Source organism: Elaeis guineensis, chromosome 1 (genome assembly GCF_000442705.2).
Source record: "Elaeis guineensis isolate ETL-2024a chromosome 1, EG11, whole genome shotgun sequence".
NCBI lineage: Eukaryota > Viridiplantae > Streptophyta > Magnoliopsida > Arecales > Arecaceae > Elaeis > Elaeis guineensis.
The window spans coordinates 66,869,852-66,941,940 of NC_025993.2; the positions used below are offsets into that span (position 1 = coordinate 66,869,852).

At 38.9% G+C, this 72,089-nt stretch overlaps 1 protein-coding gene across 3 annotated transcripts; it reads right to left on the reverse strand.

Annotated features, from left to right (window-relative positions):
• Positions 1-10,020: 10,020 nt before the first annotated feature.
• Positions 10,021-51,048, reverse strand: LOC105034974 (rhodanese-like/PpiC domain-containing protein 12, chloroplastic). Of its 3 annotated transcripts, XM_073254422.1 has the most exons (9): positions 50,639-51,048; positions 50,315-50,431; positions 37,550-37,641; positions 13,437-13,537; positions 13,227-13,337; positions 11,052-11,160; positions 10,677-10,727; positions 10,453-10,559; positions 10,021-10,356 (listed from the first exon to the last, which is right to left on the reverse strand). In XM_073254422.1, the coding sequence occupies exons 1-8, from the start codon at positions 50,871-50,873 to the stop codon at positions 10,461-10,463; spliced, it is 915 nt and encodes a 304-aa protein (XP_073110523.1). In that variant the 5' UTR covers positions 50,874-51,048; the 3' UTR covers positions 10,021-10,356; positions 10,453-10,460. The 3 variants fall into 3 exon arrangements, with proteins under 3 accessions (XP_073110523.1, XP_010908643.1, XP_019702721.1); XM_010910341.2 differs by lacking the exon at positions 10,453-10,559 and having other exon boundaries at positions 50,639-51,047; XM_019847162.2 differs by lacking the exons at positions 10,453-10,559; positions 10,677-10,727.
• Positions 51,049-72,089: the final 21,041 nt, after the last annotated feature.

Sequence of the window (72,089 nt, forward strand, 5' to 3'; positions counted from 1 at the left end):
AATAAACTGAAAAGAGTATTAAAACTCTTCGGTCCGATCGAGAAGGAGAATGGGATTCTCTCAAAATAGACCCCTCCTGAAACACCACAACATAATGGTGTATCAAAAAGGAGGAATCGAATCCTGTTAGACATGGTTTGGTCCATGATGGACTTTGCAAGTCTGTCGATTTTTTTTGGGGATACGCACTCGAGTCGGCTTGTTATATTTTAAATAAAATTTTGAGTAAGTCTGTAAGTAAGACACCACATGAGATGTGGACAGGGCGTAAGCCAGCACTCTCTCACCTGAGGATTTGGAGATGTCCGGCTTATATCAAACGATTGAAAACTGACAAGCTTGGACCTAAGTCTAACAAATATCTATTTATAAGGTACCCAAAAGAGATCAAGGGATATTACTTCTACCTTGCTAATGAACAGAAAGTGTTCATCAGTAATAGAGCTATCTTTTTAGAAAAGAAGTTCTTTGATGAAAGAACTAATGCCTCAAAGATTAAACTTGATAAAATTCGATCGATAGAAGAACCGACATAATCTAGTAAACCCATAGAGTCAGACTTGATTAGATCAAATCTGAAATCTATTGTAGAAATATCTTTAAGAAGATTCGATAGAGTACCGCATCAACCGGATAGATCTATAACTTTTTAGTCCGAGATGGAGATCCACTTGAACTTGATAAGAACAATGAGGATCCGATCATCTATATGGATGCGATGCAGAAGTCTGACTCCAATAAGTGGCTGAAAGCCATGAAATCTGAAATAGAATCCATGAAAATCAATAATGTATGGACATTGGTTGACCTACCTAAAGGGATAAAATTTATAGGGTGTAAGTGGATCTTCAAAAAGAAAAAGAGTGCAGACGGGAAGGTAGAGACCTATAAAGCCCATTTGGTTGGCAAGGGTTACCGTCAGTGTTATGGTATTGACTATGATGAGACATTTTCTCCTGTATCAATGCTCAAGTCTATTCGGATTATGCTTGCGATAGCAGCACATCTAGACTATGAAATCTGGCAAATGAAAATGAAAACAGCCCTCCTAAATGAAGAGCTAGAAAAAGAGGTGTATATGATATAACCTGAAGATTTTATATCCACAGATAAGTCTAAGGTGTGCAAGCTTCAAAGGTCCATCTATGGACTTAAGCAGGCATCTCATAGTTGGAACATGCATTTTGATAAAGTGATCAAAACGTATGGCTTCATTAAGAATAGAGAGAAACCCTGCATATACAAATGGGTTAATAACTCTGTGGTAGTATTTCCTATTTTGTATGTTAATGATATTCTCTTAATCAGGAATGACATCTCTGCATTACAGGGAATAAAAGTTTGGTTGTCATCACAGTTCTCCATGAAAGACTTGGGAGAAGCATCCTTCATCCTTGGGATGAAGATCTATAGAGATAGATCTAAAAGATTGTTTGGATTATCCCAGTCGGCATACATTGATACTGTGCTAAAAAAGTTCAACATGGAGAATTTTAAGAAAAGCTATCTTCCGATAGGTCAAGAAATTTCTCTCTCAAAAAGTAATTGTCCGACAACTCCTCAAGAGAGAGCGTATGAGTAGAATTCTATATGCTTCAATAGTGGGATCTATTATGTACATCATGATATGTACGCGATCGGATGTGGCATACTCATTAGGAGTAGTGAGTAGATACCAGTCCGATCTAGGTTAGAATCACTGGAAGGTCGTAAAGATCATCCTTAAGTATTTGAGAAATACTAAGGATCAATGACTTATCTATGGAGAATCCGATCAAAAATTTATGGGGTTTACAGACTCCAATTTTCAGTCAAATCATGACGACAGCAAAAGCGTATTAGGATATATTTATACCCTGAATGGTGGAGCAATCTGCTGGAAAAGTTTAAAGCAGCACACTATGGTCGACTCTACTTGTGAGGCAGAATATATCGCGGCATCCGATGCTGCGAAGGAAGCTGTATGGCTACGAAAGTTCATCAACAAGCTCGGAGTGGCATCCTCCCTTGATGGCCCTGTCTTATTGTACTACGACAGTACTTGTGCCATTGCTAAAGCAAAAGAATCGAAGTCACATCAATGGACCAAGCATATTTTGCACCGCTACCATCTGGTCTGAGAGATCATGGAACGAGGTGACATCGAGCTTCAGAAGATCGACAGAAAAGAGAATCTGATCGACCTATTTACAAAGCCCTCGATGTCAAAGAGTTCAAAGACTACAAATCAAAGATGAGTATACGATACTGCATCGATTGACTTTAGTCTAAGTAAAAGTTGTTGGAAACTGTGTCCAAAGCCAATCGTCAGCCTGTTGATAGTTGTGCTTATCATTGTAATTGTATATAAATTATTGAATTAATAAATATTATTTAATTTTTTTATCACTGTGTACATCTCATTTTGAACTCCTGTTATATGATGAAGTCCTTAGGACTATTTGATTCGATATAAGAGGATATATCGTTTAGTCCTTAAATGAGTTTGCGATCAAATGATATGCTATTACTAGGACGATAGACATATCAAGTGTAGGCCGTTGTGTGCCATATAGGTTGGTTGTCCTCTTAATCAAGGAGTGTGGAGACGCTGGTATGACATGCAGGTGAAATATAGGAGTATATTTTACTGAACGTGACCAACTCCGAAGCACTCTGCTGTCCAGAATCACTCCGAAGGGATATAGGTATAAATATCCCTCCAATCTGAGATCACCACGATGACTTGCAAGCAACTCACATGCTTTGGTGCCGGACTACCTGAATTTTTAATTTAGCGATGAAAGATTTCTGGGCATAGTCAAATACTTGTGAAGTCAGTGTGTAAGTCAAGATGGAATTGACCCCTCTGAATAAGTAGGAGTTAATGTATCAGTATGTTTCAATTCAGTGAAACCTTGATCGGGGTAATCCATGTGATGGATTTTGAAAATTGAAATACAATATGGATGACTATATCAGGGTTGGCAGTTAAATCCTAGGTCACCTTGAGTATTTGGGTCAAATGGATGAATTATACGATAACTATATTCAAATAGATTCTTGAATGGTGCTTAGCATACATTCGACCTATCCGAACATCGGGTACCATTACTAGATGGTTACTCCAATTAGTACAGAAATTAGTTCCTGTGCTACCAGCTTAGGTTCGAACCTATGGCATCACACACATTAGAAGTTTCTCTCCGATCACTTGGCTAATCTGAAGAGTCTCAGTCAACAGGGACTCTAGTGAAGAGTCCTACTTGATGAGGACTCTACTGAAGAGTCCCACTAGACGGAGACTCTAGAGAAGAGTCCCACTAGACTTGGACTCTATCTTTAATGGAGGATTAATTAGTTATTAGATCACTAATTAGTTCAATTTGATTGAGCATTAAAATCTAGATCAAGTCTGATTAAATTTGATTCAATCAAGTCTGATTAAGTTATGAGATGACCTAATCGATAAGAGAGAAATGATCCTGATTTGATCGGATCTATGGCTTAATTAATTTATTGATTTAATCAAATTTAATTGAGATTATAAGAGCCTAATTAGATTAGGTTCACCATGTTTTATTTGGGTTTAATTGGATTGGGTTTGAAAGAAATCCAATTGGTTAAATCTTAGAGTCCCAAATGAGTAGGACTTTATCCCTTACGCCACCTAAATTATCTCATACTTTTTCTCACCACACAAAATCAGTTTGTATATGAGAAAATTAGAAAATAATCCTTCTTTTGTCACTCGTTAAGGATAGAAATTGATTGGTTTTGATTTGAATTCAAATTAGTTTAAATTTTAACTTAAAACCTTATCCATATCCTTCCATACGTTGGCTGCTTTTGAAGGGGTCTATTGTGTATGAAAAAAAAGAGATCTTTCCAACTGATTTTCATATCCAATTTTCTCTGGTAAGTCCTTCTTTAAGTTAGATAAGGATGAGAAAAAGTTGGAGTCAAATTGAAATTTAAAAGAGTTTGAATTACAACAAACTCCAGCCCTTATCCTGTTTTATCTGGTTTGTGCGACAACCATAAAAAGACCATAATTTTGTGTGCCAAAAGAAGAGAGCTCTTCACCACGAGATACCAGAGAGAAATAAAAAAAAAATACTTCTTTGAAATGTGAGGATTGGATGGATTTCCTTTCTCCTTAGCATGAACAAAGGAGGAGACCGTTCTCCTCTTGGGTGAGAGACCTAGAACTATTCTAAGTTTTTGGATGAGGAAAAAATTAAAGAAAAGAGAGTCTTCATCTAAATTTTCTCCACCATCCAGCATCTTTTTCTGATCCATCTTCGACATCGAAAAGATTCGAGGTGATCGAAGAAGGAGATCAAGTCAGATCTACCATCAGAAGCTGACTACGCAAGCTAGTACTCCCACGGAGGGCTGATCGGTCCGAGAGGCTTCGTGTAGACCATCCGTAGAGGTCGGATGCTTGTATGGCTGCTCAACATCAACGAGAGCTTCAAACCATGCTTACCAGTAGTAGAGATCATCAACCCATGAAAAGGTGATGAGTTTTGAACTCTACCAATATAATCTAAAGGTTATATCAAATTCAGGGTATCGATGTGATCGATGCAGTTTTCTATTTTATTTTAGATTTATATATAAATTTTTTACATCATAGATCCTTAATGGTAGTTTAGATCTGATCTAAAATATGTTTAGAAGATTAAAATATTTAATCTTTTATTATTCCATCGTAAAATTTTAAAAATACATGCTTTGAACTATCTATTTTTTCTTCAATCCAGTCCTTCGATCATCCTGCATCCGAATATGTTTATGAGTATAAAATCATGTCAAACTCAATATATATTCTTATTAAAATCCCTATCTAACCTTCATTTGCTTTGGCCAAAGTCTTTTTGAGTTTATCAAGAGATAAGAATATATAGGATGTCATCTCTTCTTACTTAGAATGATAAATTCTTTGTTGACCTACTCACAACCTTCATACACACTCCACCATATTCAGAACATCCCGTATATGATTTAATATCATGTTTGAGTGTGAACCAAAATATAGGTTCATGTGTACAAGATTTCATGGTGATCTCAACTCTAAGACTACTTGCATAACTTCCACTTAGAGAATTATCTTTTGACATGTATGCAAGATTCCATAAGATATTCTCTATCGATGGATCAATTTAGTGAATTCATTCCTTAATGAGCACCCACACCCTTGTATTAGTGTCCCCACACAAGTGGCTTGTGAGATCAGCCACCTTCTCTATCAAGCATACAAAGGATGTGCCAGTCTTTTCGAACATTGATCTCTGACTCAATATTCTTACGATTAAAAATATTCAAGATTAGAATTTTAGAATTTTAGATCTCATAGGTATAACCCATTCATATCCTCTAAAATTATTATCCTAATCTTTGGGGTTCATCATAATCCTTAATATGAAAAGATGCAACTGAAATGATGGATCAAAAATATCTCATTTTTATTTATATCAAAACAAATGTCATTACATGAATTGGAAGAATATATGAATAAGTCCCATCACATCACCCTTGTGATTGGCTTGTAGAGCACTTACTCTTTCACAAGGTTCATCAAATCATTATTTATCTGATCGAACTTCTAGATGTGCACCATGATGTCTCCACCTTTCTACATCTGAAGGTTGTACAATCACTTCTTCAACATCAACTTGTTACATATATTTCTCTCCATATACATGGTATGCAATTTCAACCATGACCCCTTAGGAGTCCTCTCTTCTAACACTGAATACAACGTCGAGTCTACCAAACACCCTCTAATAGCTGAACATGCCCTTTTCTCCAAAGACATCCATTGTCTACCTGTCATTCCATCAGGTCTCTCCTCCAATGCCAGATCCAACTCATGTTGGACCAACAGATTTTTCATCCTGACTTTCCACATGGAGAAACTTTTCTTCCCATCAAACTTATCGAAATCCACCTTGATGTTGATTCCCATGGCTGAATCTTACCAAAAATACAGCAAACCACAAGATAGATCTGAAAAGTACCCAGAAAGAGATGTGTAGATTTCTGCAAGATGATCTTCTCTTACTTCTGATTTCTCTCTCCTTTCCACGTAAAACCAAAGCTCTGATACCAATTATTGGATCTCTCCTTCTCAGTGTGGAAACTTGGAAACAAACCTCAAACCACCAAAAGATGGGGCGGCAAGAGGTGGAAGCCAAAATAGGCAGGGTGTCTAGGGATGGAGGCATCTGAGCTCTAAACGCAAAGGCTTGATGGGTGCTAGGGTTTTAGGAGGTGGCGGCTAGGGTTTGCTGCTCCTCTTGGACAAAGTGCAAAGGGGGAGAGAGGAGATGAAGAGAGAGAAAATTGGAAAAAAAACTATTCACATAACCAAATCAAGTTACAATCTCATATATATATGAGTACAAATTGGTCTAACCCAAGATCAAACCCAAACAACTCCCATGGCTAACCCATATGTAATTGCACCCACCCAAGCCCATATACACCCATGACTTGCATGCTCTTACCCTTCTTGGACTCAAACCTAGCCTAAAAGTGAATTAGCCCCTCAAAGCCCATGACTCCTGGGCTTCAAGACCGTGAAGGCTATCTGCCTCCATCCTAGGACCCAAACTAGCCCTAAAACCTCCATGAGTACTTCATGGACTTCAAATTTTGATCTTTTCCTTGACCATCTGAGGCTTGGGAGCATCACACTTAAGCCTACAGATCTAATCAAAGCTAAGGTATCTCCATGAGGTTGGTTCCGACCTAAGTTTTGGAGGTCCTAGATGGAGCCAAGATATATCTTCCGACCTTAGTTTGGGAGGTCCTAGCTAGAGCCAGGACATCTCTATGAGGTTGGTCTAATTTTGACCTTAGTCAATTTTTGTTGTAGCTTTTCGTAAAGGACCTAAACAAGTTTAGAACAAGCAAAAAATCCATTCACTATTTATTCAATACAAAATTGAAGTCTTACTGATCATACACTCTTAGATTTTTTGCACTCCATGTTCAAGGCATTGGAATGCCATTGAGGTCTTCAAAAGTTTACCTTGAGGAGAGTGGCATAACTCATGTTCAAGATCTCATCCAGGGGATGAGCCTTCCATTCTAACCAATCAACTGATAGCAAAACCATCTTCATCAGCTCTCGAGCGAGCTGATCATTATAAAGGCCAGAGTCACCAGCCCTGACATTCATCCCCAAATATGATGTCCTACCTGAGTCCGGTTAGAGGTGCATACTTGACTAGCTCTGGTGCGACTTTGGGTGTTGTAGTAGATAGCATGGTAGATGGGGCTAGAGAAAGTTTTGACAATGGAGAATGCCGAAGAGATGGAGTCAGGCCAAGTGCTTGGCTTGGTTGCGACATGACCAGTGGAGCCTATCTCAGTGGAGCCGCTTCAACGACCTTGGGGTCGTCATCAATCTCCATCGATTTCAAGCTGGATGTCCCCGATGTCTCCATAATGGATGGTGGTGGAGTCATCCTTGGCTTCAAGACCCTGGCTTTGTTCAAGGAAGACTCTCCTCGAGATGTGCCCGATGTCTTCCTAAAGGCATTGCAGATGGAGTCCGCACTAGGCCTCATTACTACAACACTGAAGAGAAGTTAGTCCAATAATTAGCATTAGAAAACTAAAATTGGAGTATAAAAAGAGGAGCCAAACTGTACCTTGAGGATTGGCTGGACTTAGTCTGGCATCATATAACATTTGCTCGATCAATAACTCCCACTATGCCGGTACTTCGACCTCAAGCAGTATATTAAAATCCACCTTATCCTCAGAATTAGGATGACGGTTCTTATTCAGTGTCAACCTGGGCTTGCCCCAAGCCCAGTTAAAGCCCCAATTGTGATCAAAAGAAATTAAAAAAAAAATCGGCCCTTCCAGCTATGTATCGAAGAAGGCAACCTCCAGATTAACTAGTAGCCAACTCTAGAAGAGAAGTACCACCAACCCCAATATCGAGAAGATCACACACAATCCAATACCAAGAAGATCATGCATCGACCTCTTCAGGATAAACAAGGCTTGGAAGAGAGAACACCTTAAGCCAATACCAAGAAGATCACACATGATAACAAAGACACAAATAACATAGAAGGAATTCAGGGCAAGATAAGTAGGGACTATTTTATAAAAATTAAGAAAATAATGAATGAAAGAGTGAAGAGAAAAGCAAAGGCCAACCTAAAGGGACTCCTCATATATCTTAAGGCACCCATCAAGAGCTTGGATCATTCAGTCATCCCGACCAGAGACTTCCAAGAGGTATCAAGCTAGAATAAAGTATTGAGTCTGAAGCCTTTCTAGGTAGGCCTCAATAAGAGAAGATTCCTCATTCATAGGCCCAAAGAACCTCTCGAATCCATGAATCGGGCTTTCCGAGCACTAGAATTCTGGAGGCTTGGACCACGATGAAGAGCCTACGTCAATAGAGTCCTGAGGTGAAACCTCGGATATAATTAGAGCATCAAATGAGACCTCAATCACCTAATGAGCTTTCAGCCTCAATCGTGCTACAATGACTCACCATAGAAGAAAATAAAAAGGGGAGAAAATGGAACAAAAATAGGACCGATTAGAGAGCAAGATGAAAGTTAAGGTCATAAAAAAAAAAAGGGACCAACCAGATACGACTCAAGATAAGAGTGGCAACTAGAAAAATTTCACCAAAAAAAAAAAGAAAAAACTAGAAGAAGCAACGGTGATGACTAGCACCGAAGAAGAAGGTGGTGAAAGGGGGGGCAGTGAGTCAGGACCATATGCCAGTGAAGGCGACTGGATTTGACAACGAGCAAATGAAGGACAATGGGAGAAGGGGGCAGCCCTTCCCTATGTATACCCCCTCTTATGGCCGAGATCGGCATGATAGTTTAGTACACCGACCTCATATCTCAATATGTGGCAACATCTGCAGCCATAAGCTATATGACTATTTGTCGCACCAGGCCCATGATCATGCCACTATAGATCACAGAGACCACAGAAGAACCAAAAGTATGATTTGCATAGCACAACACCAAATCATCCATATCACACCATGTGGCGAGTTGGACAAGATAGAAGACGACCACCAAGACCATCATTTCAAATCATTTCATCGTGCAAGTGCCTCATATCACAATACAACCTATGAAGTAGCATATTAATGCAAATCTAGAACCTTCTTCTCAACCCCCAAGGCACAGCATTAAATTCAAAACCAACCCAATGCCTTACAAGGACTTTCCTCCCCAAAACATAACCGATGATTGAGGATGGATAATGGACAAGAAATAACTAACTACTTTTTTTATCCAAAATGACGAAATCACTTCCGACTTGAGAGTGGAGGGTAAGTGTTTTGATATCCTCTCATTTCTCAACCTCAGATATCTCCCAAAAAGCTACATCAGCATCATACAGACAAAATCAATCGACAACCAAAACTTTACCAATTGGCATTCTTGAGAAGAATGTGGCCTGATTAGGCCATTCCCTTTGCCCATGCACACATGGACTGATATTTCCACCATTACGTGTGTAATAGCTATCTGCAATGGTCATGCACAATGTAGGTGCACATGTTCTGGATCCATTATAGAATGCATCGATTAGACCATGAAAATTTGAGTAACAATCAACAGTGAAGAGAGAAGGGGACTCTCATAAGTTCCAATTTTTGGCATCAAGCTCTCTCTCCCTCTACTCCTATTTCCTAAACTGTCTCATTGAAGCATCAAAAAATCTCTTATCAGACAATCTCTGATGAGTAAGCTTTTTTGTCGCAAACATTATTCCCCCACTTGCATCCATACCAATCTCAAGCTCTGTCCGGCCTTACCCCGGAGCTTTGCGGCAATACTATGCAAGTGTATATCTAATCTTCACATTAGTTTGTCAAAAAGATCTTCAATACTTTTACAAAATTATGAAATTCAAATATCATCTTCTGACTAACTTTTCTATGTAAAATCCTAACTATTGACAAGAAAGTTGACAGTTGTTCTGATAGACACAATAAGATACAAAGAAATGAACTATGGTACTGGTAGAAACTAGTTTTCACCAACCAATTTTGTTTCCTTCATTTCATTAAAATATATATATATATTTGTTGAGAAGTATTTTAAAGTTCATATTTCACAAAAAACTACAAATTCTCAGCCACATCCCCATGCATCTCTCCTGTCATTTATTTGCAAGCTCACGGTTCTCTCAACTATTGGCAAAAGAAGGGCAATTGCCACAATCAACTTTACAATATAACCCATATTCAAACAAATTCTTCCAATAGCTGACAAATGTTGATAATGCTCAATATGTTGGTATGGAAGGATCAGCCTTGAGAGCATATGAATGAATCCTTCCTGAGACATTGAACACCCTCTTGAATCCCTGAAAGTCATTTGACAAAAAAAAAAGTGGTCAATGGGCCAGGCTTACCAGAGCGGCTTAAAAGGCCTGAAGAGACTGAGCCCCAGTTGAGATTACAGGGAGTTTCAGCATGCTTGGGGCTGGTCACAGGCCAAAGCTTCCAATCCTAGGTGAAATTGGGACAAGGCCTGACACGGCATGTTGAATGCCAGGCTATGCTGCGCCTGGAATTCTCACTAGGTGAATATACGCATGCTGGTGTGTATCCACAATCATGCATGCATTGAGTGAAAAATGAAGGGATCACACAGAGAGAGAGAGAGAGAGAGAGAGAGAGAGACCTGAGTCTGCAACCATTTGGCTACTTGCAACGACCGTACACCATGGTGGCACTGATTTGGATAAATCAGAGTAAGCATGACAAGTACAGAATTATCATGTACAATGCAAGTCAGCATGCCCAAGAAGAAATTATAATACGAAGACGCCATATCTGTACATAATACTGAACTGGCGGCAAGAATCTCATTTCAAGTTAGCATGCAAAGATATGTAGAACGCATAATTAGGGAGAGTTTCCTTCAATATGATTGGATAGTACATAATGATCCCCTTTCTGAAACTTTTTATGCATTTTTTTTATATATGATATGAAATTGGAAAAAGAAGAGGTCCAATTAAGGAATGGACAGTCCTTGAAAAGAATATCTACTTACCAAAACATAGGTGTCTTTTTGAGGATCAAACTCATCTGTTATTACAGATCCCCATGTTCCAAATTGACGGAGAGGAAGTATTTTAAAACCTGGCAAAGAGGCTTGAGCTCTGACATGCAAAGCAAACAAAAGTCCATCAACATATATCAACAACAGAAGAGGGAAGTTTATGAAAATTTAAAGGAAAAAGCCTCTGAAACTAGCTACTAACCGCCCATTCTTTTGAAGATAAAAAACTTATCCAGAAATCTATATTTTTCTGGATAAGTTATTCTCTGACAATATTTAGACAGAAAAATAATTTACTAATGTTCTTTTGCATTACTAGCCTCCTAGATAAGTTGTTAAGACCTATTTATATTTCCCATGATATCTTTTATTATATAAATATTATATATAATTATATAGGATAATATGTTATATTATAATATATTATATTTTGTATATTATAACATATAATATATATTCATAAATATAGATAATATATGTTATATATAATATAATATAATAAATTATATTATATATGATAAAATAAAAGATATATTATAATATTAATAAATATTAAAATAATAAAATAAGATATTATACTATAACATTACATTATTATAATAATATATTCTATTAAAATAATAAAATGTTATTGTCAGACAATAATATTATATCATATTATATAATATAAGATAGGATTATATATCACTATAGTATCCTTATAGGGTTACGGGTATATTAGGAATGAAATAAAAAAGGTTACTTTCTCAGTTATCTATCTCGATGAATAAGATTTTCCTCCATTTCATGGATAAATGCTATCCATGAGAAAATAATTTACATACCTAGAGAAGTATGAGAATATGGATAAGTTAGTCAATGAAAAAGTTGATCAACTTTCCCATGATATTTATCCATCAACGAACGGGCCCTAAATAATGAAGTTCATTCAAAATTAATTGCCAGTAGGATTTCAGCACCAGATAAGAACAAATCAACACTCGCAATTTCCTCTAATTTTTTCTTTCCATAGTGCCAAGTGTCAGCCACTAAAACAAAGTGAAATTTTCAAAAGAAGCACATGCATACATGCATGAATGCAGGGCACGCACATGGGCAGACACACAAACTATAGACAAGGAAAGCATCAATGCTAATTGAAAATCAAAGTTGAAGAACGTTTTGGCCAAAGCAGCAAGGACCATGAGTTTGACCACTTTAATAGCAACAAATTCAAAAAATGAAATGTTCACATCTGAAAATTAGCATCACAAGATAAAATAGGCAGATTAGGGGAGCTCCATAAACAAATCATACATTGGAACATAGAGTTGGACAAAATCAACAATGGGAAATCCAATCACTAGCAGGTGACCCGGTACAGCTTACAGCATTGAGTGGCCACTGCATTCTTGGAAACTTACTTGCCAATTGTAGTAATTAAAGAAAACATCTACTATTTTTTGTCGAATCCTAAAAGTTTTCTTGTTTATTAGTTCTTTATTTGGTTCACCCAGTAATCTTGATAGGTCATTGATGGCAAAGAGCCCTATACATAGAGTAATTTCAAATATTTCATAAAGTAATTTCTCAAAACAAACCCAGCTTTCTTCAATTTCTTAAAACAAGCCTAGCTTTCTTCAACTTCATAACTGAAGTCAAGATAAGAAGCCTGCACATTAAGTATGTTATATTGTCACTATGCTATTTCAAGAAGTGACTAATTATTATATTAATCTAATGTTATTCAATATAAATGGGGAAAATATAAAATAATGCATAACAAACAGAAAGTAATTACTTTATCGACTTATATAAAAATAAGTTACTTCATTATTTTACATATTTAAATTTGGTAAGAATATTCTCTATTTTACTTCCTTGCCAATATACCAAGAATCTTAACCATGGAAAAAGTAATTATGTCAAAATCTTACAGTCACAACTCACAAGCATTTCAATATTTGGGTCATTCCTAAGCCAAGTCCGCACCTCTAGACAAATTCATAGCAATTGCCATGTTCTATTATACTGGAAATCTATCAATTGATGTTGCTCGTGATTCATGATTTGTCATTTGAACCTGCCATGAGACTTGGCAAGCATAGGATGCCCATGATACCACAAAATGTTGTAGCTGAGTTCATGTTGGCACAAAATGAGAGACAGAAATAAAAGGATACGTACACTTCTTCAGGTTCTCGGACATCTATCAACTGAGCTTCCTCAATGAAACTTGGATCTTGCATTTTTGAGTGAAGTTCTTCTGGCTCAATATCCAGTAGTACAGATTCTTCCCTGGCAGTGCAACATGCTCAAACAGAGTTATTCTAGAGTGTGGACTATTTGATCAAATGAAACCAAATTTTCAATGTGAAGAATGGTCTGGTTGTCTACCTCTCAGAAAGTACTTGCAAGAGGTGCCAGCCAAATTTAGTCCTACAACGCACAACTTTATTTAAAGGAGCATTAAATGCAGCTTCCTCGAATTCAGGCACCTGGTCCGATTTCATGGAGAAAATTTCACATATTAATAGCTATGTTTATTCACAAATATAGATATGAAGGAGTGTAATTATGTGCCTCAAAACAGCACGACAAGTGTAGGACAATTAATGTTAAGATATGCAAAGCAAGTTTGAAGCTCATATATCGAATATAAAAGATCTCCCCTTGTACAAGATACTATTCAAGATTGTAAATGCAAAATCACAAACAGTGGTTAAAACCAGAAAACCATAGAACATTCTGTCCATTTTAAGATACAGTGCCTTATATTGTTTCTCAGAACCACTTAAAATCATATTTAATTTTGCTGAGAACAATGCGAAAAATCTAGTGTCTTTCAGTAGATGCAAAATTTAATGAGTATTGATTATTTTTTATGGTGAGTATTTGAAGCAAAATGATCTCTTTGCTTTTTTTGTTTCTTTTCAGATCTTAAGATCTTTCCCAAAGGTGTTGTATGCTCCCTGGAGAGGTCAGCCTCTCTTAAAAACTTGAGAGTAGAGAAGAGGGAAATGGTCCACCTTAGGAGTACTGGCTAGTACTTCCATATAGATATTATAAAGGGGCTGGCAACTCGTGGGTGCTCCACTTTCCTAATCACATATGGACAAAGAGAAAGATAGGGTTCCATATTTTCAATTAAAAATAGCCCAACAGTTTAGCATATTATTTGTGACATATATGAGCTAGATATGTTATAGTGTTTATCAATGTGTGCATGAGATCCTCTAGAAAATAAATTATATAATTAGCAATACTTTGAGAGTGCAAAGGACTGCATAAACTAAAATACAAATTGGAATAGTTCAAGGACTAGGCAGCAGACTTCAAAGCAAGGTATGCTGTCTTGGTACTGGGCTCTATACTGGCGCCACCCTATTACTATGTTGGTGCATCCGATGCGGAGGCCAATTCGGTGTACCGAATATCAATACACCCCCACACCCGTGCCACATACCAATACCAAACTAGTGTGGTATCATACTGTCCGGTTTGGATGGTATAGCATACCTTGCTCCAAAGAATTAGACCACCTCATGCTTGTCACCTTAAGCTTATCCAATGAATTGCCACCGCATACTTGTATACTGGTAACCAAGATTCCAAACGTTTGACAACCAGCTATTAACAAGCTGTTGGCTGGATGCATCACAAAAACTTAACCAGCTAAGTAAGGAGTCTTTATTCTTCCTTTTACTATCTTTGGCTACACAAAAATAAACTTCTGCAACCTTCAGAGTAGGGAATTAGTGAAGTGAAATAACATGATGAAAAGAGCAAGCAACTAATTAGCTAGAACAAATATAAAAACTGGTGGCCTGAAGCTTTTGGATCTGAAATCTATTTCAAGAGAAGTATGCTTGCATAGTTGGTATCCTACTTCCTAAGTGATTGATTCATGATCCACCAATTCAGAACTTTGTTCCTTTAGTATCTTTGTTCATTTTCAGTCAAATCCCTGCTCTGAATTAAATTTTTAATCACATTATAGAATTTGATTTTCACGAATTGTTTTCATTATATGAAACTAAATTCTGTCTATTTCTGCTGTAAGTAATTGATCATAGTTTAAATAATTTTCTAATATTTTCTTCTTAACGTGTTTGTGTTAAATTAATTTTGAAAAATTTGTGTTCGCATTTAAATAATTATTTTGACAACTGCATTCATGAGGCAGTTGTCTAAGTTAAGTTGGGTTTTGATATAAGCCAGGTTGAGATACATGACAGGTTAGATACCTACCAACCTGTAACTAACCAATTTATTAAACAGGCCAAAAATCCAAAAATAAACCCAACATCCTTATTAAATAGGTAACACAACCCGACCCTCATAACCTGTTAAATAAACAAGCCGGGTCAGTTTTGATAAGTTTAGTAGTTTTCCAATAGGTTAAACAGGTCTTAGAAGATTTGAACATGTAAAAGAAGTATTAAACAGCTTCGGTCATAATCATGTTGACCTGATCCCAAGGTTTGAAGAATCAATGAGATAGGGAGCGTCCTAGCTATCCCATCTTCTTCATGTGAGATAATGTGAACTGCAATGAGGGTGGGAACCAAAATCCATGCATGCAAGGCAACCGCCCATCCTACCTACATCCCACCCGAGACACCCACAAGAATGGGTGAGCCACTAATTTGTTCCATGGTTGATGAGAGCTAGGACTCCCAATCCACTAGCATGGCTAAACAAATAGAACTCAAATGGTTCCTGGCCACCTCTAATCTCTAGATAGACCTGTTGGAAGAGGCACTCAAATTAGCCAGGTGGAGAAGAAAAAAAAGCAATGAAGGAAGAAGAAGAAGAGCAGGAGGAGAAGAGCAAAGAAGAAAAGCAACAAAGAAAAGAAAGAAAGGAAGAACAAAATGAAAGAAAGGAAGAAAGAAGAAGAAAAGGAAAGAAGGAAGAAGAAAAGAAAGAAAGGAAAGCAGGAAGAAAAGAGGGGAAGAAGAACAAGAGAGGAAGGAACAAAGAAAGGATAGACGCAAAGGTACCAATGTGGCATTACAATGGAGAAGAGACAACAGAGTAGCAGAGTTCAATTTGAGATATACTTTTGTTTGCTAAGGGCATCCATTCTACCCTCACATATCTTTTTCAAGTTAAGTGGAACCCTAGCCCCCAAGGCGTGTTTACCTCCAATTTGGGTTGTAAAATGGGATCAGGGCCCACTGATGCCCATCAATCATCAAACCCCCATTCAAATATGTTTAAAACATAAATAAAACAGAAACACTTCTAATATAAATTAAGTTAAAAAAAGATATAAAGGATGTCACAAGCAAGTACTGAGTTGCTCAACCAGGATAGGGTGAGAAACATGGTGTCCCATTCTACAAAGATATTGGGACACTCCTGTCCCATAGGATTTAAAACTTGACCCAAATATTATGGGCCTATTTGGATGAATGAGCTGAAAATCCCATTGGATTCATTGGGTTGGGCGAATACAACTAGTTAGAAATAGGCTTATAGACTGGGATAGACCAAATCCACAAGTACCCAAGATTGGTTTTGTTAGTGGGCCGGCCCGAAACCATAGGAAGAAAAAACACCTACTGATTTTTCCTAATTGTATTGGCCCAACCCATGAATCTCATGGGATTTTATACCCGATTATCTAAACAGGCCCTAAAAAAGCTGAAATGGGTTACAGGAGTCGGACTCTGAACTCTTATTTAATAAATAGTTAAGTTAGGTCAACCCATTTTTTACAATCCAAACTTGTTTATGCCAAACTTGAACCCATTTATCTCAAGTCGGTTACAGTCAGATTGGCAAGTCTGATGCTGGATAACTTAGGGTTGGCTGTGATGCATGAGAGGACCATAGGAATAGGACAGCTTCGGTTTAAAGCAGCTTCATTGCCTATTATCCAAGATAGAACGAGACAGCAAAGAACTAATCATAGTTTTCTAGGACTGACCAACTCTTCTTGTATGTTTATGTATGGAGGAAATTAAATTAAATCTAGCATTTTCAGTCTCCATTTAATATTTTGATATATGCATATAATCAGATGTCAGCAGTCAATACATTCAGATTTAATAGGCAGCACGTTCAGGCCGAAACTAAACCAAGCCCAAAAATAAAGCAGTAGCACCCGAAACCATATTGACAAAAAATAGAGCAGTCAAAGCACAACCAAAGGTGAGCTAGCCACCATCAAAAAGCATCTGATGGTAGCTGCCTATCCACCAGAGGCCCCAACCTTTACTCCAAGGCAAATTCCGAGTCTTGGGCAACCAACAGTGGATCTAGTCACCTTCAGTTGATTCGACAGCACCATAACTAACAACGGCAGGATTCTGACAGCAGATAGGTTACTGTCAAAAGCAAATTCCTTCAAGAAGGGCAAGTGAGGAGAAATTGCTTAGTTTAATTAGTTTAGTAATAGTTTTTCTCAAGATTTTATGTCCCGACAGGACAAGGGGCGTCCCGGCCATCCTATCTCATTCCTGTGAGAAAACGGGATTGGGATGACTCCGCAACCCATCTATACAGGGAGGGAAAGAAGAAAAAAGAGGAAGGAAAGAAGATGGAAAAAGAAAAAAGTAAAAGGAAAGAAGAAGAAGAAAAAGAAAGAAAGGAAAGATGGAATAAAGGAAAGAGAGAGAAGAAAAAGGAAAAAAAGAAAGAAAGGAATGACGAAAAGAAAGGAAAGAATAGGGGAGAAAGATGGAGGATATCTACCGGTATGTATGATTGGGACGACTGTCAGGACGGGATGGATAAAAGAATAATGCCCTACAAGCCAATCGCATATGGGATGCGATAGGATGTTTATTATAATTTATCTTCCAGTCTCATATAATTAACATTTATTATTAATAAAATAAGATATTTTTTCATTATATGCTGCATCTTATTTATTTTAAGATTATAATGAACCCCATAGGTCTAGACAATGGTTTTAGGGCCGTAATGAGATCACGTCAGTGAGACCTAATTCCTTGGTAGTCCTAACCTAAAACATTTCTAATCGTTGGTACATTGAGTCGGGGATCAATGATACCGATAAGACTGGCATGTCCTATGTATGCTCAAAAATGAAAGTGGTTGATCTCACAACCACTTGTGTGGGGACACTGATACAAGGATATGGGTGCTCATTAGAGAATGAGTTCACTGAATTGACCTACGAGAGAATATCAGATGGAGTCTTATTTACATGTCAACTGATAATTCTCTAGTGGGAGTTGTGTATGTGATCCTTAGACCTGAGATCACCATAGTACCTTGTGTACTTGGATCCATATTTTGGTTCACTACCTAACTTGGTTCTCTGATCCTTGTGTGGGTGTTCTGAATATGGTGAAGAGTGCATGGAGGTTGTGCGTGATCAATAAGAGATCAGTCACTCCTAATAAGGAGAGCGAACATCCTACGTAATCTCATAGGTCATTGATTCGGGAGTCTTTGGTCAAAGCAGGATGATAATTAGAAAAGAATTTCTAATGTATCATCAACTGAATCATCGCCTTCTGATCGAGATACATAATGATAAGTAATTGGATTTGACATATTTTATGCCCACAGCTCATTTGGGATGTTGTTTGACTGAAAGATTGAATTACATGGAAACTTGCCACTGAAGAGTATTTTGATAATTTTTCATCAAAATTTTAAATCTTTCGGATAGTCATAACACGTTGCTAGACGTCAATCTTGACTTGTGGATTCGTCAAAATTAAAAAAATTTAATTCTGGAGTTGAATCAATTTGGATCAATTTGGATTGAATCCTTATCCAACTTGAAAGAGTTTCAAATGGAGGAGTCTTCTGCGCCCACAAGAACCCATGGCAAAAATAAATACCGCCCCCTTTATTTTAGATGTGTGAAAGGAAGAGTCCTTAATGAGGACTCTTAATTTTCTACGCGTTATCTTAAATTTCCGACTAGAAATCCTAGGTTTTGATGCCAAAATTCATTGAAGTTTTTATGGCATGTAGAAGATTAAGAGTCCTTCTGCTCCAAGTAATTGGATCGCCAAAAATTCACTCGGTGAATTTATTTGGCACGTGGGAAGTTGGAGCGCCAAAGGTTGGCGCCCCTTCATCCCATGAGATGTCCCTTGATCCCTTATTTATAGGGGACGCCCCACATGGCTTCTTGCGGTGATTTTTGGCTGAAACCAAGAAGAGGGACGTGGTAAACATAGAAAAAATTCTGAGGAAAAAAAGAAAAAATTTTGGGTGGCAAAAGTTGCTACAAGGATGGTGAGATTTTCAGCAAGTGTTGTTAGAGTGCCCTAGGATTTGATTTTTCCATGTGTTGGAGCCAAAAATTAAATCCTAGGTTGTGTGACATCTGAAGAATGTCTTCTTGATGTCATTCTGGTGGCGAGATCGAAAGCAACTGGACTTTGGTGCGATCGTGATGCAAGTTCGAAGCTGGCAGTGTTCTTGAGAAGATAAGGCTGCGGTAGCACACCGATTGGGAAAGATTTTGGCCAACTTCCATGTGGATCACCGTTGGAGGACTTCTACCGTGGGGTCATGTGGAAAACACCAACATGCCACTTTTTCATATTGGCTAAAGTATAATTTTCTATCTCTTTGCATGCTTGAATTTATTTTGATCGTGATCGGCAAAGTGATTCTAAGATTTTGAATTCGGCTCGATAGTTTTATTTGATAAAACTATTGATTTGTATGATTTTAAAATTTTAAAAATTATTTTTCACTGCATGGCCGGAACCCAACAGTGGCATCAGAGCCACCTTTGTCTGATTCGATCAAACAAGTGCATAGAATCGTTCTTGTGCATATCTTGCTAAAAATTTTGCATTGATTTATAGCATCAATCCTTTAAACTCAAAATTTATTTTTGACTTTATATATGCTATGATATTTAATTTCAATTATTAAATTATTAATTTATGATAATTTTAAAATTTTTATTATCATGGTTGTATGATGCTCAAATTGATGCATTATTAAGGGTGTAAAGCATGCCTAATGTGATTAGAGTTTGCTATTTTTTCTTCGATATACATATGTTTTGATATCCATTGCACCCTTATATGATTTTAACATGTTATATGATTGCTATTTAGAATAGTAGAAGCATGTCAAGTTGTATAATTTGTAGGGTACATTTTATGCGCTTATAATTAGGATGTGTCAAAACCAGTTCAAAGTCCCTCGTTTAATTATATTAAGTTGTAATGTCGGGATTCACTTTTTAATTAAAAGTCGAATTCTTAAGATCAATTGGTGTCGAGGAAAGTGTGAACGGTGATTTTCTAATTAGGTCTGTATACTAACCTGCCCAACTCTGTTGGTGTCTAGAAAAGCTACAGGGAGCCTCCCACCTACTTACCTGACCAATTTGGTCTTGTTGATTTTCGACTTAGATTGATTAAGTGATGTAGACATTATAAGAGCCTTCCTTCAAACTTGATCAATAGAATATGTCAAGATCTTAGTGAGCTTGTTGTGCTATCTACAAGGCTTACTATAGAAATTGACATGATGTTGATCAAATGCATATTGATGCTTATGGCATATTTGAATAGGGTTGCTTTGTTGTGCTATCCACAATGGCAGCATTGTTTAAATATGACCATATAGATTAAAGGATCAACTTAACTAGAACACTATATTTTGTTATGCTATCAACAAGATTATATGTGATCTAGAGATCAGAAAGAAAGATGTTGAGAATTGTAGAGGTACAATTAGCAAAGAGTTACCTACTCTTGAACTCATGAATGCTTATTGTGCTATCCACAAGGTATTTGTGAGGAATAAAAATCTCAACCCCACTAGGAAACATTAGAATGTTTCTCGATTTTCATATTTGAGGGGTATGAAGTTCGATAAAATAGTGGAAGACAATTAGATAAAAGTCTTAGTCTAGTTGTGCATGTCATCATGAGTTGTCCGCTTATATTATGTCTTATTGTTGTAGATTAACTACACTCATGGCATCCTCACTTTCACTTAGAGGTATCCTAGATACAAACAAGTTGACTAGATCCAACTATGTCAACTAATTAAGGAACTTGAGATTTGTTCTCACTCAAGAGAAAGTCTCCTACATTCTGGATACACCTGCTCTAGATTCTCATGGGGAAGATGCTTTCGAGGAAGAAAATGCCACATATAAGATGTGGAAAGATGACAGTGTGACTGTCAAATGCATCATGCTTGCTTCTATGAGCAATGAGCTCCAGAGGCAGCATGAGGACATGGATGTTCCCTCTATTCTCCTGAACCTTAAGGAGTTATACGGAGAACAAAGTCAAACTACTCGATATGAGATATCAAAGCAGTTGTTCCGTGCCCGCATGACTAAAAACACCTCCGTGCAAACTCATATCCTAAAGATGATTGATTTGATCACTCATCTAGGACAGCTGGGTTTTACCATGGACGGCGAACTGAGCCAGGATTTGATCCTGCCGTCTCTTCCTGACTCCTTTTCTCAGTTTGTTATTAATTATCATATGAACAAACTGAACATTAACTTGCCTGAACTGCTGAACATACTAAAAACAGCAGAGAGCCATTTCAAGAGTGAAAAGACTCAAGTCCTTCGTGTTGACAAGATCAGTAAGAAGAAGGCAAAGAAAGGTTCTAAGAAAAAGATGAACATTAAGGCTAGTATCTCCAAGAAGAAGGCGAAGAAGATCTCGCCAAAGGTACTTATTATCAATGTGGCCAGGAGGGCCATCGAAAGAGAAATTGCAAGGAGTACCTTGCAACCGTGAAATCAGCAAATGTTGCTAGAGGTTTGTATATGATACAAACTAATTTATCATTAATTACTTCATTTTCAGATTCTTGGATATTGAATACCACCTGTGGTTCACACCTTTACAAATCATTGCAGGGTCTACAGAAAATAAAGAATCTGAATAAAGGTGACTTCAAGCTGTTCGGTGCTAGTGGAGAGTCCATTCAGGCCGAAGCCGTAGGAATCAGGGTTTTGAAGTTGCCTTTGGGCAAAATTTTGAAACTGAAGATCTGTATTATATTCCAAATATTATTAGAAATATTATTTCTGTATCATTGTTATTGGAACAAAGTTTTGAAATAATTGCAAAGAACAAATGGTTGTTCTATTTATTTTTCTAACGAATATTATGAAAGTGCTTTTATTGATAATAGTCTTATATTTCTTTCACTTAATGATAATGTATTTCATATTGATAATATGAAAAAAAGAAAGAGAGAGGATGTGAATGTAACAAACCTCTGGCACTGCCGACTTGGCCATATAAATTAGTCAAGAATTAACAAGTTATACAAAGATAATTTCTTTGATCCTTATGATTATGAATCATCTGAAACTTGTGAATCTTGTCTCGTGGAAAAAATGACCAAGACTCCATTTACTGGACATAAAGATCGAACGAGTGGCATTTTGGACCTTGTACATACTGATGTATGTGGTCCAATGTCGACTCAAGCCAGAGGTGGATACTCTTACTTCATCACGTTTACTGATGATAGATCTAGATTTGGATACGTGTATTTAATGAAATACAAATCCAAAATTTTTGATAAATTTAAAAAGTATCAAAGAATGATCGAAAAACAAACTGATAAAAGTATTAAAACTCTTCGATCGGATCGAGAAGGAGAATACTTATCCAGTGAGTTCCTCGATTATTTGAAACAAAATGAAATACTCTCTCAATAGACACCTCCTTATACTCCACAATTAAATGAAATTGCGGAGAGGAGGAATCGCATCTTATTAGATATGGTGCGGTCCATGATGTGTTTCATGGATCTTTCGATATCCTTTTGGAGATATGCCCTCGAGCTGCAGCGTATATCTTAAATAAAATACCTTCGAAATCTGTTTCTAGCAATCCATATGAAATATGGAAAGAAAAAAGATCCAATCTTAAGCATCTTAAGATTTGGGGTTGCCCAGCTTATATGAAAAATATTAATAGACATAAGCTGGATGCTAGATCAGAAAGATGCAGGTTTGTAGGTTATCCTAAGGAGAGTATGGAATACTACTTTTATAATCCTACTCAACAAAAGGTGTTTGTTTGTAGGCATGCCGTTTTCTTGAAGAAAGTTTGTCCAAGAAAGAGACAGTGGGAGGTCTGTTGAACTTGAAGAAGTTCAAAACCTACAATTTATCCAAAACTTACCAAATGGTTCGCAACCAGATGTGTCCATTGAGGCACAGCCACTACACACCTCTCCGAAGGTCGAGTAAAGTGCGTAATGTACCACTCAGATATGGATTTGTCATTGAGAATAACAACACAACCTACATCATTGAGAATGATGATCCCACGACCTATTCGAAAGCTGTCATAAGTAGTAACTCTGACAAGTGGCTCAATACCATGAAATCCGAAATGGACTCCATGTATGTCAACCAAATATGGATTTTGGTTGATGCACCTGAGAGGTGACCTTAATAGGCTGCAAATGGGTCTTCAAAAAGAAGATTCAAGCAGATGGCCAGGTAGAGACCTATAAGGCCAGGCTTGTGGCAAAAAGTTTCAAGCAAAAACAAGGTGTTGATTATAAAGAAATCTTTTCGCCGGTAGCCATGCTCAAGTCTATTCGGATAATGCTTGCTATTGCAGCATACCATGACTATGAGATCTGGCAGATGGACGTCAAGACTATCTTCCTCAATGAAAACCTTGAGGAAGAAGTCTATATGACTGAGCCAGAGAGATTTATCTCAAATAGGAGAGCAAATCAAGTATGCAAGCTGAATAGATCCATTTATGGATTGAAACAAGCATCGAGGAGCTGGAACATCCATTTTGATGAGACAGTCAAATCGTTTGGCTTTATCAAAAATATAGATGAACCTTGTGTGTACAAAAAGACTAGTAGGAGTACTATTGTCTTCTTGATCTTGTATGTGGATGGCATACTGCTCATTGGAAATGATGTCCCAATGTTGCAATCGGTCAAGACTTGGCTATCACAAAAGTTTTCTATGAAAGACTTGGGTGAGGCATCCTATATACTTGGTATAAAGATCTATAGAGATAGATCAAAAAGGATGCTTGGCTTGTCTCTGTCTAGGTATATTGGTCTGGTGTTGAAGAGGTTCAACATGGAGGAAAGTAAAAGAGATTACTTGCCCATAGGTCATGACATACAACTTTCTAAGAAGATGTCTCCTAAGACATCTGAATAGAGAAACAGAATGAGTTCTATTCCTTATGCTTCGGCTGTAGGATCGATAATGTATGCTATGTTATGTACCAGACCTGATGTGGCTTATGCCTTGGGCATTGTAAGCAGATTTCAGGCTGATCTCGGAGAGAATCATTGAAAAACTGTGAAAAACATACTCAAGTACTTGAGAAGGACTAGAGATGTTTTTTTGATATATAGTGGATCTGATTTAAAACTGAAAGATTATATCGATTCTAGTTTCCAATCTGATCCGAATGATAGCAAATCTATATCTGGGTATGTGTTCACTCTATATGGTGATACAGTAAGTTGAAAAAGTTCCAAACAGCAAACGATTGCTGACTCGATCACTGAGGCTAAGTATATTGCTGCAAGTGAGGCTGCTAAGGAGACCGTCTGGATGAAGAAATTCATCACAGAGTTGGATGTGATTCTAGGGATTAAACAACCAGTGCTCCTTTATTGTGATAATACTAAGACAGTTGCTCAAGCTAAAAAACCAAAATCTCATCATAAATCCAAGCACATCCTAAGACGGTTCCACCTCGTTCGAAAAATTATCGAAAGACGCGATGTGATCATGGAGCGAGTTGACACCAAGAACAATATAGCGGACTCATTCACTAAGGCCTTGTCAATGCAGCAATTTGACCGCCATCTTGATAGCATGGGTATCAAGTATAGGAGCGATTGGCTTTAAGTGTAAGTGGGAGATTGAAAGAATAATGCCCTACAAGCCAATCGCATATGGGATGCGATAGGATGTTTATTGTAATTTATCTTCCAGTCTCATATAATTGATATTTATTATTAATAAAATAAGATATTTTTTTATTATATGCTGCATCTTATTTATTTTAAGATTATAATGAATCCCATGGGTCTGGACAATGATTTTAAGACTGTGATGAGATCACGTCAGTGAGATCTAATTCTTTGGTAGCCTTAACCTAAAACATTCCTAGTCGTTGGTACATTGAATCGGAGATTAATGATACCGATAAGACTGACATGTCCTATGTATGATCAGAAATGAGGGTGGTTGATCTCACAACCACTTGTGTGGGAACACTAATACAAGGATATGGGTGTTCATTAGAGAATACTGAATTGACCTGCGAGAGAATATCAGATGGAGTCTTATTTACATGTCAACTGATAATTCTCTAGTGAGAGTTGTGTATGTGATCTTTAGACCTGAGGTCACCATGGTACCTTATGTACTTGGATCCATGTTTTGGTTCACTACCTAACTTGGTTCTCTGATCCTTGTGTGCGGTGTTCTGGATATGGTGAAAAATGCATGGAGGTTGTGAGTGATCAATAAAGGATCAGTCACTCCTAATAAGGAGAGCGAACATCCTATGTGATCTCATAGATCGTTGATTCAAAAATCTTTGGCCAAAGCAGGATGATAATTAGAAAAAGATTTCTAATGTATCATCAACTAAATCATCTTCTGATCGAGATACATAATGATAAGTGATTGGGTTTGACATATTTCCATGCCCACAGCTCATCTGGGATGTTGTTTGACTGAAAGATTGAATTACCCGAAAACTTGCCACTGAAGGATATTTTGGTAATTTTCCACCAAAATTTCAAATCTTCCGGATAGTCATGACACGTTGCTAGACGTCAATCTTGACTTGTAGATTCGTCAGAATTAAAAGAGTTTAATTATGGAGTCAATTTGAAAGAGTCCAAGTTGATTGAAACACTTCGAGTGACCTAATCTCATCGGATTAGGGTTACGTCGAAAGTCTTGATCACTGCTGGCTAGATTTGAAACCCAATGGGTCACACACTTTGGGATTTGGTCTTGGTCTGATCTAATTAGAGTTTAATATAAATTCTATGGGTTAATTTGATATGCTAGCACATTGTATTAACTCAAGTTTCTAAATTGATTTAGATCAAAGTGTTTGAGCTAACCTAGATCAGTTGGCTTTGACCTAATTGGGTCAATTTGGATTGGATTCTTATCCAACTTGAAAGAGTTTCAAATGGAGTCTTCTACACCCACAAAAACCCACAACAAAAATAAATGCCGCCCCCTTTATTTTAGGCATGTGAAAGGAAGTCCTTAACGAGGACTCTTAATTTTCTACGCGTTATCTTAAATTTCCGACCAGAAATCCTATGTCTTGATGCCAAAATTCATTGAATTTTTTATGGCACATAGAAGACTAAGAGTCCTTCTGCTCCAAGTAATTGGATCGTCAAAAATTCACTCGACGAATTTATTTGATGCATGGGAAGTTGGAGCGCCAAAGGTTGGCGGCCCTTCATCCCATGAGACGTCCCCTAGTCCCCTATTTATAGGGGACGCCCCACATGGCTTCTTGCAGTGATTTTTGGCTGAAACCAAGAAGGTCGTGGTAAATATAGAAAAAATTTTGAAAAAATTCTGAGAAAAAAAAGAGAATTTTGAGTGACAAAAGTTGCTACAAGGATGGTGAGATTTTCAGCAAGTGTTGCTAGAGTGTCCTAGGCAAGGTATGCTGAACCAGTACCGCCGATTGTATCGACCGACCGACGATATAGTTCGGTACGATTTCGTACCATACCGAACCGACGAAGGCAAGCGGACCCGAACCGAAAGAAAAAAAGAGAAATAGAGAGAGAGAAAGAGGAAGAAAAAAAAAGAGGGAGGGGAAGGAGCCGGTGGGGCCGCCGGACGGCCTCCGACTAGCCGTCGTGGTCACCTGAGGGCGCAGTCCATGCATGCGGTGTCATGAGCATGAAACAAGAGCGCCATCCCTACTTCACAAATTTCTTTAAAAAATCTAGTTTCAAGTGAAGCCGGCAAATAGTTTGCCGGCTTCACGATTTTTATATTTTTTTTAAAAATTCCGTAAGTCGGCAATTAAGTTGCCGACTTTAAAAGTTTAAAACCAAAAAAAATAAAAAATCAAAACAGACGGTCGTCTATTTCGAAAAAAAGGGGCGAAGCCGCGGAGGGGCTCCGCCCGCTCGACTGCCCTCAGGCCATCGGCGTCGGCTCGCCGGCCACCGGGGCCCTCGCAATGGAGGCGCCATCCGTCCGGTAGATCCCTCACCCCCCTCCAAGCACTCTTTCTCTCTCTTTCTCGCTCTTTTGAAAGCCCTATTAGGTGATACGGGGCTCGGAAGCCCTCCGGGGGTCGCAGCCGGCCACTGCCGGCCTCCGACGGCTCCCACCTCCCTCCCTCTCCTCCTCTCTCTCTCTTTCTCACTTTTTCTCTTTTTTCTTTCCGTACCGCCTGTGTACCGAATTTACCGGCCGAATCGTGCCGGTTCCCTGCCGGTCCGGTACGATACGGGATGTATCGACCGATTCGACACGGTATGAAAAATCTTGATCCTAGGATTTGATTTTTTCATATGTTGGAGCCAAAAATTAAATCCTAGATTGTGTGACATCTGAAGAGTGTCTTCTTGGTATAGTTCTGGTGGCGAGATCGAAAGCAACTGAACTTTGGTGCGATTGTGACGCAAGTTCAAAGCTGGCTATTCTTGAGAAGACAAGGCTGCGACAGTGCACCGGTTGGGAAGGACTTTGGCCAACTTCCGTGTGGATCACCGTTGGAGGACTTCTACTTTGAGGTCTTGTGGAAAACACCAATGTGCCACTTTTTCATATTGATTAAAGTATAATTTTCTATCTTTTGCATGCTTGAATTTGCTTTAATCGTGATCGACAAAATGATTCTAGGATTTTGGGTTCGGCTCGATAGTTTTATTTGATAAAACTATTAATTTGTATGATTTTAAAATTTTAAAAATTACTTTCCGCGGCGTGTCCGGAACCCAACAATGGGATAGCAAGACATCCCGTTTCATAGAGATACTGGAACACCTCCATCCCACGGGATTTAAAATCTTGGTTTTTCTTATTCTTTTCAAACTCTGCAGCTACCTAGATGTCCCTAGTTTCGTAAGGGTTCCCAGATCCATAAATACCACACCTTGTACAATTTTTGAGCAATGAAAATTTAATAAAGCTTCTCTTTTCTTGAGTGAACATATTGTGTTTCTCTTTCATGGTGGATTCTACGCAACCCTGGTGGATTATAGAGAAAGATGATGCAGCTAGTTGGTGGAGTCCTTGGTGACAACAAGGTCCACTTGGTAGTGAGGCAAAATGCTACCAATTAAGCTTTTCCTTTAGTTTTAGTTTAGCAACTAGATCTCTTTGCCTTTAGTTGTTAATTGATAATTGCTATCAAATTCTAGGTTCTAAATTTAATTCCTTGCATCAATCACTTGCTTAGTCTTCTGCCTAGTAACTCCGAAGCCTGTGATCGGCCCTCCAGCCTATGCCATTGCAAGAACCATAATGTCTGAATAGAAGTTAATAAGAACCTAGCACATCAAAACCAGCAAGTATTTCGTGGCAGTTATTAAATCCTCATAGAAATACAAACTGAAAATCAGATTATAATATATATGGCACTGGCAGTGATCAATTAACAAAGAATGATATAAAGATCAAAATTAGTAAAGAATGGAGAGACAACAAGAAAAAGAAGAAGAAATACAAGAGATAGGGAAGGGAAATCAACCGAACCAGGCTTCAAAGAAGTTCCTTTGTTCTTCAAAATTCTCTCCAAACATTACTATTTGACACCCAAAAGAAGGCCACATATAAGGCTAAGTAGATTTCTAATTCTAACCTTTCCTACTTCAAATTAGGGCTCGCTTACTTCAGCAAACAATATCTAATAAACTCCCATTAACCTACTGACTAAAACTTTTAGGATCCCTAACTATGCACAAGACTGTAGTGAAAAATGTTCACACTAAATTACCATGTGAACAGTAACACTCTGAACTAAGATCAAAACTGATGTGAAAACAACATGATAAGAAAATAAACCAGAAGACTAATCAGTTAAAAACACATTGGGGTCCTCTTGCTTCATAGATGCTCCTTGCAGTGCCCTAAGATGCCTTGATTGTGATGTAGCCTGCTAATTTCAGACGTCATGGGTCCAAACAGCAATGTGATTGCTTTCGGAGCTGATTTTTTTAGCTGTTGCACACTTGGACCCTCCCTTAAACCTTAGAAGCTGATCTTCAATGATCATTGCATCAGAGTCAGGTCACAATTTGCCACTCCTCTATCTTACAGCATTCAAGCAATTGATGGTGAACTATATTTTATCAGCTGAAATGTTTGTTAATTACCATATTGCTCTTGTTTTATAGATTGGAATTAAACCTCTGGTCCTTGAATTTAATTAAACTCTTAGCCAGTTAGTATAATAATTGGTTTCTGCTGAAACTTAAGCATTAGTTACAATAGTTAGTCTGCAAGTGAATCCTTGACCAACGGATATGATCGTCGGTTATCAAATGTTTTCAAGTGTATTCCAGCATTTTGAGATCAATTAACCAAAAAATTACTTATTTCTTTTAACCCCAATGAGGCATCCTTTTGTTGTAATTGTTTGACTTTCATTGAGCATAATCAGTATTCAGGATCAGAGCTTAAAAATTAATCGAACATAGCCAAAGTATATGGAATATAAATTTAATAAAAACAGAAATAAAGATATAATATCAATTAAGATTGATGGATAAGAGATACTACAATGTGACCAACATCCTTATTTAGGTCCCATTATATAAATAATGAAAAGATAGATGAAGATATATGTAACAGAACTAAAGCAAGTTGAATGAAGTGGTGACGTGCATCTGGAATATTATGTGACAGGCACATATCTTGGAGACTTAAGAAAAGAAAAATTTGAACAATAGGAAGACATGACTTAGAGTGCAGCACAATAAAGAAGTATAAAAGATAAATTGAGTTGACAAAAAAGAGAATGTTAAAATTGATGCATGGTAAAACTAAGAAGGATAGATTAAAAAATGAAAATATTAGAGTTGTAGAAGTTGCATAAGCTTAGGATAAAGTGATAGATAATCGATCGAGATAGTATGGAAATATATAGCAAAGATCTGAGGAGGCTAGTTCGTGAAAAGGATGGCCTAAGTTAACATGGATGGTAATTATGACGAAGGATGAGGTGAAACATGCGATAACATTAGAAATGGCCCCAGATAAAAATATTTGCAAATGAGAATGCATAAAGCCAACCGCAAATAATTGAGAAAAGGCTAGATGGCTATGATTAGTGGTTGCTATCTCCATTGAACTATTTGCATCTTTATAGCCAAGGTATGTCGTGTCGGAATCGGACCCCATGTCGATCAACCAGTGGTATAGTTCAGTACATCCCCGCACCATTCCGCATCAAGCCCAAACTGATACGGCAAAAATCATGGCAAAAATGGAGAATCGGAGGAAGAGAGAGAGAGAGGGGAGAGAAGGAGAGGGAGAGAAGGAGAGGGAGATGGCGGAGACGCTGGTGGTGGCCGCCAGAGGATGGCCCTCGAATGACTAGAGGAGCAGGGAAGTCTGAACCAAGAAAGAAAAAGAGAGAGAAGAGTGGAGAGGGAGGGAAGGAGAAGGAGAGGGCAGGGTGGCTGGCAATGGCCGCTGGAGGGCGGCAAATGCCCTTAAATAACCGGAGAAATGGGGAAGTACGAATTGAGAGGAAAGGAGAGAGAGAGAGAGAGAGAGAAAGAAAGAGAAAGGGAGGGAGAAGAAGGGAAGGAGAAAGATGTTAGATGTTTGTCCGAATGCCAATAAATGTGACATCCTTTTTGGACAACTTTATGTACTTTCATTTAATTAATAAAAGGGCAAGTTTGCATAAATTTCGTATTGTTCCATGTCAATGTATATGAATAGTTCCATAGAATCAATGTTAAGAAAACATATTCTTAAATAAGTTAAGAATATGAGATATGTATTTCTTAGTACATGGTTCTTAAAATGCTTGTAGTCATAGGATTATTAAATGGACAACAATAATCTAGTAAGACAATATATTACATGGTGTTCATGCTATAAAATTGGAGCGATGAATCTCATCTTACTTGTATGAGACACTAATGCAACTATGTAGGTGCTTGTTAAGGAACAAGTTCACTAAGCATGACCCAATTATAGAATTGTCACATGAAGTTTTCTCGCTTGTCCATGACATATCTATTATTACAATTGTGTAAATAATCTTTAGACCTGAGGCACCATGGTTATCTTGTGTATGGATTATTATAGTTTGACTATGTAATAACATCATGTCCTAAATAAGGGATTTAAGAAATACATATGTTGGCTACAGTGAGTCATGCACGGAGATATGTAAGTGTGCAATATGGGATGTATCACTGTCAAGTAAAGAGAGAATCTCCTATGCATCTAATGGACTTGACCTAAAGAATCTTTGGCCAAAATGGAATGGTATTTGGAAGTAAATCCAAGGGTAACCATTAGAAGTCATGATTTATTAGTGGGTTTGACAAAATCTCATGGCATTCATTCAATCAAAACATTGTGTGATAAAAGAATTTGATTACATGGTATTGTAATACAAAGGTTCAATTTGATCCAATTCATCCCGATTTGGGTTACCATGATATATTTCTAGATGTCACTCATGGATAGTAGAAACCTTATGAATAATCATGAAACATTATTTATTAAGGAAGAATTAAAAAGAGTTTTAATTCAAGACAACTAGAAATAGTTCTAATTGAGACATTAAAGAGTAAATGTCATTTCTACTACCAAATAATAATAAACCTAATGGGTCATACACAATAGGATCAATGTGGATCAAAGATAAGAGAATATTGGATAATTAGGTCACTAAAATAGTTTAGTCGGCTTAATGATATTAATATGATTAGTATGGGCTTTTTTAATTAAGTATAGACTTAATTAATTAGACTAGGGCTTATTGGGCTTAAGGTCTAATCCAAGATAGGTTATAACACAAGTCCTACATGGGTTAGGATTGGTGCAGCTGATCAAAGCTCTTTAGTAAATCCTAGACACTTTAATAAATCCTAGACAACCTATGTGTCCTATAAATATATAGTTATGGCCAGCCACAAAGAATAATTGCTAGCACCATTATAATGGCCGACCCTGTCTCTTCAAGGATGATTTGAAGGCGTCTTTGATCAAAGGAATTGATTCATGTGAATATCATTAGAGGCCTTACACGTGGGAGGCTAAAAATGATCAAATTCTATCTTGATTTGTTACTTTGAGGTAAAACTCTAAACTACGTTGAAGTTTAAAATTTTTGTACAAGAACATGAATATGATCATGGGGTTGCATGCTTAATATATAATATTAAAATTTTAAATTGCCACTGCCCTTTGCATGCATGTTTACTAACAAAAGAGAGGGTGACGAGGTTGGCAGTGGAGGCCGGAGGGCCGTGGAGGCCTGAATCCTCCTTGCCTTTCGACAACCGATCATGATTTTAAGTTTTTTTACCGACTCACTTCACTTACGTCAGCAACAGATTTGCCCGACTTCACTGTTTATTGGCAAAATGAAAAAAGTTTAACTGAAGTCGACAATGGTGTTGCAACTTCACCCAATGTCCCCAAAAAAAAATGAAACAGAGGCATCCACCCCCGTTTCGATCAGCCGACTCCGACCTCCAATGCCCTCGGCAGGCCTCCAATGCCTCCGATGGGCCTTTAGAGGCTCTATCTCCCTCTCCCCTCTCCTTCCCTCCCCATCTTTCTTCTCCCTCTCCCCTCTCTCTCTCTCTCTCTTCCTTCTCCCTACCCCCTCCTCGCTGGCCCTCTAGCAGGCGCAACAGCCCTCCAACAGCCTCAACCGGTCTTCGAAAGAACTCTTCCTCTCCCTCTCCTTCCCTCCCTCTCTCTCTTTTCCCCTCTTTCCTTCTCCCTCTTGGCGGTGTTCTGAATATCACGCTGGAACTGTACTGATGGGCCATTGATATGGCTCGACACACCCGGAACCATCCGATTTGGGGCGATTTGGTGAACCCTGCGTATGGCTATTTATTAAGCAATATAGCTCACCCACTTATCACATTCTAAAAGGAGAAATCAATCAACTTAGCATACTAGAACATTTTTAGTACTTTAAGTATACAATATATACATTGGATTCAATCCTTTTGGTGTATCATAAGGCAATGTTTGTTTATGTAGATAATTTTTGTAGGATGGGTGAGAATATGGTTGAATGTACTAAGAATGACAAATATAGCTGTACCAAATGAGCCTTCATGTATTATAAGGTAATGTTCTATAGTTGAATGTTGTTATGTTTAAAGCTATAAGTTGTAATACTTAATTTGGATGAGATTTTAGTTTGCTTTATATGAACAAATGATCGCTTATTATTGCAAGTAAATGATTTTGAAGATAAATTACTAATTATTTTCTTCCACAATTGATGATTTAGTTAAACTTAAGCCATTGATTGATCGCAATTCTAGACACAACTATAGATAGCCCCAGGCATCCCTTCATAAGCTCCTTCACTAATCCACATGATGAATCAGATTTAGGGTACTACAAAAAGCCTAATCCAATCCACGTAGCCCTCGACATTACTCCAAAATGCACAAAAATACTCCAAATACCCATGTCAACCTTAGGTCAACTATAGTCAAACGATGCTCAAATCTCATATGATAACCCCATTCAACCATAGCTAACCCTTCTAAATATAGTTCGATCAAGTTTTGCTTTTTCATGCACTAAATGCAATAATTTGAGCCTAAAATATTACCAACTAGGCTATTTGACTAGATCTGACCACATGCTCTCTCACGCCCTTACTTTGTGCTCATAAAATTTCAACCAGTTCTCTCAGCCATTAGCCCCATGTCTCAGCAGCTCAAACTAGGCTAATTGACCATATTTTGGTATTGTTAAAATATGCATCCAGTTTTATGACTCTCAAAATCAAGAAAGGCAGAACCATCTCGAACCACCCTATTCGAGGTGTGCCGAAACGTACTGGTGGCGGACCGAGACGGGTCTAACATTCAAAACAAGACACTAGCAAGGAGGGGAGGGGGAAGAAAGGAGAGGAAAAGAGAGTGGGGAGGGAAGGAGAGGGTGAGAGAGCCTCCAGAGACCCATCAAGGCACTAGAGGGCCGAAGGCGGCCAAATGAAATAAGGGAAACGCCTCTATTTCATCTTCATTTTTTTTGTGATATTAGATAAAGTCAGCAATGCCGTTGCCTTCAGCCAATATCAAAAAAATAAAAAAATCAACTTTTAAGTGAAGTCGGTAACGTTGCTGCGGACTTCACCTGATATCATAGACAAAATAAAAATGAAATAGGGGCATTTGCCCCTTATTTGGATCGGCCACCTCCGGCCCTCCAGTGGCCTTAATAGGCCTCCAGAGGCTCTCTCTCCCTCTTACCTCTCCTTCCCTCCCCCATCTCCTTTTCTCCATTTCCTTCTTCCTCCCCCCTCCTTGCTAGTCTTTCTTCGGCCCTCTAATAGGCCCTCCGACGGCCTCAATGAACCTCCTAAGGCTCTCTCTTCCTCTCCCTCTCTCTCTCCCTCTCCCTCTCTTTTCCTCTTTTCCTTCTCCCTCTGCCTCATTGTGTCAGTTTGAGTCCAATACGAAACGGTACAGGAGCATGTATCGAACCATACAGCCAGCCGATCGGTCTAAGCTCTAGTACCAGTATAGCAAATCTTGCTCAAAAGTGACTCATTAAACCAGCCAAACCACATCACAAACTCTTTAAAATGACCCTTGGGTTGGTTTGTCTTGAAACCAAATTGCAATCCTTCCTAAGCTTAATCCATGTGAGAGCCATGCATTCTATCATCTTTTAGCATTTGGACTCATCAAAGCCCTTCATCTTGAGAAGGTTTTGGCTCTCTTGAGGGTTTTGGCTTTAGGACCCTTTGCTTCCCATTCCCCTTGATCCCTTAGCTTGAAACCCTTTGAGAAACCTTACTACCATGACCAGCACCAGCAAACTTAAAGTTTAGATCTACCAATAAAAAAGCCATACTAACCTAAAACTAGCTTCTCACCATGTGTGCAAAGCCTAGATCTACATATCCATATCCTTAGATCCATGGTTCATGAAGAAGAAAGCAAGAACCCCCAAAAAATCTCAATAGATATGGGACTGCAAGAGGTCCTCTACAAGAAGAGTGGCTGCCTCCACCGAATCCAAGATTTGACACTCCTTTCCCCACTTTTCTTTTGAAATATATGTACTCATTTGTATTATTGCTCCTTAATGAACGCCTATATTTCAATTACATGAGTTGTTCTTGCCGGTAGCATAGTTCCCTTCCATTTTTGCTTTGTTTTTGCTTTATACAACCTTGATATGCCCTTCTCTAGGGTAAGTAGGGGGAAAACCCAATTACCTGGCCCCCAAGTGACCCTCAAGCCAAGGGACCCTCGAGGCTTAGCACATCTAGTTCCTAGGCCATAGAAACACATGGATCTCAATTATTCCCACTTTTTGAATTTGAGTGGTACAAATCGTGAATGCCTATCTAATAAGCATTCACAATCTATTCCATACCTAAAGATGGTGAGTAGGGGCCCCATAATCCAGGGTTGTACTGGATGCGGCTCCTATCCCTAGTAGTACCTTTGGCCTTAGCCTTACCTCCAGTTCCCTTTGGTCATTTTCCAACTCTTCTGAATTAGGTTTTTCTGTTTTTCTTTCAAGTTTAAATAAATAGGTGACGGCTCCAATATGCTTTCTAGCTAATGGATGGCCCCCTCGATGGACATCCACAACAACAGAACTTGACAAAGCCAAGTTTTGGGTTGTGAAACCTGTGGTATTAGAACAATTTGTTATGATTCTAAAGAGCACAAGTTAATCTTATACTAAGGTTAGAATGAAATACCAGTAAATATTGTAGTGAGATATGATGTTTAAAAACTTTTAAGGTTGTTTGTGACTATATGGAAGGATCCAAATTATGGAAGAAAGTTATGGAGCACAAAGAACTAAAAATTAAAACCTAAAATAAAGCAGACAGAGTAGCTCTTTTCTAGGGATATGAATTAAATTGAGGGAATAATAAATCTAGGTATAAAGTCTCTTTTTTAAATCGATCATTTCTGCTTCATCAGTTGTACCATATAGAGGATGAAGAGAGAGACTAGCACATCTCTCTCTATGAGGTAAATAAAGGGAATAAAGTAGAGATGGACCTTTGGAGCATCATAAGAACATCGCATACCATCAAGACTTAAAGTATCATTTCAAGATGGTTGATAACCAATTTCTCCATGAACACATTGGGTACTAAGTAAAGCTATAACACATAAGATGCAAGGTTGATGAGTGCTGAACCTAGGAAAAACAGCTAAAATTTAGTTGTGGTTGGAAAAACATAGGGATAAGTCTGAGATGGTTTGATCATGTCGATCCAAGTTGGTGATAGCCTAAAGAAGTGATTTCACAAAACTGGTTTCTAGAAAAAGGGGAGAATCAAACAAGACTATGATGGAAATATTAATGGAGAATTTAATAAAATACCAATTTGGAAGCCTTGAGCTTGGACAGGAACTATTAGTGGATTGCAGTTCAGAAGTTTAACAAAATAGTTGAGATAAGGCATGCCAACAGCCTTGGGCTTGCACATATCAAGCATTCTTTATCATTTACTAGCTAGTGAAAAATAAACTTGTAATATAGATGCAAATTTGATAGCAGTACCTCTGCTAGATTATTCATTATTTATAGTCTGGAACTTTTGAGGTATATACAACATAGTAGAAAGGACATGAAAAGTTTCATGCTTTTGCGAGTATAGGTCTTCCCATGATGTTTAACCAAATATCCACAATTCACACCATATTATTCACCAGCACACTGCCGAGGAAAAGAAAGGAAAAAATAAACAATTTCCTGAAGAAAGTGACAAATACAAGGCGCCATTCAGAGTCTCCACTCTACAGCTTAAAAATTTATGTAATTGTTTACGAACAGAGACTCTTGATCCCATGAAAGTTGATTTCCTTTGAAGCACATCTGGTTGATGTCAAAAGCAACTAATTAATACATTCATCAAAGATGAGAAGATCTAGAACAGACCAACCAATTAATTTTAAAATGGATTACATAAAAGGCTATTTAATCTATATATGCATAATTCTTGAACATTTTTTGCAGATTCATGGGCGTTATGGCATGGAACTTTCCATATCAACTGGGTTCCAATCATTTGGTTATTATGTTTCTTGGTGCTCTCATCAATACGCAAGCTTATCTGGTTTTTTGTCAATATCAATTATCAACAGTGAAGCATGATCTTGCAAGACTGCTGTGTCTCAAATTTATGTCCCAAGGAAAAGACAAAAAGGTGTACTTGCCAATAGTTCTTGTTGGTTATGACTGATAATCTCACATGTAGATAAAAAGAGCATAAATTAACTGTTACAAAGTCAGATCATTATGATTCTAGTTTGCTATGTAAAACAAAAATAATTTAAATTAGCTAGCTGATGCATACCGTTTGCCCTCTTCGAACCCATCCAAGCATCCCACCATTTTCTTTAGATGGGCATATAGAATACTCCACAGCCAAATCACTTAAATCATCTCCTGAATCAAGCAATATAAAGTTGGAAATCATTTAGTGGGGGGAAAAAACAACCTAACAGAAACATAACTGATAGATGATTGCAATATATCAGTAGCATGTGCAGATGTAGAAGATCACCGATGTAAGGATCAATAGATGAATATTTAAGATATAACAATATGTGCAGCATAGGATTGATTGACCCTGTGACAAAGGCATGAAAACTTCATTGGAAACTGAACTTTTTTTCCAATTATTTCCTCAATAAATGACCAACAACATAGATAGAGATGTATACATCATGTAGAAAAGCTAGAAAGAACTGCGAATGCTTAGTTGGGTCAAGCCTCAAAGATTACATTTTTTAGTGGATGCAGCATACAACCTAGGTAATATAACTTGAGGTAAATTGCTAGCACTCTTTTTGGAAAATTATATTAAGGCTATAACACTTCAAAGTTTTCACTAGAGCAATGTTGATTAGTGTATGACAGAAATCTACCATAAAGATCTATAAATATCAAATATATCGGAGATGTCTCAAACCAGACTTAGTTATTCAGTACAGTCATCACCATTTATTCCAATCTTTTTCCACAAACCACATCACCATTTATTCCAATCTTTTTTCCAGAAAAAACAAAGCCAACAGTTTCTCTTCTTATTAATGCAGTGTAAACAATGTTACTGAAATTCATGCCATTTAAAAAGTGTGGATAATATTTTCACGTTTCATGGTTTACATATTTTTATTTCAAGCACCATCAAGATAATCTAGAGTTCAGTACCTGTCCAAAGATCCAGTCTTTACTCCTTTCTAAATGCACCATTAACTCGGCTTATATGTCAGCACACAATTGACAAATCGGGGGTTTAAAATGCCACTATATCCTTGAAATTGTTCAGATTCTATTTTCTGCTAATCTTTATTTAAGTTGCCCTCCTCGTAGTTTACCATAACAAACACTGTATTTTTTAAGCCACAGAAGGGCTTCTCCTCCTCTTTTTGGGGGAAGTAGACTCCCTTTGAGTACTTTAATATCCTGACTATTCAGTTGTACTTATATGGCTCTCCTCCACTTGTTAACTGTCCAAAGCATCCTGCTTATTTTACTGCATGTGTTTCTATAGTCTTGAAAATAAAGCTTAACTTTTTTCTAGTCTAAAATGATTAAGACTCCGTACATAGCTGTTATTACACTTCCTTTTTCACCATGTTTCCATTCATATAGAAAAGCTAGAAAGAACTGTGAATGCTTAGTTGCATCAAGCCTCAAAAATTACATTTTTTACTGGATGCAGCATACAACCTAGGTAATATAACTTGAAGTAGATTGCTAGCACTTTTTTTGGAAAATAATATTAAGACTAGAACACTTCAAAGCATGCACTAGAACAATGTTGATTAATGTATGACAGAAATCTACCGTAAAGATCTTTAAATATCCAATATATTGGAGATGTCTTTGTAACAACCCAAATTGACCTAGCCAAATTCAAATGGTAGCCCAATAAAGAGGACTACGACTTTTAAAGCATGAAAAAAGAAAAAGAAAAAAAAATAGGAAAATAAGAGTTTTCTTCCTATCCCAAAAGGGATTCAAATCAGAGCCAAAAACCCTAAGCTCCCCTCTACAAATAAGACGCCCCTCCATTCCACAGCCTCCCATCGCCGAAATCCGTCCTCTCTAGGTTTTCTCCCATTTTTCTTTCCTTCTTGTTCTCGATTAGATGGCACTATGCCGACACATTTGTGGCCCAAACACCCCCAAAAGCCAGGTAATCCCTTGAGAAAACCTTCTCTTCGATTCTTTCCAGAACTTTAGACTAAGATTTCCATGATTTACTTGCTGATTTTTAGGAAAAAATTCGGATTACAAAAATACCCTATTTTGGTCGTCCATGTTTATTGGATTTCTGGCACCGTCCGTCGCTGTCAAGCACCCAATCGGGGAGCCATGGCTACGCCTCCATGGGCTGAATCCCCGACCATCTGTTCTGGGCAAGACTCCCTTGGAATCAAGGGGGTGAAGGAGCGAATTCATGAATCCCTATTTTACCTAACCGAAGGAAGAAGCAAAGAGGAAGAAAGAGAAAAAGAAAATGAAAAGAAAAATAAAGAGAGACTTCTCTCTTCCCTCTCTCCTTCTCTCTTTGCTCTCTCCCTATTTTCTTTCTCTACCTTCTCTCCCTTGTTTTCCTCTCTATTAAATTCTTGGACATTAGAAAAAAGGGGGGGTTTTCCCTAGTGACCTAGATTGGCTAATCGGAAATCATGGGAGTTATCACCTAGCCAATCCTTATGGAGATACTAGATTTTAGGAATTTTATTTTTAAGATAATTATGATAAAATTTTGATCAAGATATGATTTTCATATTTGAGGCACAAAGAAGGATTCTCGGGATTAATTGGATCCATAGTTTGGATTTACTTGTGAGGTAAGTAGTGTTTCACATTTACTAAATTTATTTGCAATTTATAAATTAATAAATTGATGAATTTTGAATTATATTAATTCTTGATGTGAATATGATGCAAGGTATTTTGAATATTGAAAATATTCTTTTTTTTGAAATAAATATGATGATGTGTAAATCATAACAAATAATTTCATTTGATTGATTTGATATTTTATGATATTATTGTCGAAACAAGATATGAAACTAGATGATGATATAAATTGTCAACTTAGCTATGTAAAGCACCCCGCCAAATGGGGGTTTAAACGTTGGCAATTGATGTGCCTTAAGAATTTATGTCGCAAGCAGATATGCGACAATGTCGCCAGCAAATTCGCAATAAACCACTAGCAAATTTGCGATTACTAAGGACATATTGCAAGATGACACATAGCTTACCGGAGAATAATATGCGGTGTTAAGACTTTGCTGTAAGATGACACGTAGCTTATCGCAAAATGATACGCGGTGTCATGGCCTTGTCACAGAGAAAATGTGGTTATAACTCATGGTTGATAAGAAAAAATTGAGAACTTGATAAAATTGAGATTATAAACATAAGTTATCTTTGTGATGAATTGAAATTCTATGTACGAATACATGATAATACATTACATTAAGATCTAAATTTTGAATTGACATACTTATTATATTATCTTGATAAATCGATATATATATATATATATATATATATATATATATAATTATTGCTTGATTTATTTTGCTAGAGGTATTCATTGCTTACTGTACTATTTAGCTCACGATGATTTTTTCTTTTTTGTAGATTCAGAAAATTAGCTTGATGCGGAGTGTCATTATGGGAGTGCGATCAGAGATAGAGTTAGCCTATTTTATTTGATTTAGGATATTAGAGTTGATGAAAGACCTTGTTTATTGTTGACTTGTCAAATATTTATTTTGATTTCATTGACATTCAATTTTGATTTCAGTTATTTGAATTAAGATTTGAACATCAAATAATTCAATCTTTATTTTTATTACACTATCTATCTATTTATGATATCATGATGAGATGCCTTGCGTGCTTATGGAAAGAGTTTCCTATAAGTATGCGACAGTTGCCATAACCCCTAGCTCGTGATCTCGGGACAGGCGTGACAACTAATATGGTATCAAAGCATAAGTGGATAGATTATGATACATAGAATTTGACATAGAATGAGTGAGTAATAAGTAGACATTAGGGACATTGGGATGTTAGCTTATGATGATATTGACATGATCTATCCTTGGTAAATTTATAACTTTATTAAGGATATGCTACCATCCCAAATTGATGTAGGTTAACATGCCTCTGCATCGAATGAGAAGGACTACTCAAGGAGCTATTGGAGAGGCATCAAACCTACAAGGTGGCAGCACTCCCCAACAGACTGCTGGCACCCCTCAGCAAGAGGGTGTCTTTGATCTTGCTGGAAATACTCCGATAGTGCACAAAAGCCTAACATAACCCAATTAATGTAGACCCTAATCAAAGTGATGCAGGTGCAGCAGTAGTTGCTTCAACAGCAACAGACACAACAACATGCACAACTACATCAACATCCACCACAACAACATGGATATAGGGAGCATCTGATGCAGCGAAACAACATCGTGGAGTTTAAAAAGCTGGTTCCACCAGCTTTCAGGGAAACCACTGACCCTCTGCAAGCTACAACTGGATTATGGAGATGGAAAAAGCATTTGCTGTTCAGGAGCATCGCGATGATGAAAAGATCCATTATGCAGTCTATCTGTTACAAGACAAGGCTTTCAACTGGTGGTGGATATTAGAACAGAAATATGAACAAGATGGGGTACCACTCATCTAGAAGAGATTTCGAGGCGAATTCTTCGATAAGTATTTTTTTTCGAAATGTGAGAACACAGAAAGAGTAAGAGTTTGTTCAACTGAAATAAGGGAGCACGTCTGTTGCAGAGTATAAAGCTAAATTCACGAAGCTAGCCAAGTTTGTTCCAAGATTGGTTGAAATTAAACAAGATCGAGTACATAAATTTGAAAGAGGGTTGAAGACTGACATCAAAAAACAGATCGTACCTTATGAGTTGACTACTTATGCAATAATTGTAAATAAAGCTTTAATAATTGAAAGAGAGATTAATGAAGCCCATGCTGAGAAGGAACAAAATCAAAAGAAGAGAAACAGATTTCGTGAACCTCAAAGCTGGAACAAGAATAATAAGGATCCAACAAAGAAGTCAACTAATGATAAGGGCCATGAGAGTGTCTTTGACCTTGCTGGAAATACTCCGATAGTGCACAAGAGCCTAACCTAACCCAATTAATGTAGACCCTAATCGGAGTGATGCAGGTGCAACAATAGCTGCTTCAACAGCAACAGACACAACTGCATGCACAACCACATCAGCATCCACCACAACTATATGGATATAGGGAGCATCTGATGCAGCAAAACAACATCACGGAGTTTAAAAAGCTAACTCCACGAGCTTTCAAGGGAACCACTGACCCTCTGCAAGCTGACAACTGAATTATGGAGATGGAGAAGGCATTTACTGTTCAGAAGCACCAAGACAATGTAAAGATCCATTATGCAGTCTATCTGTTACAAGGCGAGGCTTTCAACTGGTGGTGGATATTAGAATAGAAATATGAACAAGATGGGGTACTACTCATCTAGAAGAGATTTCAAGGCGAATTCTTCGATAAGTATCTTTTTCCGAAATGTGAGAACACAGAAAGAGCAAAAGTTTGTTCAACTAAAATAAGAGAGTATGTCTGTTGCAGAGTATAAAGCTAAGTTCACAAAGCTAGCCAACGTTGTTTCAAGATTGGTTGAAATGAAACAAGATCGAGTGCATAAATTTGAAAGAGGGTTGAAGACTGAAATCAAAAAATAGATCATACCTTATGAGTTGACTACTTATGCAACAATTGTAAATAAAGCTTTAATAATTGGAAGAGAGGTTAATGAAGCCCATGTTGAGCAGGAATGAAATCAAAAGAAGAGAAATAGATTTGGTGAACCTCAAGGACGGAATAAGATCAATAAGGGTCTGACAAAGAAGTCAGCTAATGATAAGGGCCGTGAGAGTAAAGCTGGTAAACATTCAAGATGCAGCCGAGATCATGAGTTTTCTAATTGCCCATAAAATACTGAATTTGGTTTTGGCTGTGGTCAGAAGGGTAACAGAATTGTAGATTGTCCTCAAAGAAACAAGAATAGATCCACTCAAACAAAGGATGGAGGTCAAAAATCAAGAGCTCAAGAAAGAATTTATGCACTCACACAACAGGATGCTCAGGCTTCCAATGCTGAGGGACAGACACTATCCATGCGCCGCCATGGGCCGAACCCATGATCATCTATTCTAGACAAGACTCCCTTGGAGTCAGAGAGTGAGGAAGGGAATTCATGAATCCCCTGTTTTGCCTAACCGAAGGAAGAACAAGAGAGGAAGAAAGAGAAAAAGAAAAAGAAAAGAAAAAAAAGAGAGACTTTCTCTCTCTTCCCTCTTCCCTCTCTCCTCTCTTTGCTTTCCCTCCCTATTTTCTCTCTCTTGTTTTCCTCTTAATTAAAGTTCTTGGATCTTAGAAAAAAAAGGGAGGTTTCCCTAATGACCTAGATTGGCCAATCGAAAATCTCAGGCGCTATCACCTAACCAATCCTTGTAGGGATACTGGAATCTAGGAATTTTATTTTTAAAGTAATTATGACAGAATTTTGATCAAGGTATGATTTTCATATATCAGGCCTACAGAAGGATTCTCTAGATTAATTGGATCCATAGTTTGGATTTCCTTATGAGGTAAGTAGTGTTTCACCTTTACTATATTTATTTGGCAATTTATAAATTAATAAATTGATGAATTTTGAATTGTATTAATTCATGATGTGAATATGATGCAAGGTATTTTGAATATTGAAAATATTCTTTTTTTTAAAATAACTATGATGATGTGTGAGTCATAACGAATAATTGATTTGATTGATTTGATATTTTATAATATTATTATTGAAACAAGATATGAAACTGAATGATGATATGAATTGTCAACCTAGCTATGTAAAAAACACCACCAATATGGGTTAATATATTGGCAATTGATTTGTCCTAAAAATTTATGTCGTAAGCGAATATTTGACATGTCGCCAGCAAATTCCCAACAAACCGCCAGCAAATTAGCAGTTCCTAAGGATACGCTACAAGATGACATGCAACTTACCACAAGATGATATGCAAGTAATGACTCTGCCACAGAGAAATTGTGATCATAGCTCATGGTTAATAAAAAGAACTTGAGAATTTGATGAAAGTGAGATTATGAAATAAATTATCTTTGTGATGAATCAAACAGAGGCTTTATTAAGATTTGAATTTTGAATTGACGTACTTATTATGTTATCTTGGTAAATCAATATATATATATATATATATATATATATATATAATTGTTGCCTGATTTATTTAGTTAGAGGTATTCATTGCCTACTTTGTTGTTTAGCTCACGATGAATTTCTTATTTTTTTTACAGATTCAAAAATTAGCTTGACGTGGGGTTTCATTATGGAAATGCGATTATAGATGGAGTTAGCCTACTTTATTTGATTTAGGATTATCAGAGTTGATGAAAGACCTTGTTAATATTGACTTTGTCAAACATTTATTTTGATTTCATTAACATTCAGTTTTGATTTTAGTTATTTGAATTAAGGTTTGAGCATTAATAATTCAATCTTTCTTTTTATTCTGCTGTCTGTTCAAGATATCATGACCTTGCATGCTTATGAGAAAAGTTTTCTATGAGTGTGCGATGATTGCCATGACCCCTAGCTTGTCATCTTGGGACGGAGGCGTGACAAGACTTGGTTATTCAATAGAATCATCACCATTTGGAATCTTTTTTCCAGAATAAAAGGCCAATAGTTACTCTTCTTATTAATGTACTGTCAACAATATTACTGAAATTCATTCCATTTAAGAAATTTAATTATATTTTCAGGATTTGTGCTTTGCATATTTTTAATTTAAGCACCATCAACATAATTTATAGTTTAGTACCTGTCCTAAGATCCAGTTTTTACTCCTTTCTAAATGCACCATTAACTCAGCTTACATGTCAGCACACAAATTGACAAATTGGCAGTTTAAAGTGCCACTATATCCTTGAAATTGTTCACTCTCTATTTTCTGCTAATCTTTATTTGAGTTGCCTTCCTCATAGTTTACCATAACAAACACTATATTTTCTGAGCCACAGCAGGCCTTTCTCCTCCCCTTGTTGGGGCTTTTCACTACTTTAATATTCTGACTATTCAGTTGTATTTATATGGCTCTCCTCCACGTGTTAACTGTCCAAAGCATCCTCCTTATTTTTTTGCATATGTTTCTATAGTCTTGAACATAAAGCTAAATTTTTACTAGTCTAAAATGATTAAGACTCCATACACAGATGTTATTACACTTCTTTTTCACCATGCTTCCATTCATAATTGCTCCTCCTTTCACCATATTGACTTCCTTAGCCTCCCCGATCTCTGTCCATTTCCATTTGTTTGGTAGTCTCTTTTTTGTGTTCACACCCACATTTTGACTCTTTTACAGTTCCTCAGCCTCATATTACTAATATTTATACATAGGTTTAGACTAACAATTGTCAACCAAAGTCATTGTATTGGATATTGGTTTCATCATCAATTCCACAGACCAAGCAACAAGTCATCTTGGCTGATATCTGGACCCAAACATCAGTTTGTATCGGCATCAGATGATCACCAATACAATGTAAGCTATACCTCAGCCCCCATTATAGCAGCTGATAAAAACCAATATATCAGCTGATATAATAACCAAAATTTTGGTTTCTTAGATTGATGTTTAACTATTAATACCGAAATTACTTGCTTAACATGGAAGCAAACCCAGTGGTTTTCTATTTAACTAAGATCTTGGAAATCTTGTTTCCTTTAAGATCATCATAGATCTTCAACATCACGGATATTTCCTATTTTTCCTGGACTTCGCATATTGCCTGAGATACATTAAGATCTTAGTCCATCTCAATGTTGAACTCTCTCCTAGATGGCCAACATCTCAACAACTAAAACTTTGGGACCAGGTGCAACATTCCAGCTACTCCACCCTCTCAACAAACATGTGCATACATGAGTTTGCATTAAGTCCTTCATGGCAATAATTCACATTTTACTCCATGGTTCTAGTCTTTCCTTACCACTATCCATTGTGATGGAAGAAAACCTTAAAGACAAGGTTCACCATGCCGCCCCAAACTAGGCGGTTCGAGACATGCCGTACCGCACCAGGACTGACTGGCACGGTTCCACCCTTCTATTCAAGATACTGACAAGGATGGGGAAGAGCAAGAATGGGAGAGAAGAAGAAGAGAGAGAGAGGATGAGAGAAGAAGGGAAGGAGAGGTAGGGAGAGAGAGGGAGATGGCCGAAGGATGCTAGCAGAGGCCCATGAAGAACCAAGGAGGGGTGCAGAAGGGCGAAGGAATGACTTTTTTCTTATTTTGAAAAAAATTAAATGAAGTAGGGAACGAGGTTGCCAACTTCACTTAATTTCTTCAAAATAAAAAAAGAGGCCTCCTCAAGACTCTTGTTTCAAAGAAAACAGGAGAACAGGAGGACAGAGCTCTTTTTGCACCCCACCCCAACCCTCCGCAGACCTCCACCGGCCTCTAACCTCCATCTCTCTCCCTTCATTCCTCCCCCCTCCCTCCCCCCCATCGTCTTCCTCTCTCCCGCCCTCTTTGCTATGTTGTTATGGACCAAGCATGGAATGGTGTAGAGGTATACCAAACCATGCCGCCAAGTAACCTATACAGGCTCTAGTGCTGGCACAACAATCCTTACTTAAAGATATTGCAAGATTATTAACACTCATAGTGGTAGGAGATATGACAAAAAAAAATAATTGTCTTTTGATGCACCTATTCATTGAATCTTTGTTCTCCTTTTGACTAACAAGCTTTTAATTTTGCGAGTGAGGCTTATGATCAAGTGTACGGTTTGCTACAAGATTTTAAATACCGGTATCGCATCCCATGCCAGTTGCCGACCAGTACGATACTGTACCATATCGGTCCGTACCGACAATAAAAAAATCAAAAAAAATCCATCCAAGGGCCAAAAAAAAATAAAAAACCAAATTGTACCGATGCCGTACCAACCATACCAGGTCTGTACCAGCCTATACCACACCGTACCATGCAGTTCGGACCCATACCATACCGAATCGATCGATACTGTCCGGTTCATACCATTTATTGAAAAATCGGCCTGAACCGTGTCGGTTCTCCATTGGTACGGTACGATACGGAGTGTACCGGCTAGTTTGGACCGGTACAAAATACCATGATTTGCTATACCACCCTCAGCCATCCAGTTTGTGACATACTGAGCCATACCGAGGGCAGACCAGCACGATTTTGCCCCTCGATTCGAGCTACTAGCAAGGGAGGGGAAGAGAGAGAAGGAAAGAGAGGAAAGGAGAGAGGGGGGAGTGGGGAGGGAGGGAGAAGGAGAGGAAGGGGGAGAGGGATGGAGGGAGAGGGAGGGAGAGAGAGAGGCCAAGAGAGGGAAGGGGAGAGAGAAAGAGAGAGAAGGAGCTTTCCAGAACCCTCTCCTCTGGTGCTACTTAACAAGGGTGAAGCCCCTATTTTGAAATGAAACAAGAGCTCCAATGCCTTTTTTTTCTTTTTGAAAATTTTTTTAAGTGAAGTCGGCAATGACTACCAAGTTCACTTTAAAAAAATTCAAAAAAAAAAGGTTGGAGCCCCTACTTCATTTTGAAACATGGCCACCACAACCTATTTTAACCCTTTTATTTTTTTCTTTTTCAAATTTCTTAAGTGAAGTTGACGGTGACTGCCAACTTCACTTTAAAAAAAAGCAAAAAAAAAAGGTTGTAGCCCTTACTTTGTTTTGAAACAGGGGCCCCGAGGTCGAAGGAGAGGGGGTTAGAAAGTCCTCTCCCTCTCTCAACCTCTCTACTCCCCCTCTCTCCCTCCCTCCCTCCCTCCCTCTCTTTTTTCCTCTCTTTCAGTATGCCACAGCTAGAGGAGAGGGGGCTTAAAAGCCCTTACCCACTCTCAACCTTTCTCTCCCCCCTCCATCTCTCTCCCTCCCTTCCTTACTATCCCTCTCCCTCCCTCCTTTCCTCCCTCTCCCTCCCTCTCTTTTCCTCTTTCCTTCTCCCTCTCCCCATCCCTCGCCAACTCCCCGTTGTAAAAACACTACGAGTCAGCACAACACAGTACCATACCACCAAGCAATTAGTCCAGGTTCTAATATAGGTTCTACCACCCTTGATCAAGCATGAATGTTTGTGACTATCAAGATGTGTGTTTGTTAATGATCAACATTTGTCTTCTTATCATTGTGCATGTTATAAGGATAGCTTACCCTTGTCTTGGTTGCACAAAAATATTTATATCAGATATTTACTGGCATGAGCTCTAGTATACAAATAGCCTATCACATCAATCAAGCTATAGACAATTATACCAAACAATAGAATGCTATAGAAATTTATCATGTAATGGTCTTCGATAGTCCTCAAAGCATGACTCATGAGCCTCAAGACTTGGTTCTAGTACATAATATTAGTCATAGAGAGCATGGTCATATCATAGTTTCCCACATTACAGCTAGTGATTGCATTTTTCTTATTTCCATTGAAGAATGATTACCAATTCATAAAGTAGAACCTGTAGGACTAGTTGGAAAAAAAAAAGATTTTTAAGTTAGCAAGCCATTTGTAAGCAAGTGGCATTCCACTTAATTTGCCTTAAAAAAAGCTCATCCATCAGAAACAAGTCGAGCATGAACCAAAAGCAAAAGTTTTATGAAAATTTAGATAACTCCTTGGATTGCTAATATCTAGCTTAATAAATCTCAGTACATAATATGCAACATACATACATATTTAACTACAGTTTACTTGTCAAAAGATACTACTCATTATTCATTTTAATATTAAAAAAAAAAACATAGTACAAATTGTCTAAGCCATTGAATCTGAGTCTAATAGATGAAATGTCTATCAACTACAAGCAATAAATTAAAATCTAATAGGTAATAGTAACTTTTCTCAACCAAGTTTATAGCCCCGATCATTTCTCTCTGATTGCCCCAACCCCCTTCTCGAGGTCTTGGTGGTATTTGCTTTCTTTCAGCTCTCCATCATAACCATGATCCCATACGCCTACTACTGCAGCTATCTATCATGTTCTCTTCGTAACCATATCTCTTGTCTTACTATTTTCTTGATTCTAATTCTTTGGCCCTAGCCCTCCCTTATCTTAATGTTACTTTCTTCTTCCTCCCTTGCTCCTCTTCCCATCTTAAACCCATTGTGTGCTAGTCAGTATTGTTGCCTTAACTCTCCTATCCCTAAACCTAATGCCAAGACCCCCATTGTCAACTTCTCAATGCTATGCACATTGATTTGCAGCACCATTCTTCAAGAAGGTAATTTGGAGCACCTTAAGTATGGTCAGTTCCTTCGTGATGCCCTGATCTACATCTAAATACTATCGCAGTAATCAAGCGTCCAGCCCAATGACCATTTCTATGGCCTAACAAGTCTGAATTTCTTTTTCTTCTTCTACTCCATCCTACTATCATGTTACTTCCTTTCTTTTAGATCCATGTCGATCAAGTCTCCATAGTATGAGCACTCATCTAGACCACATGGTTGGCACTGACTTGTCTCAAATCTTGAAATTATATAAGCTGCTCTCGAGCTTCTGAAAATCCAGGAGGCTACTATTTAGCTTCCAAAACATGAACCAACCCTTCTTTGATCATTAGAATACCTGTTCAAGTTCAGATTGTATGTAATCCTAGTCTAAGATATAAGGCCTCGATCTACTCCACTGCATTTTGGATTTCTTTTTTTTTTTTTTTTTTTTTTTTTGATACAATACTGCTTTTTTTCGATTTTCAGGTTGCCTGCATTTTTCAAGGATTGGTCAGAATAATCAAACTGGTCCTGTAGAAAAGTTACAATTGGTTTTTGGACTGGTTCAAGTCAGCCCAAAAAACGAAAAAGAGAAAACTATTAAAGGAGAAAACAAGGCATGGCATCCTCTGTTTCTCCATCCGTCAACTTTACCATCATATTCATTGCAGAATAACCACTTGCAATTGTTCTGGCTAACGAAATAGTAATGCCAGATCAATTAAGCTTAATACAGAAGCATCATAATAACAAACCCCGTGAAATCCGCTGTTGGAGATCCAGCAACAGCTTAAGGTTGTCTTCACCAACAAGCAAATGCTGAACCAATAACTCTTTATTCTCTCGTCCAGTACTTCCAGCACTAAACGAAGCTGTAAACGAAATCAATGCAAGTCATTCAAATGACATTATTCAAAATAGGGGATGTAGTCACTCACTACAACAAAAGAAGATCCATTACATGTAGCTAACCAACCAAAAGGAACAGAACTGATGCCAAATTTCTACATAAAATCTTACATATAAATAAAAACATAAAGAAAAAGAAAAAAGAGAAAAAAGAGAAAAAAATCACCAACCTTTGCCTCGAAGCCTCGGGTTACCCATCATGGACGGGGGCCTCCTGGAGAAAGGAGAAGGGAATGAAGATGCGGTGGGTGCTCTCAGTCTTTGGAGAGGTGGGAATTTGGAGAAGGAAGAGGAGGGCGGGGATTTAAAGGAAGAGAAGTCGAGGGAGGAGAGGACTGGGAGCCTTAGGTCGGACAAGAAGAAGGCTGGACAAGAGAGGGAGGGAAATTGGGAGGCTCTAAACATGCTTCGTCGAATCTATTGCGACCAAATCTCTGGGTTTCGGGGGAGCAGATTCGGCCGAGAGATCATGAAGAATAAACGAGACGAAAAGTCTCGTGGATGGAGTTCGGAAACGGTTCGGTTGCCCCAGCACGAAGATGCCCTCCGAGATGTGGCAAAGTCTATCGGCCCAGTAGCCAGCACCTTTCCAAAGGGCCATTTTACATTTCAGCAACATTAAATAAAAAGAAAAAAAACGAGAGAGAGATCGAAAGAAAAAAGAGGAGTGGAAAGCTTACAGAGTAGGGGGAAAAAAAGATTACATGACACTCCGATCTTCCATATGGTACGAAGGATTGATGGATGAAAAAAAAAATAGTGAGAGAAAGGATAAATAAAAAATATTTTTTGATATGATTTAATGATGCATAAAAAGATGGATAAAAATAATTTTTTTTGTTTGATATAAGAGAAACAAAAAAAAAAAGATGGTCAATATTTATATAATATTTTTACTACACTATTCTTTGATAAAAATATTACTATTATCAATTTATAACTAGTCGAAGATCCGTGCATTGTGCAGGATCAGATATACAAAAATAATTTTTCAGATGTTGTTGTTCTATTTTTAATTATTCAGATGCAACAGTGAAAATAATTTCATATCTTATATATGAGGAGAAAGTGTCATGCATCTATTAAATGAAAGTTAATATGTATTCTTGATGGACTACAAATGTTAATAAACAACAATCTTTGAGTTTCTAACTAGAAAAATTGAATAAATAATTTGAAATTAGTGGCAATAAATGTAAAAGAATACAACAACTTTAGGTGGCACAATAAAACTCATTTAAGAAGCTAAGTTGACAATACTCCAATATTCCTTCACAGAGTATTATTTTGTGTCTGTGTGTGTGTGTATATATATATATATATGTTGGGTATAAAATACCCCCTCGGCCGAAGTTTGTAAAAGACCGATCCTTCGGGGCTCTTTCGGCTCTCGACCTTGTATGTAGCGCCTCTCCGAACTCCCTCGGCTGTTCGGACTTCTTCGACAATGAACTTCTGCATTCATCCACCGGATCACCCCAAAGGCCCTCGGGGCCCCACTGTTAACCGACCTTCTACAGCAACCGACTACCCATGAACTTCTTACGGGCTTCGTCAGTATCCGAGCTTCCCCGACAACAAGATTTCTACAATAACCAGACTCCTTCCAAGTTTCTACGGCGGTCGACCACCTTCCGGATCCCGATCGAGCTCCTGCGAGAGCCGAACTTCTACTAAAAATGGTCTACTCCGAACTCCTACAGCGGGCTGTCTATCCCAGACATCTACTGTAAGCAAATTTCGTTCAAGCCTCTACTATAAATAAATTTCTTTCGAACTTCTACTACAGGTAGACTTCAACCGAGCTACCCCGTAGCGAGTGGGCTCTGGACGAACTTCTACAGCGGGACACTACTCCGAGCTTCCACGATAACTGGTCCTCGCCCGAACTCCTACAATAAACGGCCCCCTTTCGACCTCTCGCGAGAATCGAAGCCCGCCCAAACTTCTCCAGTTGATGGATTCCGGACGAGCTTCTATGACGAACGAGCTCCAGCAACTGGGTCCCTGCGATAGCCGATCGCCTCCGATGTCTGTCGAGCCTCCCCAGCGCTATCCGAAGTTCGTTGCTGGCCGACCTCCTTCCAGGCTCCCCATAAAATCGGACTTCCCCGGCGAACGATCTTCGGATGAGCTTCCGCATCAGATAAATCCCAGACGGACTTCTCCGGACTTCGTCAACAAAAATCTCCGTCTGAGCTCCTACAGCAGGTGACTCTCACCTGAAACGTCAGCATCCGAAGCGTCCAACAATAGTAGATTCGTCTGCGACCTTGGAACATCCGAGCCTCTCCTAGAACAACGATATAAAGAGCCATTCTGTTCCATCAGGCATCCCAGCCGAGCTTCAGTCGACAGATCCGAGCTCTCTGGCAAGCCAGAACAAGAACCACTACCTTACTCCACTCACTGCGACGGATTCCATGCGGTTCCACCACCCTCTGACAAGCCACAACAAGGGCCACTACCTTACTCCACTCGCTGCAATGGATTCCATGCGGTTTCACCACCCTCTGACAAGCCACGACAAGAGCCGCCATCCTGCTCCACTCTCTGCAACGGATTCCATACAGCTCCACCACTCTCTGGCAAGTCCCGACAACGGACACCACTCCACTCTCTGCAACAAGCTCCACGTGGCCCTGAACAACCCCTGACGCCACTACTCTCTATAACAAAATTCACGCGGCTCTGAGCGGTCCACTACCAGACGGTTACAGACGTCGCTGTCAGTCAGTTACGCCCTCCGTCTATAAATAAGGACCCCTAGATATGTTCTTTTCTAAGCTGGTAACTCTATCTCGAAACTCTGCCAAAATTTTCACTCGAGCACTCCATTTCTGTTGAAGCAGAGTACTGACTTAAGCGTCGGAGGGTCTTGTCGGAGCACCCCCAACTCCGGTTTAGACTTTCTTTGCAGGTCCCAATGGCGGCTGCGGTTATCCCAGCTCCAGCTTCTCTGACTTCGATGGAATTCTGCACCAACAGAATTGACGCTAGAGGAAGGGCGGCGTGTCTTTGCAGTACCCTTATTCTTAAAGGAGTGCTCAACGGGACTGATTCCGGTCATCTTCTCTGACATCCTCTTCTCCTTCTTCTACTAGATCTTCACCCGATGCCTTCCCGCAAAGCATCCACCAGGCGATCCACGGCCTCCGCGGTCAGATCTCAAGCTCTGACCTCACCTCCAGTTTTCCAGGCTCCTCCTCCTCCTTCGGCAATGACGGTCGGTGCGGAGCAATTCGACCTGCTGGTTCAGCAGGTCAGAGGTCTCACTGAAGCGGTGCAGGCCATGCAACAACAACAACAGCCGCAGGCGTCGGTGCGGTTGGAGAGAATATCGTCGGAATTCCAAAATCCGATGGTAGGGTGGGCCACTTGGGCCAGTCGCCCCGTCTTTCTCGGAAAGACAAATCCGAGGGTGGAGAGCCCTCAGTCCGATCACGATTCTACTCCCGAAGGATCTCTACCTCCATTCTGTCCGAAGACCCTCGAGACCCACAGTCGAGAGGACTTCCTGGATCGAAAGCTCCAAGAGATGAACCGGCGGATCGAAGAACTCCACCACGCTCCCCCTGTTTATGGTGAGGACATCTGTACTGACCCTCCCTTTTCTCAAATGATCATGCAGGAATCGATCCCGTCAAACTTCAAGCTCCTCCAATTTGAAAGCTAAGACGGGATCTCAGACCCGATCGACCACCTGGAGGCCTTTCGGACAATGATGCTGCTCCATGGCGCGCCAGACGCCATTTTGTGCCGAGCTTTTCCATCCACCTTGAAGGGAGCAGCAAGGAACTGGTACTCGGCGTTGAAGTCGGGTACCATCTTTTCTTTTGATCAGATGAGCCACCGGTTCGTGGCTCATTTTGTTAGCAGCCGGCATCCCCAGAGAGGTTCAGAATCCCTCATCAACATCAAGCAAAGAGAGGGAGAATCCATCCGGGCTTACGTCAACCATTTCAACGTCACTGCGCTGGAGGTCCGGAACTTGGACCAATCGATCGCGATGGCCGCTCTGAAAGGCGGCCTTCAGAAGAACGACCTTCTATTCTCCTTGGAAAAGAAGTACCCCAGAGATTTTGCCGATTTGCTGGCTCGGACTGAAGGATATGCCCGAGCAGAAGAAGCCTTCAAGATGAAGGACGAGGAGATCGCGAGAGAGTGGCAGGCGGGAGACTTGAGCAAGCCCGCAGTTGAAAAAGGGCCGAGTGAAGCTCGATCACGCTCTCGAACTCCTCTCGGGCATAGGCGTGCCCGGACTCCTCCCCGAGCTCGTAAACAGAGAAGCCCAGACCGTCGAGTTCGATGAGGCTCTCCTCCCGGGAGATTCCACAGCTATGCCCCTCTCAATGCATCGAAAACTCAAGTGCTGATGGAGGTTAGGGAGTAGCTCCCAAGGCTGGAGAGGATGCGCTCGCACTTCGAAAAGCACAACCCAAACAAATTCTGCCTCTATCATCGTGACCACGGCCACGATATGGAGGAGTATATTCAGCTCCGAGATGAGATCGAGGAGCTCATCAGATGAGGTCGGCTCGACAGATTCATTCGACGCCGACCTAAAGGAAAGAAAGATCGGCCTAGGGCCCTGCCGCAGCCGGAACTGCCAAGGAGGGAGAAGCAGCCAAAAGATCGACCCCCAATTGGGATTATCAACTCCATCTCGGGGGGACCCGGTGGGGAGCAGACCTTCTACGGTTATAGGGTTCGAAAAATCTACGAATATATTACCAACAACTTTGTCCTGAATGAAAATTCTCTTCATATTTGTGCATTCTTTCTTTTGGTATGAGCTTATAACGACGGGAGATAACTCCCCCATACAAACGAAATTAAGCATGTTAGGAACAGGAGGAGAACCTCATCCTAACATAAGCAAAGCCGAAGGTCCGATTTCTTAAAGACCGGATGGGGGGAGAGACCCTTACAACGGCCTTTATGTGCCCCCACAGCCTTGTTAGGAATAGGAGGAGAACTTTGTCCTAACATGAGCAAAGTCGAAGGCCCGATTTTCTAAAGATCGGATAGAGATAGAGGCCCTTACAACGGCCCTTATGTGCCCCCACAGTCTTGTTAGGAACAGGAGGAGAACCTCGTCCTAACATGAGCAAAATCGAAGGCCTGATTTCTTAAAGATCGGATGGGGGGAGAGGCCCTCACAACGGCCCTTATGTGCCCCCACAGCCTTGTTAGGAACAGAAAGAGAACCTCATCCTAATATGAGCAAAGTCGAAGGCCCGATTTTCTAAAGATCGGATGGGGGGAGAGGCCCTCACAACGGCCCTTATGTGCCCCCACAGCCTTGCTAGGAACAGGAGGAGAACCTTGTCCTGACACGAGCTAAAATCAACTGTCGGGAACAAGGGGAGGACCTCGTCCCGATGCAAACAAAGACTCGGTTGATCGACAAGGAGGAAAGCTTCCTCAATGACTCCTCCACACTCTCATGATCCCGTCAAGAGCAAAGAGAAGACCCTCACTCAAACATAGAAGAAAAGGAGAGACGAAAAGAAAAAACGACGAACTACACCGATGATAGGTGAAAAAATGAACTACATCAAAGGCACAAGGGACCTCATCTCGATGAGAGAGAAAATCCTTATCGAAAATCTCTAGTCCCTAAGTGCAAATCAACATGGCGACGATCGGAAACCTTCAAACTACGTCGGCAATGAACAAGACGGAAGACAAAAGAAGTTCGGTGAACGACGACTCAAAGCAAGAACCAACAAGGGATTACAAACTACGTCGACGCCAAACAAGATGGAAGACAAATGGAGTTTGGTAAACAACCATTTAATACCAGAATGGACAAGGTAATAGACAATTTTATTTTCATTTTGTTGGTGAAGTACATGTTGCAAAGCCTTAAAGGCCAAAAAACAAAAAAAAAAAGAAGAAAAAGAGGCTCTAAGGAAGCCCAGTTTCTTCCGACTTCGAGCTCTCAGTTTCGGCCCTTGCTATGGATTGCCTTAAATTTTTGACTTCCTCTTCTAGTTTCATCTTTTTCAGCAGCATATCCTGGAACATTCGATGGAACCATCGGTGCTCGTCCTCTGACTCTCGAAGTCTCCTCCTCAAGACCTCGGACTCTGCCTCAGCATCCTTGACTGCCTGCTGCTCGTGAACCAACTGAACTTTCAGCTGCCGTAATTCGGCTTCCTCCCACCCAAGGGCTACAGACAGTTCCACCATAGTCCCCCTCAAGGAGCAAAGCTCGTCAGAACCTTGTGCAGGGACAGGCTGGACTCTCTCGGACAGCCGCCTCTGAAGGTGGGCAACTTCGTCAGTCACCATCTGGAGCCTCCTTCGGTAGTCCTCTACTTGTCTGCTCCAGCCGACTCGATAGGCGTCGTAAGTCATCTTGGCATCCTGCAGCTATTTTTGAAGGTCGGAGAACCTCTTCGACCAGTCTTGGTCGCGGTCAGTCTAGACTGTGAGCCGGGACGAGCTCCCTTCCAGCCGGTCGATCTTCTCTCGTGCGGTCGCCAGCTCGACTTTAAGGGAGCTGATCTGGAAAGCCTGAGTCTAAGACCGATCGCTGGCACGTTTTCGAAGTTCCTCAAGCTCCGTAATGAAGTCGGCTTTTCTTTTGGTGTATTCCATGAAACTTTTCTTGTGGAGGTCCCGAAAGCGAGTAGCCTCCGCGGTGGCCTTTGAATGGCTCTCCTTCAGCCGGTGAAGTTCGTCTTTCAGTTTCTTGGATTTTTTTGTCAACTGACGAACTTCTCTTTGGAGGTCTCGTATCATTGACTTCAAGGGAATACCCTCCTGTAGGGGAAGAGCTTCGGTAGGACACTATCATTGGAGGACAAGAGCGCCACGACTCAAATTAATGCAAGAAGACAAAAAGAAGAAAAATAATACAAAAAAAGAGGGGAGGGACCCTCTGTAAAGACGAATCCGGCTTCATTGATCAAATAAGTTTCAAGTACAAGAGAATGAGAAAAAAATCATCACAAAGGAAAAAATACAAAACTAGAGGTTCTGGACCTCTGGGACAGAAGTAGAGGGGGTCGATATCCCCGGAAGATCGTCAACGACGGCCACGATAGTCGACGAGGTCCCGACTGGAAGAGGACCGACAGCGACTTCGGATGGTCCGGCTTCATCATCGGATGCCTTATCCAGGAAGCCAGATCCAACTCAGGAAACCTCCCAGCCACCTTCTCTTGGAAGAGCTCGAATCCCTTGATGAAGGCATCCTGGCCGAACTGGACCTTCAGATCCTCCATCTCGGGGGAGGCTTTGAACTCCTCCACTTCTCGAGCCCTTGCCTCCGAGATCAGAGACGGAATCTGCACTTTCAACTCAAAAACCTGCTCCTTCAACTTGGAGACCTGTGCCCTTAATGCGGAGACCTCGGCCTCAGCCTTTCCTCTCTCCTCCTCCAAGGTGATCCTCAGATCGGATGAGGTTTGTCCCTCCTTTTCCAGCACCTCTTGGAGGCTTAGGACCTCGACGATCTTCTCCTCAAGGCGGGCGGCCTCGGCTAGACGATCCTCTTCTGCCCGAGCTGCCTCCTTCTTGGCAATCTTCGCCGCCTCGATGTTGGCGACGAGCTGGTGCCCAATCTACAAGAAGGGTCGGAGAGTCGACATAAGGACTGAAGAATAAGTTAAAGAAGCAGGAAGAAGGAAAAGGATGAGTTAACCTACTTCGAGGAAAGATTCTAGAGAGTCCCAGACCCGCAGCTCGAGATCGACGAGGACGATCCTCTCAACTATCTCGGGCAGAATGCATCCTTTGACCAGCCTTTTTATTAAGTCCCTGTTATTGAAGGGATTTTTCTCCAGGTCTTCTTCAGAGCCGCCGGCCCCCTCGGCGGCAGCCCTGCGACTGCGACTCCTCCGGGCCAGGGTCTTCTTTCTCCTCCTCCCTTCGGCCCTGGGTGCCCTCTCGGGATGAATCTCCGAAATGGGACCCTCGGTCGGGGGGCTCTGTGAAGGAGCTCGGGGGACTTCGAGTTCGACGTCAGAAGGGGCTTCGACGGCAACGGGCATCGGAGCAGGCACGGCCGAGCTTGTCCCTTCTGTCCTGGCTTTCTTCACCGACCCTGAAGTTGAGACGTCTTTTCTCTTATGGATCTTGAGATCCTGGGCTAACCTCCGAGCCACGCTTGCATCCATGTTTGCGATAAAAGAAAATCAGCATGGCTCCGAAATGGAACAAGAAGAAGGGGAAGCAAAAAAAAAAAAAAAAAAGAAGAGGGGGAAAGATACCGGCAAGGTTAAGGGGGCTCAGGCCGACGTTGAACAAAAGTTGTTCCCTCAGAAGGTCGGGGAGGAGGGGGGCTTGATAGGCCTCGAGCTTTTTGGAGGCCTCGAGGTCCTCCCTTTCCAGGGTGGAAGCCCGACGGATGGAATCCCTCAGGGAGCCCCAAGGGGGTAATCCTAGCTCCAAGATCGGGCATCGAACATAGAAGAACTTCTCCTTCCAGTTATGGACAGAAGAGGGGGTGCCTTTTAGCAACCCCTTTCTACCGAACTGGAGGGAGAAGTACCACCAATCCTTTACCGAGAGATGGTGCTTGAAGGTGTAGAAGTTTCTAAACAAAGAAAGAGTCGGCCAAACTTCGGCCAAACTACAAAGAGAAAGAAATCCTATCAAAAACCTAAAGGAGTTCGGCACGATGGAAACTAGAAAAATATTCAGAAAATGAAAGAGAGCAACGACAAAAGATGGCAGCAGAAGTCGAAGTCCGGCACGGAAGGCCTCCTGGTACAGACAGAAGTGGTCGAGAGGAGGGGCGCTAGCCCGGTCAGATGGCCCGAGAAGCTCCAGCTCGTACTCCGGAGGAACCCCATACTGAATCCTTATCAGTGAGAGTTCATCCGGAGTCAAGGAGCCGGGGATGGTGTCTGGCGCAAAGGCCAGACAGGGTTTGGTCCTAGCTACGGGTTCGTCTACGATACTAGTACAATGGGGAACTGGGGCTGACGAACTCCTAGAATTGCTAGAAGAAGAGATATCAGAGGATATTTTGGATCAAATGGAAGCCACAAAAATCTCAGAAAATTAGGAAAAATAGCAAAAAAGTCTTCAAGAAAGCTAAACGAACATAATACGAAGAAAAAAGGATAAGAAAACGTCAGGAAGTTTCGAAACTGACCTAGATTGACCCCAGGAGTACAGGGAGACGACAAGGATGATGGAGGTCAACCCGGAGGATGCCTAAGGCCGGGAAGGATGCTAGAGGAAGCTGGAGCTCTTGAGGAAGAAGAGGGAAACTGAGGGATTCTCTCAAGCAAGGTGGAACCCCTGAAAGAGGAGAACGTGTTTAAATAGACCTCGGGATCCGGCGCAATAATGATTGCGGATCTCCTCTGGCCAGCCTGCACTCACCGCGTGTCCCACTCACCTCGACAGACTGTTGGAAATGGTTGGCAGCTGATAGAGTCATTATTATGCCGTACCTAGAGCCACGTCCCGACGAAAATTCCAAAAAGAAGAAACCTTTTTCGAAAAGGCTCCAGTACCAGTGTGCCGAACGTCAAAATACCTGGCAACCGTCGAGTATGAAAATCAAGGAGAGCAGCTTCGGCTGTGAGAATTTCTTTGTACTTCATTCGAAACCCGAACTCAAAAGTAGGGGGAATGGTGTTGGGTATAAAATACCCCCCCGGTCGAAGTTTGTAAAAGACCGATCCTTCGAGGCTCTTCCGGCTCCCGACCTTGTATGTGGCGCCTCTCTGAACTCCCTCGACCGTCCAGACTTCTTCGACAATGAACTTCTACATTCATCCATCGGGTCACCCCAAAGGCCCTCAGGGCCCCATGTTAGCCGACCTTCTACAGCAACCGACTATCCCCGAACTTCTTTCGGGCTTCGTCAGCATCCGAACTTCTCCGATAACGAGATTTCTATAGTAACCAGACTCCTTTCAAGTTTCTACGATGGTCGACCGCCTTTCGGATCCCGATCGAGCTCCTGCGAGAGCCGAACTTCTACTACGAATGGTCTACTCCGAACTCCTACAGCGGGCTGTCTTTTCCAGACGTCTACTGTAAGCAAATTCTTTTCAAGCCTCTACTATAAACAAATTTCTTCTGAACTTCTACTACAGGTAGACTTCAACCGAGCTACCCCATAGCGAGTGGGCTCTGGACGAACTTCTACAGCGGGACACTACTCCGAGCTTCCACGACAACTGGTCCTCGCCCAAGCTCCTACAATAAACGGCCCCCTTTCGACCTCTCGCGAGAACCGAAGCCCGCCCGAACTTCTCCAGTGGATGGATTCCGGACGAGCTTCTATGACGGATGAGCTCCAGCAACTGGGTCCTTGCGATAGCCGATCACCTTCGATGTCTGTCGAGCCTCCCCAGTGCTATTCGAAGTCCGTCGTCGGCCGACCTCCTGCCAGGCTCCTCATAAAACTGGACTTCCCCGATGAACGATCTTCGGATGAGCTTCCACATTAGATAAATCCCAGACGGACTTTTTCAGACTTCGTCAACAAAAACCTCCATCCGAGCTCCTACAACAGGTGACTCCCACATGAAATGTTAGCATCTGAAGCGTCCGACAATAGTAGATTCGTCAGCGACCTCGAAACATTTGAGCCTCTCCTAGAATGATGATATAAAGAGCCATTCTGTTCCATCAGGCATCCTAGTCGAGCTTCAGTCGATAGATCCAAGCTCTCTGGCAAGCCACAACAAGGGCCACTACCTTACTCCACTCGCTGCGACAGATTCCATGCGGTTCCACCACCCTCTGACAAGCCACAACAAGGGCCACTACCTTACTCCACTCGCTGCAACGGATTCCATGCGGTTCTACCACCCTCTGACAAGCCACGACAAGAGCTGCCATCCTGCTCCACTCTCTATAATGGATTCCATGCAGCTCCACCACTCTCTGGCAAGTCCCGACAACAGACACCACTCCACTCTTCGCAACAAGCTCCACGTGGCCCTGAACAACCCCTGACGCCACTACTCTCTGTAACAAACTCCACACGGTTCTGAGCGGTCCACTACCAGACGGTTACAGATATCGCTGTCAGTCAGTTATGCCCTTCGTTTATAAATAAGGACCCCCAGATACGTTCTTTTCTAAGCTGGTAACTCTATCTCGAAATTCTGCCAAAATTTTCGCTCGAGCACTCCATTTCTGTTGAAGCAGAGTACTGACTTGAGCATCGAAGGATCTTGCCGGAGCACCCCCAACTCCAATTTAGACTTTCTTTGTAGGTCCCGATGGCGGCCGCGGTCATCCCAGCTCCAGCTTCTCCGACTTCGACAGAATTCTGCACCAACAATATATATATATATATATATGATACTTAATTATACTAAAAAATAAATAACTTATAAATTTATAATCATTATAATCAATAATTATATAAAAATTATATAAATATTTATTTTAAATTTAATTTAATTTAATAATTTTATAAATTAAATATTAATTATTAATTATATAAATAACTAATTGGCCGACATCTTTACCAAGGCCTTAAGTGAAGATAGATTTTATGAAATTAGGAGAGAACTAGAAATCCTTGATTCATCAGCTTAAGTATTTTTCTGATTCCAAATTCTTTTTTGCTAAAAATTTATTGAACCAAATTTTGAGCTCAATTTCTCATCTTTCTTTTCTTAAAAATCTTAAAACTATCCTTCATATGATCAATCTCTTAAATAGACACCTTTCCCATAAGTTTTAAATTTTTTCAAATTTTTTCTATCATTTTTTTGAATTTTTCTAACCATGAGTCGACCCCTAGGGTCGATCCTAGAGTAAACTTATAATTTTTATTAAAATCCATTGGACACTCTGTTTTATTAGAAAATCTCCATTTGTAAAGGAGCCGACCCTTCGCCTTTCATCTTCCTCATCCCACCGAACAAAAATCTCCTCTCTCTCCACTCTCTTAACTGTAAAATTCTTTTAAAATTCCTCTTCCCACCATGTTTCCCCTTCAAATCATGCATTTAGAAACTAAATTCCCTTTCTTTTTCTTCTTCGTTTGGGCGGATCAAGCTTACCCTAGCTTCAAACCTTCTTCTCCAAACCGACGGTCTATCTTTCCAAAATCTTTATTTTTTCTCTAAAATCCTTTTCACTCTACCTCTCATTAGGTCTTCTAAGTTGTTTGCAAGTCTCTCTTATCCAAAATGACTCCCAAATTGAAGCTACCATCGAGAAGAAAGTCTGTTCGTGGGTTAGAGGAGGATGTGCGTAGAAAAAGAATGGCAGCCGAGCCCTCTCCTGCTCCAACCCCAGTTCCAGGTCCTGCTCCAGCTTCTTCGCAGTCTCCACTTAGTCCAAGCAATGTACCACTCTCCAATCGAAAAGTAGAACCTGGGAAGAACATAGATTTTAAGTTTTTTTAAAATGAGGGGTTCTCAATTGGATCAAAAATTAAAAGTCAAGGATGTGAGTTTTACTGTCTATTGAAGGAAAATACTTATGTTGATTTGGTTAGAGAGTTCTATTTGAATTTAAATTACTACAATGGAACAGTAAAGTCTTCAGTGAAAGGTGTTAACATTATTCTTGATCCATTACTTTTGGGACAAATCTTGCACTTGTCTTGTGAAGGTTATACTCATATGGAGCTCCCAATCAAAGAAGAGGGATTAAGTGTTATTTTAGGGAGAGTATTTATTAAAAATTTAAATAAATTAGAAGCAATGATACTCTCAGTAGAGATGAGACTTTTGCATCACATGGTGACCAAACTTTTTGTCCCTAGGAGTGGCAGGCATGACCTCTTATCTGGTAGGGATATATGTATCATGTACCATATGATCACCGAGACCCCCTTGAACCTTCCTACTCTGATGATTGAGGCCATTAGAGAGACCCTAAATAGGTCTAAGGCTCACCTGCCTTATGGTATGGCACTCACCCTGGTCTTTAAGAGGTTCGGAGTCTATTTTGAGGGAGAGACAGTCACCAGATTATCATATTCTGACACCATCAACCGTCACACACTGCATCATATGGGTTTTTCAAAGACTGATGGTGGTTGGTCGAAGGGTGTTGAGGAGAGAGCAAAGGAGGAGGGACCATCTTCACCTCCTCGTGATCACAGAGCATCTCCTAATATTCAGTTCGTGTCTGATCACGAGGCTGGTCCCTCAGAGTCAGTGAGGATGGATGCTTCTGTACCACAGTCAGAGAGCAGAGTAGATCCTTCAGAGATCATATTTGCGAACGATCAGATTGAGTTGATGTCCCAGCGTGTTGCTTCCATTTTATCCCAACAGTTTGCCACCTCAGATTTTACTCAGAAGATGACATCTCAGGCTGTTTCTGACTAGACCTTGATCCCTCATATCTCTACTGTCTTTCAGATGCTTTCTGCTCAGTCCGCATAACTTAAGTAGCTTGAGGGATATATTCTAAGACTGACGGATAGAGTTTTAGATTTACAGAGGCAGGTATTAGTCTTAGCCCATCCCCAACCGTGAGAGGACATCATGGAGGTCTCCAACCTGTCTGCAGAGGCGGCTATGCTTTGAGGTATTTTAGAGAGTGGCTTTGATTTTTTGAGGAGAGAGATCAGGGGCTCTAGTGAGGCTATCTCTACTCAGATTGGTATCTTGATGTAGTCCATGTCGAGAGCTCTGGATCAATTGGACACCATCAGACTTATTCTCCTAGCAGAGTCCATATCTCCCCAGGCTCCAGGGCTTTCTCGCCCTTCTGCTCATGCTGGTACTTCTACCCGTGACCGAGACAGACGTGATCGAGGACGTGCCTGTGGCTTTGATCCTGAGTCTCCTCATCACATCTTTGACTCTTCTGATTCTGATGCCTCTAGCCATGATATTTATTAGATTTAGCATAGTTAGTCTTTTATGTCTAGGATCTAACTTTTGACCTTTGTATTTATTGATTGATTGACTCATGGATAGTTGTATTTGTTACCCATGACTTTTGTATGGCCTATATATTTTGACTTGACTCTTATGTATTATGACACTTATGTATCTGATAACTCTTCAGTCATATTTTGGATATATATATATATATATGATTTTAACTTCTATGAATGTCATTTGGATTGATTTTTATGAATAGCATCAATTGAAATGTCTTAATTATGTGATATGAAAAAAACCTCATATATGTGCTATGAAATATTATGAATGGCAATATCTTCTATATGAGCAAATTAAAATATCCTTTATGATTGCTATAGTGAGGGAGAGTCTTTTTTATTTTTCTTTAAAAACCTCCTAAGGTCTTAATTGATGTTGTCAAAAAGGGAGAGTAGAAAAATAAAATCGGGCAATAAGCAAAATTATCAAAGAAAATTATTAAAAAAAATAATCTTATAAGCAATTTTCAAACTAATCTTCAAACTACTCATAATGTATTTTATTCAAATAATTGGTTATAATATTTAAGTGATGCATCTTCATAAATTTAAAAATTTTTAATCAATGCTTTATATATGTTATATTTTGCTTTTGCTCAAGTATTTTGTCATCATAAAAAAAGGGAAGATTGTTGCTCCATGAATTGATTTTGATGATTATAAAATATTTGAGGGGGTTACTAATGATTTTGGTTTGGAAAAATATTTATTATATTTTAGGGGTAAAATCATAATTTTATCAAGTTCTGATTGGAAAGCTTCAAAAGCAAGAATAGAAAATTTATGATCTATTGGAGGTAATTATATATTTTTTGAATATATATTTTGAGAGAAAATCAAGTTTAAAGAAAAGGATTGACCCTCTGAGTCGACCCCTGTCAAAAGAGGCTAAACGGCACGCTATTTTTGGCTGGCACACCCAAAGGGGACGATCTCTGTTGTTTGTGCAAGTCAAAGATACAGAATAGTCACTTTCTGTTCTGCACCATAGAGGTTGACCCCTGTGCAAGGGACGACCCTATGAGTCAACCCCTGTGATGGAAAATCTTCATAATGACTAATTTTTTAGCTCATTTTGGCAGTATTTAATGCTCATTTAATGCACTCTAATATCTCTAATCCTACCCAAATTACTCTCCACCATCTATTGAAGATATAAAGGTGCTTAAAGGAGGAAAAAAGAGAAGAGATTCAAGTATTTATTTCAGCCCTAAGCGAAAAGTCCTCTTCAAGCAAAAGAAGCTCTCATTTTAAGTTCACCAACCCCTCAAGAGCTCATTCAAGTCTTCAACAACCTCAAAGAAAATCAGAAAAACTTCTTCCTTGTTGTGTAAAGTATATTTAAAATTTTATTTACTCATTAAAGGAGCTAAACTTGTATTTCTTTATCATTATCTCTTATACTCTATTTTTGTCTTGATCTTTAGTTTTGAAAGAGTTCCAAAACTTGGATAGGTTAATCCAAACCTTAAATCGAATTATATTGAGTTGGTTTGTGCCCAAAAGATAAGTGTTCTAACTTAGGATAGCTAGAGTCGGAGTTACCGACATTGTATTCTTGTTGAATACATTTTAGTGGATTTAAATTCTCAAGTAGGAGCTTAGGGAGTGGATGTAGGTGCAAGGTTGGTACTGAACCACTATAAATCTTGATTGTTTGTGTTGTGCTTACTTGCTCTCTTTGTAAATTTCTTTATTTTCTTGCATTCTTACATCTCATTTCTACACCTTGCTCAAATCACTTACTACATATAACTTGCTTATCATTACTTAATCCTTGTGGTTCTAAATTAACTTTAAAATTTCAAAAACCCAATTCATCCCCTCCTCTTGGGTTACATAACTGGGTAATAATAATGATTCACAATCATTAACTTCGAAAATTATCTCTTGTTGATCCTATTCTTATTTATATGATCGAGTCTAAATTGCCAAAGGTAGGTTTTCATGACATTATCTACTTTAGGGAGTTTGTTTGATTGTGTACAATACACTAATAGGCTATGACTATTCATAAATATCATTTCTCAGTTATCCATATGATTTTAACATCATTCATAATGATATCACAAAATCAATAGATAATAGTGACAATCACTAAAACAACATTGTTAGAATTGAAAATAGGCTGACGATTCCTAAAATCAGGATGGGAACATAACTTCCATCTCCAACGTTCAGGAACCTCTCACTGTTTCTAATCTTTCTATTAACTTGAAGTCATTGCAACAATTTGCATAGACTTTTCATATCTAATATTTAGGTAATAGTATCACAGATAGAGAAATTACAATGTGTTATTATATAAGTATCTTGTTCAGCAACTCTTTGCTGATTTCTTTTCCTTATCCTCTTCAGATCAAGAGACTCTGGCAGACCAGGTTAACCTTAGACTTTTTTGTCAGTTTAGACTCATTAGCCCTAGCATGACTCTTTTGTACCTTTCTTTTCTTTTTTTTTCTTAAAGAATTATTGCCACACTGAAGATATATCTTCAGATGTGCGAAAGAACTCCTTCAACATTTGAAGAATTTCCTTCCACTGAGCATCATCAAATTTATAACTAAATTCATGTTCTTTGCTGCTCTCAATAACACCACACGGTGATATGATCATGTGGCCACTTCTGATAAGTATCTTTGATCGCATCACAAAGGTTAGATGTGAAAACTTCAGGTGCTAGATCCATAATCATATGTATGATTCATTCATGCTCTAGGACTATTCGCAATTTTTGATACCAATTATTAAAGTTGGATCCTATAAATTAATCACTATCAAATAATGAATGGAGCAACGTACATCTAGCCATAACTGAAAAGAAAATACAAGACCTCTATGTTTATGAATTGATTGAGCCTAAAGACTTATACTTTAGTCTAAACATTCTCTCACTATTTTAGTCGAATTGGTATCCTTTACCTTAAATCTGAGGGATTACTTTAATTCTTTAGCAGATACTAGAATCCACACAGACTGCATACAGGCCTGAGGATGGCTCGATCAACCCATATGCATTTATAGATAGGTTTTCAACCAATTATTTCTCTAAATAATTTTTAGTAATTAATTTTATCTCAGATTTTATTTTAATAGATGATGGGCCTCCATTAAAAGTTTCGATTAGATCAAACTATTTCTAACTAATGAATGAACAGATCTGAAGATGGCTCAGTCAACTGAACCATCATCAAATAGTACAACAGAATCATCATATGATGAATGATAATTTCATCATTCAGAGAGAACACCAAACAGATGGCACCTGCAATGTCAATCAGAAATAATAGACCCATTATCATTCATCTTAATGGAAGGATATGATCTAGTTATCTCCATAACTAGCTCATTTTATAGATCTAATAATTTAAAAAATTTGATAATTAGTTTTAAGAAGAGATGAGAAGAGATCAACCAGTAAAGCACAATCCTCCCACTGACCTCATCAAGTTATTGAATTGGATTAAGGTTATGTTGGTTGAATTGGTACCTAGATTAGTCACACTGATCAACCTTAATTGCATGGATCAACTCGAATCACTTAACGATCTAATCAAGACATAATTCACCAAATTAGTCAGGTCAATGAGATTAATGGGAGGGTTACTAAGCTTGCCTTAGACACCATCAAAATGGCTAGATAAGTCACTCCTAGTTAAAAATCATTGATTGAAATGCCAAACTTACCTTAGACACCAATTGGTTAATTAGTTTCGATTTGACTAACCTAATGATTCAAATTCAACCACTGAGCCACAATCAAGATCCATTTGATCTAATCAAAGATATAGACTTGACCATCTACAACTATTGTATTGGTTTTAGAAAAATTTTGATTTAATCTAATTCAATATTTGGTTAGATTTAATCAAATTTTTTAGTTAGTCCATTAACTCTTTGATTCTAACCTTAGGTCTAACTTAATTAAGAGGACCTGATTTGAGCTAACCTATGCTCCCATATTTTATGTGAATAATATTAGATCTTTAATTCATAATTCTAGATCTAATTGATTCTACACTTAATTCTCAATTAAATTCAGCGTCAACATGGGTTTAGGTTATTATTTGAAATAATTTCAACCTTTTATTTTGTAAATAATTTACAAGAAATATTATGTAAATATTTTTTATTCTAAAATTGGATCAACTTAATCAACATTGAGCTGGCTACACATAGAGATTGGGTTGACTCAGTTCAAAATTGGGTTGGCTCAGTAATTGTGCGAGTATAATTCAAGAAGTTTCAGATCTCAAAATTCTTGTATTACACTAAAATAAATTCAATCATAATACTTTTAGATCATATCTAAAACTTTTATAACTTAAGATTTTATTTTTTTATGATTAAAAAAATTTTAATCACATAGATTAGATATCTTATTTTTCATACAACTTGGTATCACATACAACAAACCTAGAGTTTCAAGATCTAGGATTTTGCAAAAAAATAAGTTCTTTTTTTCGTATTCTTTCTTCATAGGATCTAATCATATGGCACCCCTATACATCATAAGAGCATCCCATCGAATGGAAAGAGAGAGTCTTTAAATCCTTTCTGCTCCTATGATCGAACGGTCTAGAGATCAACTCAATCCAAATACTTGCTAATCGGATCATCTAATCTAATCACATATCACATATGCATGAATTTAGATCTCATCTAAATTATATCAAATTTGATTATAATCTTAGATCACATCTAAATCAGATCATAAACATCACATGCATGATATAAAATCAAATTTTATCAAAGATCAGCACAAACTAGGACAATCTTTTCACTGTAAGGGATAAATCCTACAGCAGGACAACCTTATGTCAGTTTGTGTGATAAACTATTAATTAAATTTAGATCAAAATATCACATATCAGATCTAAATAAAATTAAAATTCAAATTTAATATACACATAAATCATGTCATAACGAACCTAGGCTCTGATATAACTGTTGGGATGCGTAGGCGATTTCATGCATGTATTTCAAAATTTTTTTGAAAAAATTATAGGAGAAGATAACTAGATTAATTAAATTAATCTAACATATATATGATCTAATTATCAAATAAATCTACTCTAAAATCTATGACATGTTATGTTGCATATAAAATCTGAAATAATCCAAAGATAAAATCAGCATGCATGCATATGAGCAGTAGATCACATCTACTTCTAATCTGAGTTTAGAGCTCGATACCTGAGTATGGGACAATGATCATCACTATTGAGAATATGGTAGAGAAGGTCCTTGCTGGTTGCTCATAGCTGCATATGTGTCCGACCTCTATAGGAAATCCACTCGAAGCTCTGATCTGATCGATCTTTTCTTGACTGATCTGAATTTTTTGTTTAAATCTCTGAAACTTTTTCAGAGGTTGAAGATGAACTTCTAGGGAAGATGAAGAGGTGAATAGAAGATAAAGAAGAAAATAGTTTTTTTTTTAATTTATTCTCTCTTCCCAAACCCTTAGAACCAAAAATCAGATATTCAGATTTTTGCACACACCCCAAGAGAAAGGACCCTCCTCTCTATTTTTCATGCCATAACCCATGCCCAAACTTCATCCATGTGAAGAACTCTTCTTCTAGTATCTTACACATACAAAAGAAACTACAAAAGCCCCTTTTATAGGCATGTAAGGTGGTGGGGTGAAGAGTCCTAATGATCTTGGACTCTTACAGGATTCCTTCCCCTTCACAATTCTATATCCTAAAATATACCAAAAAAATATAGGATGAATCTTCTCATATTTTTTTACAGTAAACTAGTTCTCCAACTAATCTCTCAAAAAAAATTTCTTCAAAATGTCATACATATAAGGAGCAAAAAATTTATTGGCGTGGAGAGGTTGATCTAGATGAGAACAGATTCTCCTGATAAAGAATATTTTTAGAACCTTTCTTTTATCAAAATCAAATCAGATTTGGATAGGAGATAGAGAAGGGAAAGGACTCTTTGATGTAAAAAAATATCATACACAATAATTTTGTGCGTGGAGATATATGGCATGCAAATTAGTTTGGCGCAAGGGAGAAGAGTCCTATTCCAATAAGGACTCTAAGTTTCCTTATTTGGATCTAAACCAAATCACATCTGATTTAATCCAAATAAAATATATAAAATCTAATCTAATTAGATTCATAAATTTTTTATCAAATTTTAATTAATTTAAAAATTAATTGAATCAAAGTCCTGATTAAATCAGGGACAATTCTCTCTAAGCGATTAGGTCATCTTATATCCTAATCGGATCTAATTTAATTGAATCCTATTCAATTAAATTTTATTTAATCTTCTTTACTCAATTAAATTGAGCTAATAAATAATTTAATTATTAATTAATCCTTCATTAATTTACTAACACATGGTGAATTAATTTATTGTAACTTTTGCATAAGGTTAAGCATCAATCGAATTGACGATTAAGCCCTTGAACGATTCTCAATCATTGATCAGCCACATGATCATTCAGAATTTTTTTTAAGTATGACCCAATAGATTCGAATCTAAATCAGAAGCATAGAAATACCTTCCTGAATCAATCGATGTAACCATCTAGTAATGATGACACGTCGTCCAGATAGGTCGAATGATGGCAAAGTAGCATTCAAGAACCTATTGGCATATGATTAACATATAATTCATCCCTTTGACTCTAATGCTCAAGGATGACCTAAAATTTAACTGTCAATCCAAGATAAGTCATCCACATTGTATTTCAATCTTTTTCAAATTCATCATATGGATTATTCGGGCTCAGATTTTGCTAAATTGAAATACACTGATGCTTATCTCCTACTAATTCGGATGGGTCAATCCCATCTTGACTCACGCATTGATTTGATAAGTATTTGACTGTACCCAAAAATCTTTCGTCACTAAATTAAAAACTCAATTAGTCCGATACCAAAGTACAGTGAGTTGCTTGTAAGTTACCATGGTGATCTCAGGTCGAAGGAATACTTATACCCATACCCTTTGCGAGCTATCCTTGACAGCAGAGTGCTGTGCGGTTGGTCACGTTCAGTGACGATGCACCCCTACATATCACCTGCATGCCATATCAGTATCTTCATACCATTTGGTTATGAGAATAACCAATACATATGGCACACAACGACCTACACTTGATATCGCTATTGTCTTAGTAATAGCGTATCATTTGGTCGTGAACCAGTTTAAGGACTATGCGATAAATCCTTCTTTATTGATCAAAGTAGTCCTAAGGATTTCATCACAACATAAGAGTTCGTTAGAAGATATAATCTTGTGATGAAAAATATCAAATAACTTTTATTATTTATCAATTCATATATATTTATAATCAGCACAATCATTAAACGATTGGCTTTTTAGGACATAATTCCTAACATAAAGCAAGCTTCTCGCAGTTGGAACCATCATTTTGATGAGACAATCAAATTATTTAATTTCATCAAAAATGAAGAAGAATCTTGTGTATCCAAGAAGATCAGCGGGAGTGCGATCACCTTCTTCGTATTGTACATGGATGATATTCTCCTTATTGGACATGACATTTCCATGCTGACCACGGTTAAAAGATGGTTGTATAAGAAATTCTTCATGAAAGATCTAGGAGAAGTATCCTATATTCTCAGACTAAAGATCTATAGGGATAGACCTAGATGGATACTTGGCCTGTCACAAAAGCTGTACATAGAGAAGGTGTTGAAGAGATTAAGCATAAAAAACTCCAAGAGAGATCTCTTACCTCTTAGGCATGATATTATTCTCTCCAAGACGATATGTCCGACCAC

What these genes read in the sequence shown, in the direction of transcription:
- LOC105034974 (XM_073254422.1), bottom strand. Translation starts at nt 50,873, where the DNA reads ATGTTTAGAGCCTCCCAATTTCCCTCCCTCTCTTGTCCAGCCTTCTTC. An exon ending in GGGTTCGAAGAGGGCAAACG is followed by an intron (nt 13,538 to 37,549) that starts GTATGCATCAGC and finishes AAATCGGACCAG; the next exon opens with GTGCCTGAATTCGAGGAAGC. An exon ending in AAAAAGACACCTATGTTTTG is followed by an intron (nt 10,728 to 11,051) that starts GTAAGTAGATAT and finishes TATCCAAATCAG; the next exon opens with TGCCACCATGGTGTACGGTC.